The sequence below is a fragment of the Arachis ipaensis genome, chromosome B4 (genome assembly GCF_059453495.1).
Source record: "Arachis ipaensis isolate K30076 ecotype BB chromosome B4, ASM5945349v1, whole genome shotgun sequence".
In the NCBI taxonomy this organism is placed as follows: domain Eukaryota; kingdom Viridiplantae; phylum Streptophyta; class Magnoliopsida; order Fabales; family Fabaceae; genus Arachis; species Arachis ipaensis.
The window spans coordinates 97,702,011-97,774,099 of record NC_142439.1 but is presented as its reverse complement, the minus strand read 5'-3'; the positions used below and the strand labels follow the sequence as shown (position 1 = coordinate 97,774,099).

Genomic DNA, 72,089 nt, shown 5'->3' with positions numbered 1-72,089 from the left:
CACCTACCTCACCATTCAAATTCAAAACATTTCCCTCCCAAACCCAACCCCCTCTTACACGAATTCCCTCTCTCTCTTACCCTATAAATACCCCCTCCTTACCACCTTCAATTTCACACATCATAAACACTTAAACCCGCTTGGTCGAATTTAACACACCCATCTATCTCCTCTATTTCTTCTTCTTCTACTCCTTTCTTTCTTCTTTTGCTCGAGGACGAGCAAACCTTTTAAGTTTGGGGTGGAAAAAAATCTCTGCTTTTTGTTTTTCCATAACCATTAATGGCACCTAAGGCCGGAGAAACCTCTAAAAAGAGGAAAGGGAAGGCAATTGCTTCCACCGCCAAGTCATGAGAAATGGAGAGATTCATCTCAAAAGTCCATCAAGACCACTTCTATGAAGTTATGGCCAAGAAAAGGGTGATCCCCGAAGTCCCCTTCATGCTCAAAAAGAGTGAATATCCGGAGATCCGACGTGAGGTTCGAAGAAGAGGTTGGGAAGCTCTCACCAACCCCATCCAACAAGTCGGAATCTTAATGGTTCAAGATTTCTATGCTAATGCATGGATCACTAAGAACCATGATCAAAGTGTGAACCCGAACCCAAAGAATTGGCTCACAATGGTTCGGGGGAAATACTTAGATTTTAGTCCGAAAACTGTGAGGTTGGCATTCAACTTGCCAATAATGAGAGGAGATTCTCATCCTTTCACTAGAAGAGTCAAATTTGATCAAAGATTGGACCAAGTCCTCACAGACATTTGTGTGGAATGAGCACAATAGAAGAGAGACTCAAAAGGCAAGCCAGTTCAATTGAAAAGGCCTGACCTCAAACCCGTGGCTAGGGGATGGTTGGAGTTCATCCAACGCTCTATCATTCCTACTAGCAACCAGTCTGAAGTAACTGTAGACCGGGCTATCATGATCCATAGTATCATGAATGGAGAGGAAGTAAAAGTTCATGAGATCATACCTCTAGAACTATACAAGGTGGTGGACAAGCCCTCCACTTTGGCAAGGTTAGCCTTCCCTCATCTCATCTGTAACCTATGCAATTCAGCTAGAATTGTCATAGAGAAAGACATCCTCACTGAAGAGGACAAACCCATCACTAAAAAGAGGATGGAGCAAACAAGAGAGCCCACTCATGGACCTCAACAAGAGCATGAGGAAGTCCCTCATCAAGAAATCCCTGAGATGCCTCAAGGGATGCATTTCCCTCTACACAACTATTGGGAGCAACTCAACACCTCTTTAGGAGAATTGAGTTCCAACATGGAGCAACTAAGAGTGGAGCACCAAAAGCACTCCATCATCCTCCATGAAATCAGAGAGGACCAAAAGGCCATGAGAGAGGAGCAACAAAGGCAAGGAAGAGATATTGAGGAGCTCAAGCACTCCATAGGATCTTCAAGAGGAAGAACTAGACGCCGTCACTAAGGTGGACCCGTTCTTTAATTTCCTTGTTCTTATTTTTCTGTTTTTTGTTTCTATGCTTTCTGTTTTGTCTATGTTTGTGTCTTCATTACATGATCACTAGTGTTTAGTGTCTATGTCTTAAAGCTATGAATGTTCCATGAATCCTTCACCTTTCTTAAATGAAAAATATTTTCTGAAAAAGAAAAAGAAGTACATGAATTTTGAATTCTATCTTGAAAATAGTTTAATTATTTTGATGTGGTGGCAATACTTTTTATTTTCTGAATGAATGCTTGAACAATGCATATTTTTTATAGTGAAGTTTATGAATGTTAAAATTGTTGGCTCTTGAAAGAATAGTGAAAAAAGAGAAATGTTATTGATAATCTGAAAAATCATAAAATTGATTCTTGAAGCAAGAAAAAGCAGTGAAAAACACAAAGCTTGCAAAAAAAATATATATGGAGAAAAAGAAAGAAAAATAAAAAGCAAAAAGAAAAAGCCAATAACCCTTTAAACCAAAAGGCAAGGGTAAAAAGGATCCAAGGCTTTAAGCATTAATGGATAGGAGGGCCCAAAGGAATAAAATCCTGGCCTAAGCAGCTAAATCAAGCTGTCCCTAACCATGTGCTTGTGGCGTGAAGGTGTCAAGTGAAAAGCTTGAGACTGCACGGTTAAAGACGTGGTCCAAAGCAAAAAGAGTGTGCTTAAGAACTCTGGGCACCTCTAACTGCGGACTCTAGCAAAGCTGAGTCACAATCTGAAAAGGTTCACCCAGTTATGTGTCTGTGGCATTTATGTATCCGGTGGTAATACTGGAAAACAAAATGCTTAGGGTCACGGCCAAGACTCATAAAGTAGCTGTGTTCAAGAATCAACATACTGAACTAGGAGAATCAATAACACTATCTGAATTCTGAGTTCCTATGCATGCCAATCATTCTGAACTTCAAAGGATAAAGTGAGATGCCAAAACTGTTCAGAAGCAAAAAGCTACTAATCCCGCTCATCTAATTGGAACTAATCTTCATTGATATTTTTGAAATTTATTGTATTTTCTCTTCTTTTCATCCTATTTTGTTTTTAGTTGCTTGGGAACAAGCAACAATTTAAGTTTGGTGTTGTGATGAGCGGATAATTTATACCCTTTTTGGCATTGTTTTTACATAGTTTTTAGTATGTTTTAGTTCTTTTTTATTATATTTTTATTATTTTTTATGAAAAAATCACATTTCTGGGCTTTACTATGAGTTTTTGTGTTTTTCTGTAATTTCAGGTATTTTCTGGCTGAAATTGAGGGACCTGAGCAAAAGTCTGATTCAGAAGCTGAGAAAGGACTGCAGATGCTGTTGGAGTCTGACCCTCCTACACTCGAAGTGGATTTTCTGGAGCTATAGAAGCCCAATTGACGCGCTCTCAATTGCGTTGAAAAGTAGACATCTTGGGATTTCCAGAAATATATAATAGTCCATACTTTGCCCAAGATTTGATGGCCTAAACTGGCGTCTAAACGCCAGTCAGAGACCCTTTTTTCTGGTATAAAACGCCAGAACTGGCACCAGAACTGGAGTTAAACGCCCAAACTGGCATCCAAGCTGGCGTTTAACTCAAGAGAAGGCCTATCCACATGTAAAGCTCAATGCTCAGCCCAAGCACACACCAAGTGGGCCCCAAAAGTGGATTTCTGCACTATCTACACTTAGTTACTTATTTTCTGTAATCCTTAGTAACTAGTTTTAGTATAAATGGAACGTTTTATTATTGTATTCGATATCTGGGAATTATTATCTTATGCCATCTTTCACATTTGCAGGCTGGCCACATGGCCATGCCTAGACCTTTTCCTCTTATGTATTTTCTACGGTGAAGTTTCTACACCTCATAGATTAAGGTGCGAAGCTCTGCTATTCTTCATGAATTAATGCAAGTACTATTGTTTCTCTTTCAATTCACGCCTACTTCTTCTCCAAGATATACTCTCGTACTTAATTCAGTTAAGTCAGAATGAAGGGGTGACCCGTGACAATCATCCACTATCTTCGTTACTCGCTTAGCCAAGATCCGCGTGCCTGACAACCACAAGCGGTCTACTTGATGTTCAAAGTAGTCATTGGATGACAGCCGAATTATAATCTCTTGAGTCTCTAATCCACGGACCGAGTCCGTGAGATTAGAACCTTCATGGTAGAGGCTAGAACCAATTGGCAGCATTCCTGAGATCCGAAAAGTCTAAACCTTGTCTGTGGTATTCCGAGTAGGATCTGAGAAAGGATGACTGTGACGAGCTTCAAACTCACAAATGTTACACGCAGTGACAGTGTGCAAAAGCATAGAGAGATCCTATTCCGACACAAGTGAGAACTGACAGATGATTAGCCGTGCGGTAGCTGTACCTGGTATTTTTCATCCGAGACGAGAAATCTGACAGTTGATTAGCCGTGTAAAAACTGTACTTGGACCATTTTCACTGAGAGGATCATACAGCTTGCCATGGAAGGGAGCACGCATGATTGGAAGGAGACAATAGGAAAGGAGAGGTTTAAAAGCAACAAAGCATCTCCAAACGCTTATATGAAATTCCCACCAATGAATTACATAAGTATCTTATTTTATTTTATGTTTTATTTATCTTTTAATTATCAAAACTCATAACCAATTGAATCCGCCTTACTAAGATTTACAAGATGACCATAGCTTGCTTCAAGCCGGCAATCTCTGTGTGATCGACCCTTACTCGCGTAAGGTTTTATTACTTGGACGACCCAGTGCACTTGCTGGTTAGTTGTACCGGAGTTGTCAAAAGTGTGATCACAATTCCGTGCACCAGGGACTTTTATGGTCTCTAGATAAGCCTTGACTTCCTTTAATTCTTGGATAGGAACTTCATCAGTGGGTGTTGAATACTCAGTAGGAACACCTTTACTAGCATTCAACTCCACTTCTTGTGGCCTTTTGGGCGTTGAACGCCCAGTGGGGACATCTTTACTGGCTTTCAACGCCAGTCCTTGTGCCAGTTTGGGCGTTGAACGCCCAGTAAGGTCTTCCTTACTGGCGTTCAATGCCATTAAAGGTGTAGCATTGGGCGTTGAATGCCTAGTAAGGACTTCCTTCCTGGCGTTCAACGCTAAGGATGGCATATCATTGGGCGTTGAACGCCCATTAGGGATCTCATCATTGGCGTTTAACACCATATTACTCCCTTCAGATTTGGCCTCAACTTCAGTAGTGATGGCCTTGCACTCTTCTCTTGGGTTTACTTCAGTGTTACTAGAAAGAGTATTAGGAGGAGTCTCAGAGATTCTCTTACTCAATTGACCAACTTGTACCTCCAAATTTCTTATGGAGGATCTTGTTTCAGTTATGAAACTATAAGTGATCTTAGAGAGGTTGGAGACTATAGTGACTAAGTTAGAAAGGCTCTGCCTAGGAGTCTCCATATGTTCCTGAGAAGATGGGAATGGTGGCCTGTTGTTGAACCTATTCTGGGTTCTTCCACCTTGATTATTATTGAAGCCTTGCTGAGGCTTCTATTGATCCTTCCATGAAAGGTTAGGATGATTCCTCCATGAGGGGTTATAGGTGTTTCCATAGGGTTCTCCCATGTAATTCACCTCCTCTATCATGGGTTGGTCAGGATCATAAGCTTCTCCTTCAGAAGAAGCTTCTTGAGTGCCGCCAGCTACAGCTTGCATTCTAGTCAAATGCTGAGAAATCATATTGACCTGTTGGGTCAAGATCTTGTTCTGAGCCAATATGGCATTCAAAGTGTCTACTTCAAGAACTCCTTTATTCTGAGCTACCCCATTATTCATAGGGTTTCTCTCAGAATTGTACATGAATTGGTTGTTTGCAACCATCTCAATGAGTTATCTTGCTTCTGTAGGCGTTTTCTTCAAGTGGAGTGATCCACCTGCAGAGCTGTCCAATGATATTTTAGATATCTCAGAGAGACCGTCATAGAATATGCCTAAGATAGACCATTCTGAGAGCATGTCAAAAGGATATCTCCTGATCAGTTACTTGTATCTTTCCCAAGCTTCATAGAGGGATTCACCTTCTTTTTTCTTTGAAGGTTTGAACTTCCACTCTGATTTTGCTCATCTTCTGAGGTGGAAAGAACTTGGCCAAGAATGCATTGACCAATTTTTCCCAAGAGTCTAGGCTTTCTTTAGGTTGAGAGTCCAACTATATCCTAGCTCTGTCTCTGACTGCAAAGGAAAAGAGCATAAGTCTGTAGACCTCAGGATCCACTCCATTGGTCTTAACAGTGCACAGATTTGCAAGAATTCAGATAGAAACTGATGTGGATCTTCCAGTGGAAGTCCATAAAATTTGCAATTCTGTTGCATCAGAGAGACTAACTGAGGCTTAAGCTCAAAGTTATTTGCTCTAATGACTGGTACGGAGATACTTCTTCCATAGAAATCAGAAGTTGGTATGGTGTAGTCGACAAGAACCTTTCTTGCATCTCCTCCATTGTTAGGCTCGGCTGCCATGCTTTCAGCTTCTTATCCGAAAATCTCTGTGAGGTTTCTTCCGGAGTGTTGTGCTTTAGCTTGTTGTAAACACCTCCTTAGAGTCCTCTTAGGTTCAGGATCAGGATTTAAGAAAGTTCTTTATCCCTGTTCTTACTCATAAACAAGAAAAGAAAGCAAGAAAGAAGAAGAATGGGAGCTCTATGTTCAAGAACAGAGGACTCCTCAGTCAGATGTGAAGAAGAAACAAGAATGAATATAGAGAGAAGAGAGAAAGAATTCGGCTATGAGGAAAGAAGAATTCGAAAATTAGAAGTAAAAAGAGAAAATATTTTTGTTTTTATTTATTAATTAAATTCGAAAATAGAAGCTTAATTAATTAAAAAGATTTGAAAATTAAATAATGAATTTCGAAAAAGAAGAGAGAGAATTAGAGAAGATATTTTTGAAAATTAGAAGGGAGAAGAATTAGTTAGGAAGTTTTGAGAAAGAAGAAAGAGAAAACAAGTAACTAATTAAGAAAGATTTGAAAACAAGATAAGATAGAAGATTAGAAAAGATTTGAATTTAAAATTTAAAATTTAAAATTAGAAAAGATAAGATAGAAATTTAAAAAATTTGAAAAAGATTTAGTTTTAAAATTTGAAATTATAAAAGATAAGATAAGAATTTATAAAGATTTGAAAAAGATTTAATTTTAAAATTTGAAATTAGAAAAGATAAGATAAGAATTTAAAAAGATTTGAAAGAGATAAGGTTTGAAATTTGATTTTTGAAAAAGATTTGATTTTGAAATTTGAAATTTTGAAATTAAACTTTAAAATTTGAATTTGAAATAAGATAAGATTTTTGAATTTTAAAGAAAGATAAAAAGATAAGATAGTAATTTGAAAAGATATGATTTTGAAAAGATTTAATATCAAGATAAGATAGTAATTTGGAAATTAAAATCTGAAAATTTTGTTGCAATTTTCAAAAATTAAAGTAAAAAGATAGAAAATATATTTTTTGATTTTTTTTAATTTTTAAATTAATGAAGAAAGAAAAAAACAACCAAAAGACACTAAACTTAAAATTTTTTAGATCAAAAGACACTAGAATTCGAAAATTTTAAAGAAAAACACCTAAAGACACCAAACATAAAATTTTTAAGATCAAAACAGAAAGAAAAACCAGAACAACTTGAATACCAAGAAAGAACACTAAGAACAAACTCAAAAAATTCAAAGCGATTAAAGAATGATAAACCACTATTTCATGGTTTATCTTGTGCTCAATTGAGTGGTTTTTATCAACTCTTTACCCACTTATTCATACTATTTGCATGGTTTTACTTTTTTCCTTCCGGATTTTGTGCTATGATTGAAAACATGCTTCTTTGGGCTTTAAATTTGCTATGTTTAATCCTCTCTTATTACCATTCGATACCTTGACATGTGTGTTAAGTGATTTCAGGATTTATAGGGCAGGAATGGCTTAGAGGATGGAAAGGAAGCATGCAAAAGTGGAAGGAATACAAGAAGTTGAAGAAATTGGTAAGCTGTCCAACCTAACCCTCTCGCACTAAAACTGTCATAACCTGAGCTATAGAGATCAAAATGATGCGGTTCTAATTGCGTTGGAAAGCTAACGTATGGGGCTTCGCAACAATATATAATTTACCATAGCTTCCTTGAAGCCAAGTGACACAAATGCGTGGATCACGCAGACGCGTGATCTGACAAAAACCCAATCCACGCTAACGCGTGGACGACGCTTCCGCGTGACCTTGCCGCTGCTGTATGTACCAGAAATCGCTGGGGGCAATTTCTGAACTGTTTTTGACCCAGTTCTCGGCCTAGAAAATACAGATTAGAGGCTATAGAGTGGAGAAATTCATTCATACAACAAGACAACATAATACAACTTCATTATTCACAATTTTAGGATTAGATGTAGTTTTTAGAGAGAGATGTTCTCTCCTCTCTCTTAGGATTTAGGATTTAGGATTTCTATTAATTTTAGAATTTCAACTTCTTCTCAGGTTCAATGTTCCTTTAAATTATTTTCTACTTTTATTTATTCTATTAATTTAATTATTATTTATCTTTCCAAATTGACTTATGAACTTTTCTATGTTAGGATTGATGTCTTTATTTAATATAATTTGAGGTATTTCAGATTTAAGATTGTTTTATTTTATTTATGTTATGGATGCTTTCGATTTATCCAAATTATTTTTATTCAAGTAGATTTTCTTCCCTTTTGCCTCTGGTTAAGTAATTGGTAACACTTGAGTTGTCAAACTCAGTAGTAGATTGAGATTTAGGAATTGCTTATTGATTTGGATCGCTCTAAAGCTAGTCTTCCCATAGGAGTTGACTAGGACTTGAGGATTAAATTAATTAGTCCACTTGAATTTCCTTTATTTAGTAAGGGTTAACTAAGTGAGAGCAACAAACAATTCTCATCACACCTGATAAGGATAACTAGGATAGGATTTCCAGTTCTTATACCTTGCCAAGAGATTTTTCTTCATAATTATTAATTTATTTTTCTTGCCATTTAAATTACTTGCTCCTTATTTTATAAACCCAAAAATATACAATTTTTCATAACCAATAATAAATCATACCTCCCTGGAATTCCTTGAGAAGACGACCCGAGGTTTCAATACTTCGGTTATAAATTTTATTGGGTTTTGTTACTTGTGACAACCAAAGTTTTTATACGAAAGGATTCTCTGTTGGTTTAGAAACTATACTACCAACGCGATTATATTTTTATAAAATTCTTTACCAGCAGAATTCCGATCGTCAAAATGGCACCGTTGCCGGGAAATTGCAAACGTGTGCCTTATTATTGGTTATTGTAAATATTTTATTTTGCTTGTTTATTTGTTTTTATTTTTGTTTTTATTTTTTTTTAATTTTTATTAGTTACTATGAGTTCTCACCCCCGTCGCTTTGAGTTTGGTTCTAATGCTATTAAAAGGAATGGAAGCTATAACAGGAACATGCATCAAGGTCAAAACAATCAAAGATGGAAGGAGCCACGAGGATCTGATCAACCCTTTAGGCAACAACACCCTCCAAGATACCATGGACCACGGCCATTCCACAATGCATGCCAAGACAATAGTTATGGTGGACCTTCTCGTGACAACCAACCCCCACCAGTTTACTATGGTCAAGAGCCATTCCAGGGAGCGTACAAAGATGATAGATATGGTGGACCCCCTTGTAATTACCGACAAGCCCCGTCATATGCATATTAACCACCTCCTCAACACAGCTTTGAACCACCACACTCACAAGCCAACTACCACCATTCACCACCATATGACCCTAACCTTTATCCACCCCAATTTCAATCCAATTACCCCCAATGACCACCACTTCCATATGCACCATGTCCATATCCATCGACCCAAGAATCACAGGCTCGTCTCAAGGAAACAGTGAATAAATTTCATGCAACCCTTCACCAATTGAATCAAGCGATAAATCGATTACCTTCCCAACGTTCGGACACCCAAGAAACCCCCATGGCTTCATGTCGACAATCTAATGAAGAACGTAGCATAAAAGAGATACTAGAAACTCCAGTGGACAGTACGGAGCATGACTTTATACTAGAACAAGTGGAGGAAGTTGTAATTATTGAAGAGGAAGAAGTGGTTGAAGGATTAGGAGATGCTAAACCTCCATGGGAAAGTCAAGTTATCGAGCCTCCCTCAAAGACGTTTGAAATTGATGTTGAGGAGGGTGTACAACCTCCAATGCATATCATAGTTGAAGACTTTGAAGAGGTTGATCAAGAGATGGATTCAATTATTGATGAATTCTTATCTACAATTGAATCCTCTCCTATTGGACTTGACATGGAAATTAAAGAAGAAAAAGCACAACCTCTCATGCCCTTGGTGAACAATGAAGAAGAGATCAAATTGGAAGAAAGCTACCAAGTGGAAGAGGTTGATATTGAAGAAGCTTGCAAGGAGGTGGAAGTTGTCAAAGAAGAGCCCAAGATAATGGAGCTGGAAATCACCTTGCCAAAGTTGTTGGAGACCTCTCCCCCAAAACCATCACCATCCATTCCTTCATTCAAGTGGGTAAATCTTTCATCTCTAAGCTTAATTAGCTCACTTGAATATGCTTTGCTTGAGACAGATGGGTAACTCAGAGCTCTTTGTGGCTTTAAGAGTAAGAGGGAGATGGTTAGTGGTAAGAGTCATCATGCAAGATTCAATATGGTGGAAAGCTCAAAGTTTAAATGCAAAGATTGGTGTAAAGCTCAACTGAATGGGTCTAGAAAGTTGGTTGGCCGCTTTAGTGAGAATTCAGATTGCTTGCTACCCGGATGAAATCATGATGATCAACAAGAAGACGGGTGTAAAAGCAAAGTCTGGGACCCCGGAATTCAATCTAGAAATCAACACTCTTGGGGCCTTGTCACTTGCTTTAACCTGCTTGAAGGCTTTCTGCGCCTAGTTTAGGATCCCGGAGGCCATTGGAATCACAAACATTGGTGGAGATTTCTAGATGAGTTCAAGCACAAGCCACCATAACAAAGGACTCCCCAAATGTCCAACTTAAGGACTTTAACTAAAAGTGCTAGGTGGGAGACAACCCACCATGGTATGATCGTTCCTTTTCTTTAATTTTGATTTTATTTCGTTTTGTTTGTTTTTGAGTTTTATTTTATTCTATTTTCATTGAACCTGGAATTATTCATAGCATCCACACTATCATTGCATTTTGCATCCTGCATAAAAAAAATCACGCACGTGACGCGTCCGCATCACAGGTGCGTTGGGAAGAAAATAAAATTGAACAGAAAGTCACGCAAAAGCGTGGCTGGAGGCGTGCCTTAGGCACAAATATGACCACACGACCGCGTCGCTGACGCATTCGCGTCGTTTGCGAAATAGCCTCCCCACGCGTCCGCGTCACCCACGCTAACGCGTGTCCCTGTGAAATCGACGTAAATAGGTGTATGACAGAGAGTTATGATAGAGCTGGGCTGGAGCCATGCTAGAAGCACAAGCCCTACCACGCGAACGCGTGCCCCACGCATCTGCGTCATTTTTAAAAGAAAGGCCATTCACGCGTGCGCGTCACCCACGCGCACGCGTCACCCAGATTTTTGATAAAAATGCATTTAAAACAGAGAGTTACGCGAACGCACGGCTGCACTCGCGCGAATGGCACAAATCAGGGCACGCGATCACGTGACCCACACGTCCATGTCACCTGAACTTATCACACACCACGCGAACGCGTGCACCACGCGTCCGCGTCGCCTGCGCCGCACAATTTATCCAGATCGGCGCCAAATATCTTATCTTTTCTTCCCCAAATCCTAATTTTTTATCCCTTCTTATTTCTTTCTTCATCCTTCTTCACTTTCATTCTATTTTATTTAATTTATTTACATACTTTCATCCATTGCATTTTAATTTTGTGCATATTTTTGTTTTCTTTTCTAAATTTATTATTTTTCCATTGGTGTTAAATTTTCTTATTCAACTGTTGCATCTTTTCTTGAATTATTCTGGTGCTTCATGACTTGTTTTACTCTGACTGGGTATTATTCTTCATAAGTCAATGCTACTTCTTCATGATACTTATATTGCATTGACATGAACTTACACTATCTTGCATTACCCACACTCTCTTCTCCCCTTTGCTGAAAATTTTGCACCACTGGTATGCCATGTGCTTCTATTATTTTCTCACTTGCATGTTGTAGCTACCATATAATTGAGACCTCATTATTTGGCATTAACCCAACCATATTTTATTTGTTTCCTATCCTTGTTTTTGGGTTACTTTCCTTCTTTTTCCTCTTCTTTCAGGATGGCCACCGAGGAAGAGAAACAGAAAACTTCTCAATGGGGCAACAGACAAGTCCATCTGCACAAACTTTAGAGAAAAGCATTAGTTGGAGCCACCCGTCCACCTGCACATCTTAGCATGCACCGAGGACGGTGCAATCTTTAAGTGTGGGGAGGTCGATACCGATCTCCGTGGGTTAGTCATTTCCTTCTCAAACACCAATGTTTTATTTCCTTTGTTTGTTCATTGTTGCATTTGCATGTTTGATTGCATATTTGTTTGATTTTGTGCATATTCTACCACTGGTTGGTTAAAGTAATATTTTCTTTTTCAAGAAATTTTTTATAGCATTTCACTAATTTGAATTAAAATTTTTATTGAACTTGTTTGAAGAAATATTATATTGGAACATGGTTTAAAGCTAAGAACACACAACCCGTGAGATTTGAGCTTAATTACATCGTTACATTATTTAACCATAATATTTTATTCTTGTGTGTTTTCTTCTCTATGATTGCAATCTTTGCTTTATTTCATTCTATATGTCCATTATTTAGTGTATTTACATGCTTGCATATGATTGAGGCCATCATTTGTCATTAACTCACTTATCCCAAATAGCCTACCCTTTTATGTCACCCTTGTTAGCCACCTTGAGCTTCTTAATCCCCTTTTGTTCTATATTTTGCCACATCACTAGCCTTAAGCAAAAAAATAAATTAAATATCCCCAAATTGAATCTTTGGTTAGCTTAAGATAGAGATTGTGTATCAACTAAGTGTGGGAAACCGTGGGAACTTGGATGACAAGATATTTGAAATTTGGGTACATACTCATGTGAACTTAGAAAAATTAAAAATCCATGTGTATTGACAATGTTATGTTTATTTTTATGCTACAAAAAAAATAATAATAAATAAAAAAATAAAAAAAATAAAAAAAGAGAAAAAAAGAAAAAAATCCAAAAAAAATATTCAATAATTAAGTAAATAAATAAGGGGACAAAATTACCCTAATATTAAGTTTAATAAAAGATCAATGCATATGTGATAAAATTAAAGAAAAGTTGATACATGAGTATGTGAAATATACAAAAGTGGGAATTTTGGGTAGCCAGGCATGATTTTAGAGTTATATAGAGTATGTGTGTATGTTAGGTGAAAGTTTAGGTTAATTAAAGATTCATATTTCAGCTCACTTGGCCATACATACATCCTCACCCTTACCTTGGCCCCATTACAACCTTGAAAATACCTCATGATGTTTGCATTAGTATACTAAATATTTGTTGATTGGTTAGATGAAGAACAAAGTTTAGAAAGCATGACTAGAGAAGAGTAGAGAGATTAACCCTAGACACTTGAGAGTTAGAGTGATATACACCATCAGTGAGGGTTCAATGCTTGATTCTATGTTCCCTGCTTTCATGAGCTGTCTTCTTACAAGTTTACTTGTCTTTTATTGTATGATTTGAATTAGTGGAATTTGATTTATATTTGTCTTGGAGAACTTGTTTATTTTTAACCAAGTAGATAGAAACATCTTAGCATATATAGTTGCATTCATATACATAGGTTGCATTTCATACATTTTACCATTCCTCTTCACTCCTTTATAGCTTCTCTTGAGCTTAGCATGAGGACATGCTAATGTTTAAGTGTGGGGAGGTTGATAAACCACTATTTCATGGTTTATCTTGTACTCAATTGAGTGGTTTTTATCAACTCTTTACCCACTTATTCATATTATTTGCATGGTTTTACTTTTTCCTTCCGGATTTTGTGCTATGATTGAAAACATGCTTCTTTAGGCTTTAAATTTGCTATGTTTAATCCTCTCTTATTACCATTCAATACCTTGACATGTGTGTTAAGTGATTTCAGGATTTATAGGGCAGGAATGGCTTAGAGGATGGAAAAGAAGCATGCAAAAGTGGAAGGAATACAAGAAGTTGAAGAAATTGCTAAGCTGTCCAGCCTGACCCTCTCGCACTAAAACGGTCATAACTTCAGCTACAGAAATTCAAATGACGCGGTTCTAGTTGCATTGGAAAGTTAACGTCCGGAGCTTCTAAGGGCTAAAATGATTTATTTTGGCTTTTTGGCCCCATTCCGCCACTCGGACTCAAACCGAGATGCTCTAGCACTGCTTCCTAAGAGCAGCGTGTCTACCAATTTCACCATAGCGGCTTACCCGAAATCATAATAACCTATTTATTGTAAATCGTCGAGATTGAAAGAATAAATTCGAAAGATGCAATTTTTTTTAGTAACAATATATAATTTGCCATAGCTTCCCCGAAGCCAGGCGACGCGAACGCGTGGATCACACGGACGCTTGACCTGGCAAAAACCCAATCCAAGCTAACGCGTGGACGACGCTTCCGCGTGACCTTGCCGCTGCTGTACGTACCAGAAATCACTGGGGGCAATTTCTGGGCTATTTTTGACCCAGTTCTTGGCCCAGAAAATACATATTAGAGGCTATAAAGTGGGGGAATGCATTCATACAACAAGACACAACAGAATACAACTTCATTATTCACAATTTTAGGATTAGATGTAGTTTTTAGAGAGAGAGGTTATCTCCTGTCTCTTAGGATTTATGATTTCTATTAATTTTAGGATTTCAACTTTTTCTCAGGTTCAATGTTCCTTTAACTTATTTTCTACTTTTATTTATTCTATTACTTTAATTGTTATTTATCTTTCCAAATTGACTTATGAACTTTTCTATGTTAGGATTGATGTCTTTATTTAATATAATTTGAGGTATTTCAGATTTAAGATTGTTTTATTTTATTTATCTTATGGATGCTTTCGATTTATCCAAATTATTTTTATTCAAGTAGATTTTCTTCCCTTTTGGCTCTGGTTAAGTAATTGGTAACACTTGAGTTGTCAAACTCAGTAGTAGATTGAGATTTGGGAATTGCTTATTGATTTGGATCGCTCTAAAGCTAGTCTTTCCATAGGAGTTGACTAGGACTTGAGGATCAAATTAATTAGTCCACTTGACTTTCCTTTATTTAGTAAGGGTTAACTAAGTGGGAGCAACAAACAATTCTCATCACACCTGATAAGGATAACTAGGATAGGATTTCCAGTTCTTATACCTTGCCAAGAGATTTTTCTTTATAATTATTAATTTATTTTTCTTGCCATTTAAATTACTTGATCCTTATTTTAAAAACTCAAAAATATACAATTTTCCATAACCAATAATAAATCATACCTCCCTGCAATTCCTTGAGAAGACGACCCAAGGTTTCAATACTTCGGTTATAAATTTTATTGGGTTTTGTTACTTGTGACAACCAAAATTTTTGTACGAAAGGATTCTCTGTTGGTTTAGAAACTATACTACCAACGCGATAATATTTTTATAAAATTCTTTACTGGCAGAAATCCGATCATCAAAGAGCACACAATGGACACCAAACTTAAGATTTGACACTAGACTCATACAAAAGACACTAATTTTGAAAATTTTTGGAAAAAGACACCAAGAAGTTCGAAACTTTTACCAAGAACAAGAACAAAGACTCAAACAAAAAGATAAAGATTATAAAGAAAACAAAGATTTTTGAAAAAATTTTGATTTTCTTTTTCGAAAAAGAGAAACAAAAGACTCAAACAAAATTAAAAAGTACATAATCTAAGCAACAAAATAATCTGTTAGTTTGTTCAAACTCAAACAATCCCCGACAACGGCACCAAAAACTTGGTGCACGGATTCTCACACTCCGTATAACTGAACCAACAAGTGTACTGGGTCGTCCAAGTAATACCTGAGGTGAGTCAGGGTCGATCCCTCGAGGATTGTCGGCTTGGATCAAATAGTGGTTATCTTGTAAATCTTAGTTAGGCGGATAAAAAAGTTGTGTAGTTGTTGAAACGCATAAAAGTAACATAAAGATAACGTTAATCAGTAATTGTGAATCGAATGATAAGAAGATGGTTAAGGCTTCAGAGATACTTTGTTCTTCTGGATCAATCCTTTCTTACTATCTACTCCAACTGTGAATGATTTCTTCTATAGCAGGCTATATATGATCAACGCCGGTTTGAGCGGCCGCCAATCTTCCTCTAGGCTGAACACCAGGTTTAGTGCGCATCCAGTCTGAATGAGGGTGAAGCTCCTGTAGTTCATCCCCTTGGTGATCCTACTCAAAATGCCACAGACAAGGTCGAATCTTTCGGATCAGAGAATGATGCACCTTGATTCTAGCCTTTACCACAAAGACTCTAATCTCCCCATACCTCAGCTAAACTGATGTCTCGAGAAGTCCCCAACAAAGTCGTGGATTAGCTGTCTAAGAGACGTATCCTCACGCTAGTGGTTCATTGATATCTGATGAAAGACACTCGCTGAACCCATGTAGAATAGAGATAACTTTTGACAGTTCAACACATTCATAAGGTTGAAGAACGAAGATACATCTTAGGAGAGAATCAAATACAAATTGAAATAAATAGTAGAGCTTTTATTAATCCATAAAACTCAGCAGAGCTCCTAATCTTAACCTAGGAGGTTTAATGACTCATGCTGAAAAAGGAAATACAAAATGAAACATAAAAGTGGGCAAGAGTCTCTAACAAGGGTGGACTCTTGTCCATATATACTAATCTAATAACTAAGGATTACAGAAATATGATAGGCTTAGGCTTGTAGTGCAAAAATTCACTTACGGGCCCACCTGGTGAGTGTTTGGGCTGAGTTTTAGTGTATCCCATGTGCTAGGAGGCTTCTTGGGTGTTGAACGCTTGCTTGGGACACGTTTGTGGGCGTTGGACACCAATTTCTCCCTTTTGGGCGTCCAACGCGAGGAAGGGGGTAGGTGGCTGGCGTTGAATGCTAGTTTTGGGCCTTTATCTCCAAAAACAAGTATAAACTATTATATATTTCTGAAAAGCTTTGGATGTTAGCTTTCCATAGCCATTGAGAATGCTCCTTTTGGATATCTGTAGCTCCAAAAATGCCTCCTTGAGTGCACGGAGGTCAGATCCTGACAGCATTTGCTACGCTTTCCTTGCCTCTGAATCAGACTTTGTCAAAACTCTCAGATTTCAGCCAAAAAATACCTAAAATCACCATAAAACACAACAACTTATAGTAGAATCCAAAAATGTGAATTTTACACTAAAACCTATGAAAATAGAATAAAACTTAAACAAAACATGCTAAAAACTATATGAAAATGATGCCAAAAAGTGTATAAAGTATCCGCTCATCAATTAGCAGCGTCTCATGATATGGAGATTGAGAAAATAGATGTGAAGACAACTTTTTTTCATGGTGATTTAGATAAGGAGATTTACATGGAGCAACCGGAGGGTTTTGTTGTTAAAGGAAAGGAAGATTTTGTGTGCAAGCGTAAGAAGAGTCTTTATGGGTTAAAACAAGCTCCAAGACAGTGGTACAAGAAGTTTGAATCTGTTATGGAGGAGCATGGTTACTGTAAGACAACTTCAGATCATTGTGTATTTATGCAAAAATTTTCTTATGGTGATTTTATCATTCTTTTGCTTTATGTGGACGATATTTCAATTGTAGGCTAGATTGCTTTGAGGATTAATGAGTTGAAGAAACAGTTGAGCAAGTTCTTTGTTATAAAGGACTTGGGTCCTGCCAAATAGATTTTGCGCATGACTATTACTCGCTATAGAGATTCCAAGAGGCTTTATTTGTCACAAGAGAAGTACATAAAGAAGGTGATTCAAAGGTTTAGCATGAATGATGCCAAATGTGTTGCTAGTTCTTTTGCTCCTTATTTTAAGTTGACACCAAGTAGTGTCCATCCACTGATGAGGAGAAACAAGTAATGGATGAAATTCCTTACGCCTTAGCTGTTGGAAGCTTGATGTATGCTATGGTTTGTACTAGACCAGACATTGCTCATGCGCTTGGTACTGTGAGTCGTTTTATCTCTAATCCAGGTAAAGAACTTTGGAATACTGTTAAATGGATTATGGGATATCTCAAAGGTACAACTAACTTGAGTTTGAGTTTTGGTGGTGAGAAATCTTTGCTAGTTGGCTTTACTGATGCAGACATGGTAGGAGATATTGATTTTTGAAAGCCTACTTTAGGTTATTTGGTCAAGTTTGTAGGGGGAGTTATCTCATGGCAGTCAAGGTTACAAAAGTGTGTTGCACTTTCTACTACAGAGGCAGAGTTTATTGCAGCAACTGAAGCATGTAAAGAGTTGTTGTGGATGAAGAAGTTTCTTGTAGCACTTGGTTTCAAGCAAGACCGTTATGTGTTGTTGTGTGATAGTCAAAGTGCTATTCATCTTGCTAAGAATTCTACTTTTCATGCAAGATCTAAACATATTGATGTTAGGTATCACTGGATACGAGATGTGTTAGACTCCAAGTTGTTGAAACTTGAGAAAGTTCACATTGATCAATAGATAAGTTTGAAACATGCTGTTTGATCGCCGGAATGGTGAGGGCCTCCACCTAGTCGAGAAGGGGGAGATTTCTTAGGTTTTTTTCTCTCCTTTGTGAGTGGTGCACGGAATTGCAATCACACGTTTGCAACTCCGCACAACTAACCAGCAAGTGTACTGGGTCGTCCAAGTAATCAAGTTTGGGTAAGCCAATTTAGAATCAGTGGATTCCTTGTTTGCAAATATGTAAATTTCACCAGGAATCAACTGATGAATCTCTACTTCTTTTCCCAGCATAATACAGTGAATCATCACTGCTCTCTTGATAGTGACTTCAGAGCGGTTGCTGGTTGGGAGTGTAGAACGGCCAATGAAATCCAGCCAACCTCTAGTAACTGGTTTAGGATCTCCTCTCTTTAGCTAGTTTGGGAAACCTTTTGTATTAGTAATCCACTTGGTTCCAGGGAGGTATATGTCCTCTAGAACTTGATCTAGCCTTTTATCTTTGGCTATTCTCCTATTAAAGGACTCTGGATCATCTTGTAGTTGAGGAAGCTTGAGAACTTCTCTCACTTTGTCAAAGTGGAAGTAAATAATCTTTCCTCTGACCATAGTCTGAAAGGAGTGGAAAGCAGTTCCCTCTAATCTTTGCTTATCCGTCATCCACAAATTTTCATAGAATTCCTAGATCATGTTTCTTCCAACATGTATCTCAGGATTAGCCAGGACTTCCCATCCTCTGTTTCGAATCTGCTCTTGGATCTCCTGGTATTCGTCTTCTTTTAGATTGAACTTAACTTCTGGGATTACTGATCTTCTACAAACAATTTTGAAGTAATGGTCTGCATGTTCTTTGGTGCAGAAATTCTCATGCATCCAAAGTGGCTTTGGATTGCTTTCTTTCTTGCCTCTTGAAGTGGGTTGTCTTCTTTTGGGAGCCATGAGATTCATTTATTTTAGCTCAAGGATCATGAAAATCACACCAAACTTAGAGATTTGCTTGTCCTTAAGCAAAAATAAAAAAAAGAAGATGAATAGATGGAGAGAAGGATTCGAATGATGGGTAAAAAGGGATGGCCGAATGTAAATTTAAAAGGGAGGGAGGGAATGGGTTTCGAATTTTTTAGAGAAAGATAAGATAGAAAGATATGATTGATAAAAGATAAGATTTTTTTAAAAAATTAAAAGATTTGAAAAAGATATGAGGAGGTTAAATCTGAAAAATATTTTTACGCATCTAAGAAATAAAAGATAATATGAATGAGTTAAAAAGATTTGAAAAGAAATTGGAAAGATAAATGAGCTTTTAAAAATGTTTTGAAAAAGAATTGAAAAGAATTGAAAAGTAATTAAAAAGAATTTATAAGGTTATTAATTTTTTGAAATGGAAATTAAAAAATGAATGTTTGTAATATTTTGATGCAGAAAATTTTGAATTAAAACATGAAAATTCGAAAAAAAATTGAATTGGAAACGAAATTACCTCCCCCTTGCTGTTCCAGCGTTAAACGCCTAGAATGATAGTCATTCTGGCGTTTAACGCCCATCTGGTAGCCATTTTGGGCGTTTAACGCCAGAAATCCTTTGTTATTGGGCTTTTTTTTGAACTCCCAGGATGCTGTTGTTTCTAGCGTTAAACGCCCAGAATGCTGCCCATTCTGGCGTTTAACGCCCAGAATGATACCTTTACTGGCGTTAAATGCTCAGAATGATAGCCATTCTGGCGTTTAACGCCCAAAATGCCTCTTTACTGGCGTTTTAATGCCAGTAAGCTCTTTTTCTCTGTGATTCCTCTGCTTTATGTTCTGAATCTTTATTTCCCTAACTTGTTCATTGAAAAGCTTTAACGAACATGAATAACAAAATTAAATAGACTTATATAATTGTTATAAACATCTAATTTTTTGGATAATGGCTGGGTTGCCTCCCAACAAGTGCTTATTTACTGTCTTTAGCTAGACTTTACTGAGCTTTTAATTTAGTCTCAGTTTTGAGTACTTTTGCTCAACATTGCCTTCAAGATAATGTTTGACTCTCTGTCCATTAACAATGAACTTTTTGTCAGAGTCAATATCCTGAAGCTCTACATATCCATATGGTGACACACTTGTAATCACATATGGTTCCTTCCACCGGGATTTCAATTTCCCAGGGAACAATCTGAGCCTAGAATTAAACAGCAGAATCTTCTGTCCTGGCTCAAAGACTCTAGATGACAGCTTTCTGTCATGCCATCTTTTTGCTTTCTCCTTGCAAATTTTTGCATTTTAGAAAGCATTGAGTCTGAACTCCTCCAGCTCATTCAACTAGAGTAATATTTTCTCTCTGGCTACCTTAGCATCAAGGTTTAGGAACCTAGTTGCCCAGTAGGCCTTGTGTTCTAGTTCCACTGGCAGATGATAGGCTTTTCCATACACCAGCTGGTATAGAGAGGTCCCTATAGGGGTCTTGAATGCGGTTCTGTATGCCCACAGGGCATCATCCAGACTTCTTTCCCAATCCCTTCTACAGGTACTTACAGTTCGTTCCAAGATTCATTTTAGTTCTCTATTTGAGACTTCAGCCTGCCCATTTGTCTGTGGATGATATGGAGTTGTCACTTTGTGGTTAATTCCATATTGGATCAGAGCAGAGTCAAGCTGTTTATTGCAGAAATGAGTGCCTCCATGGCTCCATCACTAATCAGTACCCTAGGGACACCGAATCTGCTGAAGATATGCTTCTGGAGGAACTTCATCACTGTCTTAGTATCATTAGTGGGTGTTGCAATTGCCTCTACCCATTTAGATACATAGTCTACTGCCACCAGAATATAAGTGTTTGAATATGATGGTGGGAAAGGCCCCATGAAGTCAATACCCCATACATCAAACAACTCAATCTCTAAGATCCCTTGCTGAGGCATGGCATAACCGTGAGGCAGATTACCAGCTCTCTTGTAACTGTCACAGTTACATACAAACTCTCGGGAGTCTCTATAGAGAGTAGGCCAGTAGAAGCCACATTGGAGAACCTTTGTGGCTGTTCGCTCACCTCTGAAATGTCCTCCATATTGTGATCCATGGCAATGCCATAGGATCTTCTGTGCCTCTTCTCTAAGCACACATCTACGGATTATTCTGTCTGCACATCTCTTAAAGAGATATGGTTCATCCCACAAGTAGTACTTTCCATCAGAAACCAATTTTTTTGTTTGCTGCTTACTGTACTCTTTGGGTATGAATCTCAGAGCTTTATAGTTTGCAATGTCTGTAAACCACGGTACTTCCTGAATGGCAAAGAGTTGCTCATCCGGAAAGGTTTCAGAGATCTCAGTAGGAGGGAGGGACATTTCTGCTACTGGTTCTATCCGGGACAGATGATCAGCCACTTCGTTCTCTGTCCCTTTTCTGTCTCTTATTTCTATATCAAACTCTTGCAGAAGCAATACCCATCTTATGAGTCTGGGTTTTGAATCCTGTTTTGTGAGGAGATATTTTAGAGCAGCATGGTCAGTGTACACAATCACTTTTGATCCTACTAAATAGGATCTGAACTTGTCAATGGCGTAAACCACTGCAAGCAACTCCTTTTTTGTGGTTGTGTAATTCTTCTGTGCATCATTTAAAACATGGCTAGCATAATAAATGACATGCAGAAGCTTGTCATGCCTCTGTCCCAATACTGCACCAATGGCATGGTCACTCGCATCACACATTAGTTCGAATGGTAATGTCCAGTCTGGTGCAGAAATGACTGGGGCTGTGACCAGTTTAGCTTTCAGAGTCTCAAAGACCTGCAAACACTCTGTGTCAAAGACAAATGGTGTATCAGCGGCTAGCAGATTGCTCAGAGGTTTTTCAATTTTTGAAAAATCCTTTATAAACCTCCTATAGAATCCTGCATGCCCCCAGAAAGCTTCTGATTGCCTTAACATTGGCAGGTGGTGGTAATTTTTCAATTACCTCTACCTTAGCTTAATCCACCTCTATTCCCTTGTTCGAAATTTTGTGCCCAAGGACAATTCCTTCAGTCACCATAAAGTGACATTTCTCCCAGTTTAAAACCAGGTTAGTCTCTTGGCACCTTTTTAGAACAAGTGCTAGATGGTCAAGACAGGAGCTGAATGAGTCTCCAAATACTGAGAAGTCATCCATGAAGACTTCCAAAAATTTCTCTACCATATCAGAGAAGATAGAGAGCATGCACCTCTGAAAGGTTGCAGGTGCATTACACAGACCAAATGGCATCCTTCTGTAGGCAAATACTCCAGATGGACATGTGAATGCTATTTTCTTTTGGTCCTGAGGATCTACTACAATTTGGTTGTAACCTGAATAGCCATCCAAAAAGCAGTAGTATTCATGACCTGCTAGTCTCTCTAGCATCTGGTCTATGAATGGTAAAGGAAAATGATCCTTTCTGGTGGCTGTATTGAGTCTTCTGTAGTCAATACACATACGCCACCCTGTAACTGTTCTTGTGGGAACCAGTTCATTCCTTTCATTATGAACAACTATCATACCTCCCTTCTTGGGGACAACTTGGACAGGGCTCACCCAGGGGCTATCAGAAATAGGATAAATAATTCTAGCCTCTAGTAACTTAGTGACCTCTTTCTGCACCACCTCCTTCATGGCTGGATTCAGCCGCCTCTGTGGTTGAACCACTGGCTTAGCATCATCCTCCAATAGGATCTTGTGCATGCATCTGGCTGAGCTAATGCCCTTGAGACCACTTATGGACCACCCAAGAGCTGTCTTGTGTGTCCTTAGCACCTGAATTAGTGCTTTCTCTTCCTATGGCTTTAAAGCAGAGCTTATGATTACCGAAAAAGTGTCATCTTCTCCCAGAAATGCATATTCAGGGACGGTGGTAGTGGTTTGAGCTCGGGTTTAGGAGGCTTCTCCTCTTCCTGAGGAGTTTTCAGAGGTTCTTCTGTTTTCTCTGGTTCCTCCAGATCAGGCTGAACATCTTTAAAAATGTCCTCTAGCTCTGATTCGAGACTCTTAGTCATATTGACCTCTTCCACCAGGGAGTCAATAATATCAGCGCTCATGCAGTCTTTTGATGTGTCTGGATGCTGCATAGCTTTGACAGCATTCAACTTAAACTCATCCTCATTGACTCTCAGGGTTATCTCCCCTTTTTGGACGTCAATGAGGGTTCATCCAGTTGCTAGGAAAGGTCTTCCTAGAATGAGAGTTGCACTGTTGTGCTCCTCCATTTCCAGCACTACAAAGTTAGTGGGAAAGGCAAATGGCCCAACCTTGACAATCATGTCCTCAATTACGCTTGATGGAATTTTAATGGAGCCATCAGCAAGTTGGAGGCATATCCGGGTTGGTTTAACTCCTTCAGCCAAACCAAGTTTTCTGATAGTGGATGCAGGTATCAGGTTGATACTTGCCCCAAGATCACATAAAGCTGTCTTGGTACAAGCATCCTCTAATGTGCATGGTATCATAAAGCTTTCGGGATCTTTAAGTTTCTCTAGTAAGCTTTTTAAAATGACTGCACTGCATTCTTCAGTGAGAAAAACTTTTTCAGTTTCTCTCCAATCCTTCTTATGACTTAAGATCTCTTTCATGAACTTAGCATAAGAGGGTATTTGCTCAAGTGCCTCTGCAAACGGAATCTTTGTTTCAAGAGTCCTGAGATAGTCTGCAAAGTGGGCAAATTGTTTATCCTGTTTCGCTTCGCGGAGTTTCTGAGGATAAGGCATCGTGGCTTTATATTCTTTAATCTTAGTTGCTGCAGGTTTATTTCCTACAGAAGTGGTTGGAGAAGCCTGGTTAAGGGGGTTGTTATCAGCACTTGCATGTGTCTGATCCCTCATTGGCGTTTGAACGCCATAATTGGGTTCTTTTTGGGCGTTTAATGCCAGATTGCCACCCTTTTCTGGCATTTGAACGCCAGAATCATTCCTCTTTGGGCTCTTTCTGTCCTCAGGGGGATTTTGGATAGTGGTTTGGTCATCCTCTATCAGTTGTTCCTTTCTTGGCTTTCTGCTGCCTTGAGTTGAAGCATTCAATGTCTTCCCACTCCTTAAATGAACAGCTTGGCACTCTTCTGTTATCTGTTTAGATAACTGCTGTCTTGTCTGATCCAATTGTGCTTCCATATTCTTGTTAGTATTTTTAGTGTCTTGTAGCATCTCTTTAAATTCTGCTAACTGTTTTGTTATAAAAAGCAATTGCTGATTGAGTTCAGCAACTTGTTCTGGAGGACTATGTTCAGTGGATACTGCTTTAGCCTCTTCTTTCATGGAGGACTCACTACTTAAGTATAGATGCTGATTTCTAGCAACTGTATCAATGAGCTCTTGAGCCTCTTCAATTGTCTTTCTCATGTGTATAGATCTACCAGCTGAGTAGTCTAGAGATATCTGGGCCTTTTCTGTAAGCCCGTAGCAGAAGATGTTTAACTGCACCCATTCTGAAAACATTTCAGAGGGGCATTTCCTTAGCATCTCTCTGTACCTCTCCCAGGCATTATAAAGAGATTCATTATCCTCTTGTTTAAAGCCTTGGATGTCCATCCTTAGCTGTGTCATCCTTTTTGGAGGGAAATATTGATTCAAGAATTTGTCTGATAATTGTTTCCATGTTCTTATGCTTGCTGTGGGTTGGTTATTTAACCACCTCTTAGCTTGATCTTTTACAGCAAATGAAAATAGTAATCATCTGTAGACATCCTGATCTACTTCCTTATCACGTACTGTGTCAGCAATTTGCAAGAACTGTGCCAGAAACTCAGTAGGTTCTTCCTGTGGAAGACTGGAATACTGGCAATTTTGCTGCACCATGATAATGAGCTGAGGGTTTAGCTCAAAATTGCTGGCTCTGATGGGGGGTACACAGATACTACTCCCATATGAAGCAGTAATGGGGTTAGCATATGACCCCAGAGTCCTTCTGGACTGTTCATTTCCACTTAGGTCCATGATGGAGAAAGGGAAGTGATGTGGATTGTAAATAAAAATTTTTATTCTTTTCTCTTTTTTTTTTGAAAACCGAAATTAAAAAGAAAATAAATAAAATAAAATAAATGAAAAACTGAATATAAGTTCAAAAATTAGAAGAAAAAAATAAAAAAAATTGAAAACTAAAATAATTAACTAATTAAAAAGATTTAAAAAATTGTAGGTGAGGATTTTCAAAAAATGAAGAGAGAGAAAGTGGTTAGGAAGTTTTGAAAAAGATATGTCTTAAAATCAAAGATACTTGTAAGAAAATAAATATAAGAAAAAATTTGAAAAAGATATGATTTTAAAATTTTTAAGATTGAAACTTTCTTAACAAGAAAACACCAAACTTAAAATTTTTCAATCAAAATAATAAAATAGGACAAGTAATTCGAAAATTATAAAAAAAAAAGAGAAAGATTTTGAAAAATTTTAGAAGAGATTTTCGAAAAATATAAAAAGAAAATTGAAAAAGAATTTGTTTTGAAAAAGATTTTAAAAAAAGATAAAATTTTTAAAATTGAAATTTTAACTTGACTAACAAAAAACTACCAAATTTTAAAAATTTTGACTAAGTCAACCTAAGGAATTCGAAAATGATGAGTAAATAAAGGAAAAGATATTTTTTGAATTTAATGAGGAAAGAGAAAAACAATAAAATGACACCAAACTTAGAATTTTTAGATCAAAACAAAGAAAACAAACAAGAAAACTTTGAATGTCAAGATGAACACCAAGAACACTTTGAAGATCAAGATGAACACCAAGAACAACTTTTGGAAATCTTTAAGAAAATAAAAACACAAAGGACACCAAACTTAAAAATTTTTATACTTTGGACACTAATAATTCGAAAATGTACAAGAAAAACAAGGAAAGACACAAAATAAGAAAAACTAAAGATCAAACAAGGAAAATAAATAAGAATAACTTGAAGATCAAGAAAGAACAAGGAACATAAAAGTCGAAAATATGAAGAATAAACAGAACATACAATTCAAAACATTGAAGGAAAATAAAAATATGCAATTGACACCAAACTTAAAATATGAAACTAAACTCAAACAGAATATTCAATTATTAGTTTACTGGTTTTTATCTATTTATTAAAAATTTTCAAAAAAAATCTAGAAAAAGAAAACAAGAATTTTAAAATTTTAACAAGGAAAAAAAATAATAATAGAAGACTCAATTTTAGTGACTCTAAACCAAAAAGATAATTTTTTCCTAATCTAAGTAACAAGATGAACCGTCAGTTGTCCAAACTCGAACAATCCCCGGCAACGGCGCCAAAAACTTGGTGCACGGAATTGCAATCACACCTTTGCAACTCCGCACAACTAACCAGCAAGTGCACTGGGTCATCCAAGTAATACCTTACATGAGTAAGGGTCGATCCCACGGAGATTGCCGGCTTGAAGCAAGCTATGGTTATCTTGTAAATCTTAGTCATAAGATTAATGATAAAAATGATTTTGTTTATGAAAAGTAAATAACATGAAATGAATGATACTTGTGCTTCAGTAATGAGGAACAGGTTGAGGTTCCGGAGATGCTCTGTCGTCTGAATCTCTGCTTTCCTACTGTCTTCTTCTCCAAACACGCATGGCTTCCTTCAATGGCAAGCTGTATGTTGGTGGATCACCGTTGTCAATGGCTACCATCCGTCCTCTCGGATGAAAAATACCAGGCACAGTTTCTGTACGGCTAATCAACTGTCGGATCTCTCATCTCGGATGAAAAATACCAGGTACAGCTACCGCACGGCTAATCATCTGTCGGTTCTCACTTGTGTCGGAATAGGATCTCTCTATCCTTTTGCACACTGTTACTACGCCCAACATCCATGAGTTTGAAGCTCGTCACAGTCATCCCATTCCAGATCCTACTCGGAATACCACAGACAAGGTTTAGTCTTTCTGGATCTCTGGAATGCTGCCAATTGGTTTTAGCCTCTACCACGAAGGTTCTAATCTCACGGATTCAAATGCTCTGTTGTCAGGAGATGCAAGTCAAACTCGTGGATTAGAAACCCAAGAAATACGCACTCAAGCTGTTGCCCAATGACTACGTTGAGCTCAAATAGAACAGGAGTGATTGTCAAGCACGCGTTCATAAATTTGAGAATGATGATGAGTGTCACGGATCATCATATTCTTTATATTGAAGTACGAGTGAGTATCTTAGAACATAATCAAGCGTGATCGAATAGAAAATAATAGTAATTGCATTAATCCATTGAGACACAGCAGAGCTCCTCACCCCCACCTATGGGGTTTAGAGACTCATGCCATAGGAGATACAATATGAAATGTAAAATGTCATGAGTTACAAAATGAATCTCTAAAAGTAGTTTTTATACTAAACTAGTAACTTAGGTTTACAGAGAATGAGTAACTAGGTGTAGATAGTGCAGAATTCCACTTCCGGGGCCTACTTGGTGAGTGTTTGGGCTGAGCTTTCAAGCTTCCACGTGCATATGCCTCAAATTGGAGTTAAACGCCACCCTAGGTGCCAAAATGGGCGTTTAACGCCAGTTTGGGCCATCAGATCTAGGGCAAAGTATGGACCATTATATATTACTGGAAAGTCCAAGATGTATACTTTCCAACTCATTTGAGAGCACGCCAATTGGGCTTCTGTAGCTCCAGAAAATCCACTTCGAGTGCAGGAGGGTTAGAATCTAACAGCATCTGCAGTCCTTTCTCAGCCTCTGAATCAGATTTTTGCTCATGTCCCTCAGTTTCAGCCAGAAAATATCTGACATTATAGAAAAACACACAAACTCATAGTAAAGTCTAGAAATGTAATTTTTGCATAAAAACTAATAAAAATATAATAAAAAGTAACTAAAACGTATTAAAAACTACCTAAAAACAATGCCAAAAAGTGTATAAATTATCCGCTCATCAGTGAGACCCAAGCCCAACTTTTTGGGGGATTTATTCTTACATCCATTGTGTCACATCCCTAATAAGATTTTTGGGGTCATTGAGAGGTAGAAAGTATAGCCACCAAAGTGAGAGAGAAGAGGGAAAACAGAATTCCCATTTTTATGCAAAGAAGTAAATTTCAAATGGTAGTTTCTCATTCATTCACCGTTGGATCGGCTTGAAATTTGAACTGCCTATTCCTCTCATCCTGTTCTTCATTTTGGTCGGTGAAGATGTTGATTGAAGGTTTGCAGTAGGAGAAATTGGCTTCACAAGAGAGAAAATAGGTTTTTCATTTTTACACAGAGCAGCAATCTTTGAATAGCAGTTTCTCATTATTTCACGTTTGGATCGACGTGAAATGTGAATTGCAGATTTTTCTCATCTTGGTTTTTATTCTGAAGGGTGGAGATTTTAATTGGATGTCTATAAAGGGAAAAATAGGCTTCGAATAGCAGCTCTGGTTTTTGGGTATTTTTCATCTTCTTGCTTCTCATTTGTAAGCTTTGGTGCTTTGATGTTTTGGCTGGTTATATGCATGTTTTTGTGTTTTATTTGAGACTCTCTTGTACCTCATTTGATTATAGTGGAGCTATTTCATTGGTATGGATGACTCGTGATTTATACCTCTCATATTGAGGGGGTGTTCTACGTTAAAATCTCAGTGTGTTCTTGTTATTACTTTACTTGCTATATTAGCTTGTTCATAGTTGCTGCCATATTGTATTGTGATTGCTTCCATATTGTTCTTGTGTTAGATATTTGTGTTGTTTCCACTGCTAGGTTCTTTCATTGTATGCCCGATGAATTCTTTTTAATCACAAGGCATGGTTGGGTACTCTTTTCCATTTGCTAGCCTCCATGAGAAGGTGATAGAAAACGTACTCTTCCTCTAAGACAAACTATCTGGACTGTACTTATGTTTCGTTAGGAAATGAGCAATGTTTCCCTCTCCCTCTGAACTAGGCTTCATGGTAGTCTTGATGTGTTTTTCATTGGAATGTAGACAGAAAATTTGTATTTGGGATCAGCCCCTGAGTATTATTGTGGTTCTCACTACAAAAAAAAATCATTTTTAGTGGCCATTTATTTTTTTTACCGACAATAAAAATAGCCGCTAATACATTTACCAGCAATTAGATATTAGCCGTCTTATGCTTTGTTGCTAAAAGGTTTTAGTGGCAATTATAACATTTGCTGGTAAAGACTTTTTTAATGGCCGCAAAAAGTATATAATTTTTAGCGGCCATTTTCTTGGCAATTTATATGGCCACCAAAAATAATTTTAAAATTGCAATGTTATTCATTTTTAGCGACGATTACTGTTGTCGCTAAAACCCATTTTAGTGGTAATTTATATAACCACTAAAATTAATTATAAAATTATAATGTTACTTACTTTTACCGGCCATTACTATTGTCGCTAAAATTTTAAGACTTTTTCTAGTGATACTATACTCATTTTCTTAGAAGCAACAAACTACCTTTTTTGTTTAGAATCTCAATTGTTTTTTCTAACAATTATTATTGTTATGTATAATATAAATATACTAAAATTAATTACTACAAAATGAGATATTTAATTAAACTCAAAATATTGATATACAAATTTCTCTTGAAAAGTAATAAATGATGTTACAAATCTAAATAACAAAAAATACTACAAGTCTATAAACTTAAAATGAGCTTCTTGCAGGGTTGTTATGTCCCCTTCTATCTTAAAATGAGCTTTCTGCAGGAGTGACCTGATGAATGCCAGAATCAAACTAGTCGGTCCATTCAGGAGGAAGCTGCAATAAATAAGGCCAAAAAGAAAAGAAAAATTGGGATGAATCAATCAATCATGAGATAAGTACACATAAGTAATAGAAGCAATATTTAAATGATGGGTTATGTGTTGTTTGAAGCTAAAAAAGCAAGGGAAGAATAATAAGTAAGAAAGAGAGAGAGTTAAGAGAGGTACAGCATCAAAGGAGCTCTGCTAGTAGTTGGAGATATTAGGCTCACCATTTCAAAACTATTCCCTAGCATTTGACGTGTCTCTACAAAACTTAAAGCATCATCTTGGGGCAAACAAGTTCATCTACCTCCATGGAACTAGCTGATCTTTGCAATACAGAGACAATTAACCAGCTCAGAAACCTTAACATCACGGATGAACAGCAACAGTTAAAAAAATTAATCCAGGTTAAAAACTGAGACGGGAAGGTCTATATGAATAGATAATAGATTGATACTTGATAGAGTGAAATTTGCAAGTGAGACGTAACTAAATCATCATCCATTGCAACCTTCGAACTTAACAAAGCACTAAATTCCAGAACATAATACATAGTAGAACATAGTAGAAGAAGATTAGGATGCAAGAAAAATGCTCCTATATTTCCTATATATGCTATCTATATTCTACTTGATTTTTTTATATTATGTTTGTCTTTAGAATAATTTTCTCTTTTTCTAACATTATGTTATATATACGATAGGTTGTGATGGTCTAATGGAATATATTTAATTAACACTTCAACCAAAATATAAAATGCTTCTTCACCACTTTATATCCTTTTTGGTTTCTAATTAATTGGTTATTGCAAGAAGCCAAGGAAAAAAAATCACTAGTCCATTCACATAAAGTGCTTTTTCTAGATAGCAAGATCTAGTGATTCTGATGAAAGATAAACAAGTACACGACCATCAAATCAGTTCTACTTTAATTTGTGATATGCATGATAATCAAGCTTATTTTAATTAAGTTTGTAATCATTTTGTTCAATAAAACAATTCAACCTCAAGTTAATTAGAACATAGTAGAAGAAGAAATAGATACTCACAATAGCCAAATATAGCAGAGATAATAGAGACAGCTACCAAAAAGCTATAATTAATTTAGTCACTAACTTTTTATAAAAGACTAACAATCAATTCTATAATTTACTCACGATTTAGTCACGTATGTACTCCTTGAAGAACACCTGATGTTCCACCCAATACTGGAAGCCATGCAAAGAGCAAACTAACAGCACAATCCTGACAGGAACCAATGATTTTGAATATTGCATTAGAAATTGTGTGAGAGAAATCCTCAATAAGGAATATCAGCTCATAGCATTAGTCTACACTCTATTTTTAAGAATTGGTGGAAACACTGTTCCAGTCAAATATATACATCAGAAATATAAACATAATAGTACAAATCTGCAGAATCAGTGTTCCAATTGTAACCTGACCATGAAGGGCATTGACACTATTACTTTCCATCAAGAATTTCAAGACCTATGTGTCAAACAAGAAATAAAAACGTTAAGTAGCAGTACTTTAACGCAAAAATAAAATATCTGAAAAGAAGTCTTAGTGTTACTTCAGGAAGAATAATACTATAAAAATTAAAGTGATAAATAAAGTTTAAATTCTTCAGAATTTATTCAATAAGTAACTTCACTAAACTTTCAAATTGAATGGAGAAAAGGATTTCAATAAGTAATCACACAAGAATGAGAAGTAATGACCAGAAAGAATATGCAGGAAAGGATTTCAAATTGAACAACTATATTTAAGCTTGTACTTCATTACAGATTCAGCAAACCAAACTTGTCTTACCTCATTGTTGCTCTTTCCTCAGCCAACATACAGAATGATAAATCCTCATAGGATATCATAGCTGATACTTTAACATAAAAATTTCGACTTCAGTACAATAACATGTGATAGCTCGAATTTAAATTTGTACCAAACAATACTTCAACAAATACAGATCAATGGTGTGAAATTGACTAAATTCAAGAGATTTAGTGTAGTTGTCTGGGGTGTGGGGTTCCACTTTTTATCATTGCACATAATTTATCATAGTTTATTCTTCCATCATGTTAGTTTAAAAATCTCAGTAATGATAACAATATTTTCATAAGGAAGTTCCGCAGATTTAAGTTTAGAACCAACTTACATTATTTGTATTCACCTCAGAAATTATTTCCTTTATAGTAGCTTCATCACCCATACCATGCTGAGTTATAGCAGTATCAACAAGAATGCTTTGACATAAGGAATGCAAGATGCAGAGGCTTTTTTTACTACATCAAACATATATTCAATTTGAATAAGGCTTCAAACCTTAGAAATTAAAACAGAGCCAAGCAATAAAAACTACACAATTTAAAGCCACACCTAATTAAAAGAAGGAAAGATCTCTAACACTCAATCAGCTAAGATTACATTTAACTCACTAAATACAGAAAATCAAATGCAATACAAGGTTTCCATCAAATACAAACAAAAATCTTAATTCATCCATGTCAAAACAGCTTTACAAATGTATAATAAATCTCAAACCTAATCCAACTAATCAAACGTCTGTCTCCCAAATGTTGCAGCTCTAGGTTTAACTTTCCTTCTAACTTCACTCCTCAAATCATAATCACCTCCTACTTTTATCTATAACCATTAAATAAAGGAGAAAAAGCAAAGCTCAATTTCGTATTCTAATAATCCTAATTCATCCTATCAAATGAATATTTCAGAATAACAGTGACAATTGAATTTCAGCAATGTATATTGAACAAAAAAGAATTAGGAAAAAGCACCAGGTTGGGATAGAGCATAGATTGGGAGCACAAGAATCAGACTTGAGAGGGAGATTAAGGAACTCGTACCTAATGATTAGAGCGCGATTCAGATTTCAATCAAAATCAACACTAGCTTGTCCGAGAAAAGGATTCATATCGCGATTAACATTGAGATGAAAACTTGGAAGAGATTCGAGCAATGAAAAAGATGGAATAATGGAGATGTGTATGTGGTTCTCAGAGAGAATGAAGCACTGGAAGAGAAGTTTGTATGAAAAAGAAGAAGAAGAAGAAGAAGAAAAATGGTGTGTGATTCTCAGAGGGAATGAAGCACTGAAAGAGTAGTTTTTGTGGGGGTAAAGAGTAGTTTGTCGTTATCTTTAAAATTTCAGCTTTTTTTTAGTGGCTATAGTTTAAATTACCATTATAATTTATGGTATTACTGTATTAGTGGTTAATATACAACTACTACTAAAAGATGGTTTAAAAAAAATTATGGCAATAATATTATGGCCGCTAAAAATTTGTTGTTAAAAATCTTTTTTCTTGTAGTGCTTACGATATAATTGACATATGAGTTTATGGCGAATAAGATAGACATTTATTATTTGTATGTTTGAATTGTTTGTGTGTGATTGTATTGTTGTGAATTGTGAATTATGTTTTATGTTCTAAATGATATATTTATTATAATTTGTCTCCGTATTTACATTGTTTTGCTTGTGTTTATTTGGTATTTGAGGTGCTAGAAGTTGGGGTGACGTACGTTGGATCTTACAAAGACTCCTAGACTAGACTATAGGGGTGGCAACAATACCCGAACCTGCGGGTACCCACCCCGCCCCTACCCGCTCGGGGCGGGTAATTACCCGCCCTCGCACCGGGGCGGGTTTTAACGGGGCAGGACAGGGTCGGGTTTAGGTTAAACCCGCCCCTACCCGCCCCAGTATATATAATATATGTAACATATATAAAATAATTAGTAAAATGATTAATAATATTATATCATATATAAATTTTTGCTTTAATTTATGTTATGTATGTAAATGGTGGTTATATAATTTTTAAAATTTTATTTTATTTGTTGGATTTAATAATTATAGGGGCGGGGCGGGTACCCGCAGGGGCGGGACGGGTTAGGGTTTAACATTTTACTACCCGTGGGTAGGGAGGGGCGGGTTTGATGCGAATTTTTTGTTTGGCGAGACGGAGTCGGGTAGAGCAAAAACCCACCCCTACCCGCCCTGTTGCCACCCCTATTAGACTATGATCATGTGAAGGAAATTAAAGAGAGCAGGGCTGGTTTTGTTGGCTAGAAAACTATTAGATAAATTTTAATATTAAAGTAAAAAAAATCTAGAGATGTGTAGTTTTTTATTCATAAGTAGTTAGAAAGAGTTTCTTCTAAAATGTGATTCTAGAAGACATAAGTAAATAAAGTGTTGTATATATATTCATATTGCTTTTATAAAGGACTCTAGTGCGTGCATTAAAAGTGATATAAAAATGTATATATAAGTATATGTCCAATTAGGATTTTGATTTAAGTGAACGTAATTCAATTTCAAATTCACGTAATCCCTTTAGAATGATAAAATTTTCAGATCAATTTTCCTATATAGAGAAGTCACTAAACTGAAAATAAATAAACAAATATAATAAAGACTCTTATATTACATAAGTTCAGATAATATTCTTTCCACCAATGATATCGTGACTTATTGCTAGTATTATGTTAGGGAGAGTGTTATAAGTTTTATTAACACTCACCATTATTGAAGAAAGCTCCTCCATACAAATGATACAATTCAACCACGCTGCCTACAAGAATTTTCTGGGACACTGCACGTGGGAGGGAAGTGAAAGATGCAGCAACCCTCAGTAGTGAGTAGTGAGCGTGTTACCGTTAGTGCCTGAGAGGCTCACCATAGCCCTCAAATGTGGACCATTAATGTTAGTTTTGCCATATCTTTCCATTCGATTATGTCACCCTTTTGCTTTGTGATGACAATGCAGGGTCCCCCTTATTACTCATCACTAATCAACAATATCAATCATGACTATATCATTCTCTTTAGGAAGATATTTTTTATTAATTACATAATTTATATTTCATTTATTTGGTAGTTATCTTGTGTGTGCTTGGAATCCAATTTGCAACTATTGTTTGTTCAATTGGTCCCATATATATGAAACTTATCCGGTATTCAAAATTTAAATTTTAAAAATTTAGTTCTTTTAAAATGAGAAGATCGATAAAATGGTAAAATAAAAAATAAGTTATCATTAAATTTATAACTTTTATTATATATGAATTCCACTATTTTTATTTAATAATGATTAAATATTTATTATTTTCTCATTTTACAAATTTTTTAGGATCGTCTTGATCCAAATTCCAAAATATCTCAACCAATATGCATCCCATTAAATGTTTTTAACTTCCTTATCCAAAATGTGTGTTTCACAAGTCATTCTTATTATGAACTCAATTCTGCCCCATTTTAATTTTTATTTAAAAATTTTTTTTTTTGGATGATGAATTATATAGTTAAGTTTTAATATTTATAAAAGGATTATCTTTGTTTAAAATATGACTAAATAAATAAATTATACTTTTAAATAAAATATTTTTATAAAAAGATATTTTTGTCATCTTCATTTAAATAATTATTTTTAATTTTTCCTTATCCACAACCCCTTTTAGCCTTATTCGTGGTCATTAACAAATGATTTGAAAGGCACACATTCAGTCGAGTGAAACATACAGTACAATGGCCGTTCTTATCTAATCAAAAGTAATAGAAACAAAAGGATACGATGAATTTGTTAAGGGGTGGAAAAAAGTTGTTTCGATTCGGCATGTGAATTTGACAAGTATAATGTTGGTTAAGAAAAAATTTGGATGATTAGCATAGGAAATAAAAGGAAGGTGAAATCTAATTAAGAACTTTTGTTTAAATTTTTATTTGGGCACAAATTGAACCATACTTTCTCTAAAATGAAGTTTAAAACGCATGCATCTAAAATATTTCAATAAAAAAATTATAAATTAAATTTTCTAATAATATAGTTTAGATCATAAATTTTTTATTCTCATTTTTATGTAGGAGTGTGATTAACTACTACTAAAATATTTATAAAATATTCAAACAAAAGATTGTTGCATTTGCATACATCATAAAACGTCGGGTACATAAAATTAATAACATGAAACTCTACATAATAAACAATAATACATCATCAGTAATGAAAATCTTGGTAATAGAGTCGATGCCCGGTGTCACATGGTGGAAGTTGTGCCTGGCATTGAGGCCGGTTGGGCCGGGGTCTGCATGAGGTTGGCCATGCGCAGAAGGATCCTCTGGCTGCTTTAGAGGGAGTGGTGGAGATGGGATATAGTAACCTCCAGAGTAAAGAATGGGGGCATATTGGTGTATTTGAAGCTAAGGCTGAGGCAGTGGTGCAAACGGTGGTGTCAGTTGAGACGGGATAACGTGAGCAACAAACCGTAGTCTACTAACGGAGACATCGCATATTGGGTACCCAGTCACACCCCTGCCCCGTATGACGAGCCAGCGCCCGGTGAGATCTGTGGCATCCAGGCTGAAGTATACGTGGGAGCAGATGAGTGATGAAACTGTCCAATGCTCTACTCCCTGCCAGTCTGAAACTGATTTATGAGGCGTTGCATCGAGGCCTGGTCAGTGGTATGAAGCTGAAATGCATCCTCGAACCAAATCTCCTCAACCATCTACTCCCCGTGATAGTTGCTGGACAACCCGACATCATGCCAGTCGGGGGTGAGGTGTCCCAGACAGCCCGGTGCTGCTGTGCTCCTAAACCAGATGATCACGTGGTGAGGGAGGTAGAGGCGATGGTGGTGGTAGGGGTGAATCATTGCCGCCTGGTGGGATGTCCATGTGCTCCTCATGTCTGTCGAACTCGGCCTCTTCCTCAGACTCCATATCCAACCGCTCCCAGCGAGGCCTGACCCTCTCTCCCTCCTAGCCCCTGTGCCTGCTCCACGCTCTATGGCACCCCTCTCCCTCCCAGCAAGCCGTCGAGTGTCCTCTCGAACCTTCCTGGCATGTCGACGCCAATCAGGGACGTTCCCAAGAAGGTGAAAAACGTCTTTCGACTAGCTGGCATGATCTTTCTTCGCCTCCTTCTAGTTTACTATGTTATTTGATGAAGTATAATCAATAATGTGAATATAATTATTAAGGATGATTACCAATATTTATGCTTAGCTACCGGAAGTAGTAGGCATTTCAGGGAATGAATTTATCTTAGTGTTTGTTATTGTTTGTGTTTGTTTTCGATATTTTGATAGGAGTTGGGTGGGTAAAATTTGCCGAACTACATCTTAGAAATTTTTCAACTAGTTTGGTAGGAAATTTTGGAATTGCTGTCTTGTTCCTCCGTTGAAGGAACCTGAATTAAATTTAATTTTTGTAGGTGTCATTTAATTCTTGCAGGTTCATTATGCCAGGAAGTTCTATGAAAATTTGGTACCAAGTTACACGGTATACTAGGTTGAATGCCCAGACTATTTGAAACAAAAGCTGGTAAAATGTCTTGTTTATGATTAATAAATAACAATTCTATTCTTCTTTGTATTTTAAACAAGGAAGCATTTGCATAATGTTTGCAGAAGTAATGAAGTACAATGTTCGAAGATGTTGCAAGGCCTCATTAGATGTTGGCATTCGGTCCATAGTTGACTGGTTCTACTACAAGCAGTGGCTTTCTTCAGCAATTCAAAAAAATGTCACAATTCCCGCAGCCATGCAAAAGGTTTTAAATTTTCCTTTGGGCATATTGAAGTAATTGATTTTTATATTTTTCATATATTTTTTTAGGAGTTTAATACTTACAGATTACAAATCCTGTTTCTCGGATAGCTCATCCGGATTAGTTGCATAAGAAAGTTGAAAAAGAGGACAAGTTTCGTCAACGAAAATTAGTTGATGTCTTTAACTCATTTAAATACTTATATAGACATTTTTTGTTGTTTAGATTTGTATCATGATTTATTATTTTTCAAGAAAAATTTGTGTATTAATATTTTGAATTTAATAAAATATCTCATTTTGTTGTAATTAATTTTAATATATTTATATTATGCATAATAATAATAATTGTTAGCACAAATAAATGAGATTTTAGAAAAAAAAGGTAGTTTGTTGCTTTTAAGAAAATGAGTATAATATAACTAAAAAAAGTCTTAAGATTTAGCGGCAATAATAATGGCAATTAAAAGTAAATAACATTACAATTTTAAAATTATTTTTAGTGGCAATATCAATTGCCAGTAAAATGGATTTTAGCGGCAATAGTAATAGCTGCTAAAAATGAATAACATTGCAATTTTAGAATTATTTTTTGTGGCTATATAAATTGCCAAGAAAATGGCCACTAATAGGTATATACTTTTTGTGGCCATTAAAAAGGTCTTTACCGGCAATGTTATAATTGCCACTAAAACCTTTTAGCGGCGAAGCATAAGACGGCTAATGTCTAATTGCCGGTAAATGTAGTGATATGTACTAACTGAAGTTATATCAATAAAACATTTTACGTTAATATGTACTTACTTAATTAATAGACATTTCTTCAAGACGTTACTTAAAATAAACACATTCAGTAAAGTAATTAATAATCTAATTATCAAACTTTAACTTAGTAGTCTAATTATTAAACTTGGATAGTTAATAACTAAATTAATAAATTAAAAAATGTGTAACCAATAAACTAACTTCAACAGTTGAAAAACATGTACCAAAGCATTTAATATCTAAATTAATAATTTTGTAGTTAACAACTTAGTTATAGAAAAATGATAACTACATTCCTAAAATTATACCCTATCAGTGATCTGTTGCTAACGACACAAATTGTGTTCTAATTTTTGGCAAGTATCCTAACCATGGCTATACATATATGGAATAACAGAAATGTCAAGATAATAAAACTAACCGCAAAGTTTGCTGCCTCGATGTAGTACCATGTCCGTTTAGCCTATTAATGTCCGGATCACATGCATATGCGTGTGCCATCTTCGTCTTACTTAATAATAATAGGTCAGAAAGGGATAGAAGAGACGAGAAAGTGGTGAAAAGGTTGGAAATGGAGCCCAGAACGTTGCTGTAAACTATATTTATATATAGGCATGTCCCAGTCTTATCTCGTTTACAGTGTAAACGAGATAAGCTTGCACATATCTTGTTTACACTGTCTTATCTCATTTACACCGTAAACGAGATAAGTAATCCTATGTATTTTTATAATAATTTTTAAAATTTTATTTCAATAAATAAAATATTTATTTAATTTATTTAAATAAAAATTCTATGTGTAAAACAAAAAAATCAAAGGGACAAATATTTAATTGTCAATTCTTTTAAAAATAAAAAAATAAAATTTATTTTATAAATATTTTTATTAGTGGTTAATCATATTTTTATGTAAAAGTGAGAGTAAAAAATCCGTTTATAATATAATTAAGAAAAATTATTAAGCGTTTCAAGAACATTAATATTATAATAATTTTAGTCATCAATATAAATTATAAACCATGTATATATTTTATAATAAAAAATTAATAATTAAAATTATTACAACACCAATATTTTAGAATATCTAATAACTCTTATAATTGAGAAGAAAAATTATCTAACCTTTTACATGCCTCAGTAACAATTCAATAGCATAATTTTATAGGAACAAAACTAAAAGGTAGAAAACACTGCTTTATATTCTGAGCTGAGTATCTGATATGGTAAACTACGTTATCCTTTTTCTTTCTTTATTAGTGTGTGCCTTTATCATATTCCAATTATAGACGCGCACAACGTCCTTGTCTATATATATCCATTTCCTCAAAGGGCTCCCCTGCTTTAAGTTAACCTCCATTTCATTCCCTTTTTGTGCTATTATGTGCTTGGTGGTTTATTAATTTACTTTTTTTTTTGTCAAACATTTGGAGCAAATTAATTAAAAAAAATAAATAGGTTTATGATTTTTTATGTCACAGATATTTTTATCTTTGATGATTTAAAAATATTTTTAAGTCTCTGATTTCTTTAAAAATTAGACATATGAATTCTTTCGTTCATATGAATTCGTGAGACCTAACAAAAAAAAAATCTAATATAACCCTTGTTATGCTAATCTGATCGTTATAGGTGTACATTGTAGAGAAAACTTTTTAAAAATAGGACAAATAAATCCCCTTACTTCAAAAATAGTGTAGCAACTACCAAAGAGACATTGGAAGCAATAAATATTGCCACAACAAGATTCTTTAAATTCATCTCCAACCCCTCTATCAATACAAATAAGTAAAGAACTATGTTATTTTGGACCTGGCACTGTGCCTTGTAATAATTTTTAGCAAATTTGAAAATTAAGAGACAAATTTGAAAATTAAGAGACATGTTATGTGTTTGAGGTTTTATTTTGTGAACTTAAACATTTTTAGACATATGAAAATTAGGAAATATGTTATGTGTTTGAGATTTTTTTTTGTGATGTTAAGTTTCATTAAATTCTGTACTTTAAGAGCTTTATTTTTTTTTGAAAGCTTTCATTTGTAAAATTTAAAAATTCTTTCGATGACAAACTTATTTATGATATTGAACATTAAATTTTGAGGTTTATGTATGCAACTTATATTCTATTTTTTCAGTGTTTCAATGCTTCTTTTGATATTAAAACTATAATTTGAATAGCATAGTGACATTATAATTTGAATTGCATTCCAAACAAACCAATTGTAGATTACATGATATATAAATAGTCTAAATGGTATGTTTTAACACATAACAAAAATCTAAGACAACCTTTTTTTTTATTTTTTTAATTCATTTTCTCAAGCACTACAACCATAAAAAACAACACATATAATTATTCCAATACACCAAGTTAATGGAATTTTCTTCTTTTCTAAAGCAATAATTTTCTTGTCCAAAACACTCATCATATGATCCAGTCCTTTTTTCTCTTCAACAACTTTAATATCCTTCTCACCCAAATATTTTTTATTAGAGCTGCAATCATTCCTTTCAATTTTAGTAAGATGTTCATCGATCTAAATAAAAAATTTGCAATATGCACTTTTTCTGTCAAAATTTCCAAAATCATATATTATCTAAACCCATTCCTGATCAAAAAATAATTTGTTTTACTTACCTTATAGAAAGGACAATCCAAGAAGCGTTTGTTCGGGTTGTTGATGGTCATCGATATATACATTATTGCATAAAGGTTTAATTATTCTGCAGGTCCTTATAGTTTCACCGAATTTTCAATTAGGTCTTTATACTTTTTTCTTTTCAATTGGGTCCTTAGACGTTAATTTTTTTTTTCAATTTAGTCCCTGTTAATGTTAAACGTCAAAAAAATGTTAGTAAATTGTGAAATTACTTGTATACCCTTAGGGACCCAATTGAAAAGAAAAAAAAAGTATAGGGACCTAATTGAAAATTCGATGAAACTATAAATATTCAATAAATGATATTCCTATAATCCATATTCAATGATTCTACGACATAAAAAATATTCCTATAATCTCTTTTATTTTGTCACTATCATTCTTTTGCTTATTTAGTTATTTATATACAAATTGTACCAAAAATACCTTTTTTTTTCTACTTTCAAAATATCTTAATTTAAGTACAAGAAAAAAAGGAATGGATAAAATGAAATAGAAATAATAGTAATAAGTATATATCAAATTCAGTTTCCATCATTTAAGTATTCATTATAATCATGTAACATTTTACATTTGTGTGAATTCATGGAATATAGTTTGTGTCTTTATCATATCATGGTACACCATAAAAAAGCACAAGACTATGTAATTTGTGTTATTGAAATTTGAAATCTAAAAATGAAAACCATAGAAAACGTAGTTTCAATGTAATACAGATAATCTACAAATTAGTTCTTATGTTGGTGCCTCCCACTCTCTAAACCAGCATAGGGATCAACAATAACATTGATAATAGCCAGTTTTTGAGCCGAGAAAGATTCTGAAAGAGTAGACTTGAGTTCATCAGGTATCCTAACAAGATAGCCCTTTCTGCCAAAAGCTTTAATCAAAGCATGGTAGCCTGCTTTCGGAACAAAGGAAGTCGGAGCAGGATCATCTTTGTGAGGTCTATTATTGTAACCATAATAATTAGAAAAAAGAAAAAAGAAATGTATGCAAGAGCAATTTATTGCATATAAAAGCAAATCTATGCAACCATATATGTTCATATCAACATAATGAAAGAATTTTCATATTACATATGGCGACAAGAACCATTGATAGAGTAATAACCAAAATTGTTTGCAAAAACTGACAGTAAAAACCACACACTACCTTCAGGCTGCAAGAGCATGGTGGCCTGCTTTATACAATTTACTACTAAATAGACTAAGCTTCATCTTGTATGAACAGTATTGAAGTATTACCCTTTTATTTTTTGCACCTTATTTTCAATTAGGATTTACATCCAAATAAAATTGTAACCATACATATTTTACACGTAAATTCTCAAACAGAAAATCTCCGCATACAAGCGATTAAGGCTTACAAGCCTTACAAGTCCAATTAACAACTCACCCTCAAAACACGCTCCTAATGTTACGTACGTTTCACGCGCTATATAACAGAACGCGCGAATATATAACTTCCAATTTTTAAAAGATTTCATTTCCTTCTTCATTCTCCTTCTTGCCAAATTTCTTCGTTCTCCTTCTCGCGCGTCTTCCCTTGCCTTTTCGATCGTTCTTTTCCTTGCGTTTTATCACTTGTTTGTTCTTCGTTATTGATGTGAGTTTCTCTTTCTGTAGCTCTAGGTTCATTTTTTTCGATCTTCTAGTTTCTGAAATCAAATTTTGAACTCGTTTTGAAGATAATAGATGATTCAACCTCAGATTGTCAGCTGAATCAGGGCGAAGTAGATTTTGAATTTAAATCTAACGAAGTTCATGAGGTTTGATTTACATTCAGCTTATTACGATTACTCTGAATTTGATGCAGTTATTGGTCTATGTTTGTCTAGCTGAATAATTCGTGAACATTGACTGTGAAATTAATGCGTGAACATAAATATGTGGATTGAATCTAATGTATTAGTTTTGATTAATTATCTGTAATTTATAGCAGACGCTTGGGTGTAGATCAGAATTTTTTGGGTGTATTTTAGGGGAAGTGTGGGTGTATTTACAGTTTATGGCTTTTTTTGTTATTTAAGTTGAGTTGTTGTCGTTCGGGTGTAGATCAGAAATTATTGGGCGTATTTTTAGTTTTTGACATGGTGTATTCTGTAGCCTCTCTGTGTTGTTGATGACCAGTTTGTTCCGAAGGTTGGAATGACCTTTACCACCTTTGAAGATGCTGGAAAATTTTACAGGGACTACGCCAAGGCTGCAGGTTTTTCTACAAGAGTTCGGAGCACAAATAGGAAGCGAAACGAGATTAAGAATCAATTGATTACATGTAGCAGAGAGGAAAAATGGAAATCTAAAATATCTCCAACCGAGAAGACAAATCCCACAGCTGGTTTAAACTGTCCAGCAAGAATTTATATACACACATTGAAGGATGTTGGTGCTTAGATCATTTCAAAGGTTGTGCTGCATCATTCACACCCTTGCTGTCCAAGTAAAGCAGATATGCTCAAACAGCATAGGGAACTAAGCATGTCCATTCGTCGTACAATAGAGAATAATGAGGAGGATGGTATTAGACTAAGCAAAACTTACCAATCATTTGTTGCGGCAGCCGGGGGTCACCGCGAGTTAAATTTTATTGAAAAGGATGCGAGGAATTACATTACGAGAGAAGTGCAAAATGTTTCTGAACAAGAAGATGCAAAGGAATTCGGGAAATATTTGTTAAGAATGAAAGAGAAGAATAATAATTTCTTTTTTGAGCTTGAACTTGAGGATGATCAATCAATTAAGCAGGCTTTTTGGGCCGATGCAAGAAGCAGAGCTGCCTTTGAGTATTTCGGAGATGTTATTTCATTTGACACCACCTACAATACAAACAGGTAATAAACTGTCCATGTTTATGATGCTAAATTAATGTTGTTTTATGAATTTGCCACAGAGGTGTATATTGGGTGTTTTTGGGTGTATAAAAAGCATTTTTTGGGTGTACGTAATGATTTTTCATTCTGCACTATGGTAATTTGTTTCAGGTATAATTTGATTTGTGGTTCTTTTGTCGGGGTGAATCACCACGGTCAGTAAACACTTCTTGGATGCTCTTTGATGAAAAACGAAGAAATTGAATCATTCAACTGGTTATTTCAATGTTGGCTTCGTTGCATGGGAGGAAATGCTCCGAAAGGGTTTCTCACCAATCAATGCTCATCAATGAAAAGGGCTTTAGAGGCTTGTATACCAACAACAATTCACCGTTGGTGTATTTGGCATATCATGAAGAATATTCCAAGAAAATTAAACGGGTACAAAGGACATGCAGAAATTGAACAAGAAATTAGCCAAGTTGTTTGGAACTCTCATAGTAAAGAATCATTTGATAGGAATTGGAATGATTTTCTACTGAATTTTGGTCTTGTGGACAACAAGTGGCTGTCAGGTAATGTTGTTGGGAATCGGAAAGTGCATTTATTTTTTAACAAGTTTATTACCCGAAACAGCTCGCTTATTCATTTGTCAAACAATACAATAATTGCCTCGAAAGCAAGGAGCAAGCAGAGAGAGAATCAGATGCTGCAAATTTTCATACGGTCATACCATGTGCAACCAAATCCTCCATTAAAGCTCAGTTTCAAGATGTGTACACTCATCAAAAGTTTAGGGAAGTCCAAGCACAATTTAGAGGAAAGGCGAATTGCATCACTAGATTAACGAATTCTACTCTAGGCTATTCAGTATACGAAGTTAGAGAACAAGTTTCCAGCTCAATATTCAACAAGTTTGTGGTCACTTACGACTCAGTAGCAGCCGAGGTAAAATGTCAATGCTTATTATTCGAGTCAAGAGGGATATTGTGCCGTCACGCACTAAGCGTGTTAAGCTTTGAACGAGTAAGCCAAGTTTCACCTAGATATATACTGGAACGATGGAGCAAGAAGGTAAAGAGGCAACACACACACATCAAGAGCAGCCACGACGAGCCATTGTTGGAGCCAAGAAGCAAGAGGTTTGACGATTGGTTTTTCGTTCGCAAAATATTTGCGAATTTGCATCAGAATTGGAGGAGCTGACTGCAATTCTGCACTATGCGTACGATAACGTCATGGTTATTGAAAGCCAAAAGGAAGGAGACATCTTCTTTATCTCACGAAGACGCCAACTTGGAATCCGTTAACGAGCTTCAAAGCCCTTCAAGGATTTGAACAAGAGGACGTCCAAAAAATAGGCTAGATTCAAAGTTGGACAAACAGATTGCAAATGCCTCAAAGAAGAAGAAAATGAAAGTTTTAAACGAGGTAAAAGTGGTGTTCTTTAAATATATGGTGATTGAGTTTAATTTTCTCGTTAATAGTTTAGCTAATATGTGAGTTTATTATATCCAGTTAAACCTCTTTGATGCTGCATCAGTGGTGCGTTCAAATTCCAGCCAATATCAAGGACGTATTATGAATTATCAGTTCAGGGTACCAGCAGCAGCGGATAACTCTTTGGGTATATAGTTACAGAATATAGGTGTAAAAGTACTGTTCTTTTGGGTGTAATTCTGAATTTTCTTGTGTTTCACATTTTACACACACATATATTTCACAATCTGCTGTTTATGTTATAAAATATTGTTTATTTTTTTACTACGGTTTAAGGGTTTTAGGGTTTAGGGTTTAGGGTTTTAGGATTTAAGGTTTAGGTTTTAGGTTTAAGGGTTTAGGGTTTAGGGTTTAGGTTTTAAGGGTTTTAGGGTTTAGGGTTTACGGTTTAGGTTTTAGTGTTTAGGGTTTTAGGGTTTAGGATTCAGGATTTTAGGGATAAAGCATCAGGGGGATAGATGTTTGGGTGTATATTCAACTTTCTTTGGGTCTAAAAAATGTCAAGTTATGGCTGTATATTTGGTTTGATGTTTTTCTTCATATTATAGTACCTGTAATTCAGACATTTTCATTACAGCAGAGAGAGTTTTACTCATAATTGGTAAATTTTTACAGCATGTGTTCAATTTGTTACAAGACTATATAACAATTACATTAATCAGTGTCAATATCATTAGAATCTATCTGACAATATGGACTCAATAACAATGAGGATGGCTTGGACAGTCTTATTGCATTACTTCCTCTAATGGCTTTAGCTTTGTCTTGATTCATTTCATGGAATAGAATCTGGGAAGCATATTCTACTCTAAAGTGGTCCACCTCGTCCTACAGTTAAAAAGAATATTCTATTTAATGAACCATGTTAATTGAGTAAAGTAATACAGAGTTATTTAGTTTTAAACACATTTACCTGGGTCCAATTGTCTCACTCATACTTCAACCTTTCAATATTTTCGGGCTGAATTATCTCAAGCCACTTCATTACGTAAATAGCACAGTCATAGCTAAAAACCAAGAAAATAAATTACAAATTACATATAGGAAAGTTTAATTTTCAGAGTGAAAGATTTATACCTTATCTTTTGGCCTGAGATGTTAAGGTATGATAGTTCAATTTCCTTGTCCTTGTCCCTTGTCTTCAGAGGTGCCCCCCAGCATATATTTTAATTCGTGAAATTACATATCCCTTAAAACACAAAACAAATCAGTAATACATGAATAAATTTAATAAAGGAATACACCCAAAAGAGCACAAACTTACATCTTATATTGAACAGAAATACACCCAACTATTAAATACAGAACACAGAACCAACTTACAATAAATGTATTTAGGGCTGTTCTCTCATTGGACGGAGATTATATTTGATATGGGTCGACTATATAAAATTTCCGCTTTCTTGTATCAGCCAACCATAATCACCAATGTTGTGAATGAAAAACAGGTGCAAAAATATGAAATATGTTCAGATTGAACACTATTTTAGTTTATTTGGCACATAAGTAAAAAATGGTAATAAGAAGTTTTAGAAATGAAAACTTACATAACGATGCGATGCTAATTTTTTAAGGTCCAAGAAGGGTATAAACATTGGGTAGTCTTCCACCCTGAATGGCTTATTGGTTTTAGGCCGTAAGAATACCCCTTTTGGATGATTTGCAATGGCCATGTTCTGCAAAAATTGTGAACCACCAAATGAATATAGAAAATACACCCAAATGAATGCGAAAAATACACCAAAATGAATACACAACTTACACCCAATTGAACACAGAAAATACACCGAAATGAACACATAAAATACACCCAATTTAAGACAAAAAATACACCCGAAGGAATGCAGAAAATACACCCAAAATTCTTGAAGCAACCCTTACCACAATATCAGGGGGGAGACAGTATACTTCTTCTTGAAACCTTTTAATCTTTTGCTGGTTTAGAATGAGACACATGGCAGAGACAATCTAGAAAAAGATGCCGAAATCAATTTACATCAATCAGCATTGCAGTTAATTTTGGTGATAAAAACATGAATGTTATTGTAATATTACCTCAGCTTCTATATGCGTTTCAGCTGCGAGTGATGCAAGGTGGACTTTTGACAAAATGTATCTATCTTGGGCTTGGAGTGTGCACACGGTGTCAAACTCATTAGTTAGTCCATTTGCGTATGTCTTCACTCGTATGGCCCAGATGTAACATTTTTCTTTCATGTCAGAAGTATCTTCATTCGTCCCTGCAGGAGTTTCAAACTTCTCGAAACTCTCTCCGCCACTCTCCTTTCGAACTTATGGACTTTTTCCTTTTGTTGTCACCCCACCACTTGCAATTTTTTCTACCAGATCCCCTAATTGTTCTAGCAGTTTTGGGGTTTTAGGAGTTTTTGCCATCTCTCCATCTTGTGTTGACGCCCCCTCCTGCGTTGCTACTTCTTCTTGGCTTGAATCAGTCAAGCCAAGGCTGAATGATGGCATCGGATCTGTTTTAGGAACATACAATGCTGTCTGTGCCATCATCATCATCAGTGCAACAACATCTTCTGGGGCTGGATTACTGCGTGATCATGTATAACGTATATTAAGAATAAAAATATACGAATGATAACGAAACATTGATTTTACTCTGATGAACTTACATTTTAGATGGAGCTGGTGGAAGCGCGGGTGTGCTTTCTTCAGGTTTTTGGGGTGGTTCTGGAGTGCTGCAGGGTTACCTAAAATTAATCATGTTATAAAAAAACTATTCAGGGATCAATCGTGAAAATATACACCCCAACAAAGATCATATACACCTCAACAGTGACAATATACACCCCAAGACTATTTCTTACCTTTTTGTAGTTCCTTCAATTTGTAGCACAGGGGTTGGTTCATTTTCTGTCACAGGTGTTTGTTCAATTTCCAGCACAATGGTTGTTTGGGACAGTGGTAGACAAACTTGAATCGGAACTCTAAACAAGAATAAAAATAAAAGCTTAACAAAGCCTCCGAAAATAAAAAGGTTATAAGGTTGAAATTTTCTTAAAAAACTCACATTGCAAGCGCTTCGGACTGTGTCTCTTCCCTCACAACCATTATGTTCTCTTCAAGTAGTTCACTGGCTGACTCTTCAACCAGACTCAACCTAAAATATACCCTAAGAAAGTCAAAAATACACCCAAAGCATTCAAAAGAAAGACAGGCTTTGTTTTTTGAGAACTTACATACTTGCAGTTTTTGCTTTTTTTTCCTGCCTTTTTTTTCTCGAATAAAACATTAAAGGGCTTTTTTTCTAAAAAAATATATACAAAATTAGAAGTAGAAGGTAATAAAAGAATAAAAGCAACAGTTATTTGAAAGAGAAATTACATGCTCTCTGCCGGTTTGTTTACGCTACTTTGATCAGTGTGTCCTTGAGACGAAGGATCATCACTTCCTAAGTTTACGTCCAGTATTCTAAACATAATAGAGTACATATTATTCACAAAAAATACCATACTGTTAAATCAGGATAACAAGATTTTATCAAATAAAGCTTCTTACGTTTCAGATGAGACATAGTGAGCTTCTGTCGATCGCAGGTCAGCTTCCTTCTCCCTGGCAAACAAGAAACAATTACTAGCAAAGAAAATACCTTAAAATCTGAAATATACACCCCAACAAGACATACCCCTGTGATGCAGATTTTTCATTATTTTCCCTTAAGAATTCATCTAATTCTTCAGTTCCAATTTCAGATCTGACAGTACATGCATAAAAGAACATGTTAACAAATATAATTTTGATGATAGACGGTAATATAGCTTATAAAGTACTGTACCCATGATAGGATTGAACTTGCTTAGGAGATGAATCCTCAACAATGACCTTTTTCTTTTTGGATTGTGTCCTGGGAGAAAAAAATAAGTATGAATTAGAAATACAAAATTAATTTGATCACAAAATACTATCCAAAGAAGTGCTTACTTTTGTGGTGTTCTCTGAGTCTTTTTCTTTGTTTTTTGCTTCTCTACTGGTGATGATTCTTCGCTTCTAAAAGTTAATAAGAGACGCTCTGTTAATACATGAAATCTTGATAATAAACCCAAAGGAAAGCAGTAATAATTTCAGAACATTACTCATCATTTGATTCAGATTCTGAATCAGAATCCTCCTGAATCTTCTTTCTTTTTTTGGACTCCATTCTGGAAGGCAAACAATCATTATTTAAAAACATACTAAAAGGGACAAAATACACCCAAATAAATGCACAAAATACACCTAAATGAATGCACAAAATACACCCAACTGGATAAACAAAATACATCCAAGTATGTTACTTACCTTTTGGCTTTTCGGGTGGGTTGTTTCCTTGTTGAATCCTCTGAGTCTTCTTCAGTCTCAGACTCAAAGGTAGAATGGACATCATTGTCAATTGTTTCGGTCTCAGATGATGATGATGAACTTGGCTTCCTTTTTTTGGTTTTTTCTTTTTTTTTCTTTTTTCTTTATTTCTTTCATTTTCTCCTTTGTTTTGGCCATCTTTACAATTCCCTGAAACATTAGAAATGTTAGTTAACAACATTCAGATAAATAAAATACACCGAAGATATTTTGTTCACTTACCATATGTTCTTCCATTTTTGCCCTCATTCTTTCAACTAACTGCTCTCTAGTCCAGTTGGTAATCCAGGGTTCTAGAGGTCTTTCTTCCCCTTTCTTGTCTTTATTTTTTGATAGATGGAAGTAAACTATCATCAGGGCAAACAGGCAGTCGTCAATTGCCTTTTTCTTTTTTAGATTGTAATCTGTTATTCTCTTGATGATAAAATTCAGAACATGTGCTCCCCAGTTCCCCTCTGTTATTGTGTCCATCTTGAAAATTGGTGCCAGGTGCACAGGGAAGATTTTGTTTATTGTGGTTGGTAACAGGAACGCCATCTGTATATAGAGAATGAAAATCCTCTTGAACATGAGGCGATCCTGTTCATTATTAACACCAATAGCCATCATCTCATCTGTCAGATTTTTGAGGGTCTTCCCTGGAATCTTCTAAAAATTTGTTTGTTGTCTTCAGAAAGATCCTTATAATTGACTTTCTGAGGCAGTAGATCTCCTATAAAAAGGGAAACAACATTGTATGAAAATCACTTGAAATACACCCAAGCATCACTTAAAATACACCTCAATATGGCTTATATACACCTATGTGTGTAGCGAGTTACCTGATGCGTTGATGCCAAGCGCAGCCCCTATTGTTCTTGGTCTTACTTTAAACGAACCATAGCCGGTTTCGAGTCTGTTTTTCCCTAATTTAAAGGAGTTAGCTAACTCCTTTAATATTTGGTGATGCACCCTTAGCGGCAGGATGTGCATCAGGCCACCAAATCCCAAATCCCTAACAATTGCTTTCTTCTCCTCGCTCATATTTCTGAATTTCTCACTCAACAAATGGGTTGCACACTTAAGGTCTTTAGTTTGCTATAATCAAAGAAAAATTAGAGTCAGATATATTTCTATTATGAAAAACTGATTTGATCTAAGACATATATTTGTTCTTACATTTTTTCTAGCTTGATTTTTGCCTGCCATTTTTTCTGAAATGAAAAATACACCCATAGATATCAGTCAGATACACCTATAGATCAGCCACATACACCTATACGGATTCTCATAAATATTTAATTAGATTAGTTCAAAATGATGTTTCAATTCACTCAAACATGCATAAATATACAAGTCAAGCAATATTACAAGGTCAAGTAATATACACCCAAGGACAAGCAATATTTAGAACTGTTGCAACAGTTGATTATATTACATTATATCAGTTCAGAAATATACACCCAACAAATTATGCCATATACACCCAACAAATTACTCCATATACACCCACCAAATTACTCAATATACTCCCAAAAATCAGTTACGAAAAGAACTAGAACAAGAAGAACAGTAAAACCTAGAACAACTAAGAAGAATAGTAAACCTTAAAACCAAGAAGAACAGTAAAACCTAGAACAAGAAGAACATTAAAAACAGTAAAATGAGAGCTAGAACAAGAAGAACAGTAAAATCTAGAAGAACGTAGAAGAACAGTAAAACGTAGTTCTTCGATTTCGAAATGTGGAAAATCTACAAGATAAGTAAAATAGTAACGTACCTTGAGTAATATATCTTCATTTTTTCTGGAGATTGTTGATGGAGAGTTCTATCTTGTGTTGATGGTTTCTGCTAATCTTCACGACAAGTTCTATCTCTTCAGTTTGGAATGTTGCTCGAAAATTGACGGTTTGTGTTTTCTTCGAAGGAGAAGTGGAAGAGTGCGCCATAACGAGCGCTAGCTTTGTGCGAAGCGTAACCATTGAGTGACGCGCATGTAATTGACGCTCCATTCAAAGGGAGTGAGTGCATGTGGATAGAAGTCTGGGCTGGGCAACTTGTAAGGCTTGTAAGCCTTATTTGCTTGTATGTGTAGCAGGCCCGATTCTCAAATTGCAAGAAATTCTGAAATCCAATTACATCCAAATGGTCACTACTATTACTACTACTATACTATAACAACAAAGAAGTCTTATCCCACTTGGTAGAGTCAACTAAATAGACCAAATGACAATAGGATGCCTTTCATAGATCATAATTGTGTTAAACTCGTCTATACTTAAATAGTTAAATCTCTTTGAATAAAACAACAATAATACATATTCTAAACAATCAACAACTTACTGAATGTTACATGCAATCACGACATCCTAATAATTAGAACATTTACACTATTGTTCATCCATTCCCATCCTTATAAAAAAAAGTTATGATTAAATTGAAAATTAATAAATTGGAAGGGGAGGGGGGAAAAACATCAAAGTACCTCAAAGAGTTCATTTATGTTGTCCGCTGTCTTTGCAAATCTCTGTATAAAGCACATTCAGTTCTTCTCTGCATAGTCAAAGACATTCTTCACAGAAACAATGAAGTATACTCTATGAGAAAACAAGGGACTCGAGTCTCTAATGAAAAATAGAAATATATTGAAGAGTATTGCAATACCTGAACAGCCACCTCTCACTTCTCATGAAGATCAGCTTTATTATCAACCAATGCCAGAATTATTTCAGGGCTTCTGTGCTTTTGTAGCTCCTACAAAATTAACAATACTTCAGATCCTGAAACAAATTGACAGAAAATGTAGAAACTCAAACTATTCCAATCTCATAACCCTAATCAGCAAAACTAAGTCATATGTCAATTCACCACATATATTCATATTTTTTTGTTTTTTAAATAGAATTTTCCGAAACTAAATGTGGGACGGCATAAGAAAAAGTAACTCAAGATTAGTGAACAAATAAACTAAAGGAGTTGCCAATTTTTTAGAATTGGACAAATGTAATTAAAATTTTGTGTATTGATCTGCATTTGAGAATAAGCTTAGCTATGACAAACTCCAAAATTATCCATTGAATATCACAGTTTGTAATTCATTTCTCTCTGTTAGTAAAACAAAATTGCTGCTGTGTGTGCGTTTGTGGTAAAGAATATATGGTTCATGATGGAGGGCACAAAGCGTACAACCTTAATATATGGTACAACTAGAAACTAACTCACCTGTTCTGGCAGATTGAGTGTACGGGCAGCAAGGCGAGGCGAGGCGCAGCGCGGCGACGTGAGGCGAGGCGCGCCGAGTGGCGAACAGGGCTTCGACGGATCAATCAGTGCAGATCTTCAGAGATTGACGGAAGCTTTGGATGAAGACGACGGACCGACGGCTATGGACGAAGATGACAGACTGATGGAGGAGAAACTCACTTTACACGATTTTCAGAGAGAAAATTAGGGGCTGGCTAGGGTTTTTTTTCCTTTGTGCCAAAATGCCAAGAGTTTTTTGGGTATTTTGAAAAAATAGAGATATGTCCAATTAGGATACCTAACTCAAACAGGAGAATATTCGTTTTTTAAATAGAATATTCTGTTATCTTAAACATTATTCTCACGATAGGGACTTAATTGAAAAAAATTAACGTATAAGGACCCAATTGAAAAGAAAAAAAATGTAGGGACTTAATTGAAAATTCGGTAAAACTATAGGGACTCGCAAAATAATTAAACCTTGCATAAACTCTACAGAAGCACCTCGGAGCGACATCATTGTTTAGGTCTTCGACATGCACAACATATAGAACTGAGTTTGAAGTTGAATTTTCTTATCTTATTCTTCCTACGCTTCTTCTTGAGATTGGAGATGCTCCATTGATGGCTATTGTTACTGTAGTTGGAACTCCTCACGAACAAATCCACTCAATTGAATGATTAGGGCTACCTATCAAACGACGTCATTTTGCAGTAGGGGGACTCATTTGTCCCATTTTAAAATGTTCTCTCCATGTATGCATCCGTAATGGTCGGGTCAGTACAACGGGAGTCACGTCAGATTTTTTTTTTATTGGGTCTTACGGACTCATATGAACCAAAGGACTTATATGTCTAATTTTTAAAGAGGTCAAAAACTTAAAAGTATTTTTAAAAAATCGTCATAGATAAAAATGTGGAACAAAAGGTAAGAGACAATTTTTTTCAACTTTTGTATCCATATTGTTATTTTTTTGTTGAAATTTATTAGCATTGATACAAAATTTCTTGTATCTACTAGGTTTTTTTCCCTTTAAAAACCTATAAATATATCACAAGTTTTTCTAAACCCGAAAATTAATACTTTTATCTTTAAAAGCTTATACGTTCATTGCGAAAATCCTTAGTAGATTGTAGACTTGTTTGTCCTGTTAATATAACATTTACCAGATTTTGCTAATAGACTCCAACCCCACCTATTGGATCCATTTATCTGGATGGCAAGAATACATTTTTTCATCTTCACAGTTTGAAGGGAAAGAGAGGGCTACTACACTCCTGCATTTCCAGGAATGTTGAAACTTGAAATTGAATTGAAAATGCGAAAATAAAATAAATAAAATTTAAAATTTAAAAATCTCACGAGACCCTTCCCTTCGGCCTCTATAAATTAAGGCGTGTTAGCAAAGGTTTCACACCTCACTTATTTCCAACATTTTCTTTTCTTTCTCTCTCCAGTGTCAATGTTTTCACGTGTCTCTCACTTTCTTCGTTCTGTTCTTTTCTGTCCTCATTCCTTTCACTCTGTTTGTTCCCTAACAAAAAACCACAATTGAGTTTTGTTCTTTCCCATTTTAGGGTTGTTCTCAGGAGGTAGTTGATGTTTCATTTTGGGGTTGTCTCCGCGTAGAAAATAAATAAATAAAAAATTGACTTTCTTTGAAGTGTTGAAGCAGCATAAGCTTAAACCTTTCTAAGGTTCAAACAATGGAAGGACAGAACCAATTCAATTCTTCTTCTTCTTCTTCGTCTTCTTTCACTTCTGAACTCTTTGGATCCGACCAATCCCAACGTCCATCTTCTAATTCTGGAATCTTGGCTTCTATATTCCCTCCATCGTCTAAGGTTTTGTTTCTGATCGTGGAATGTTCAATTAATTTGAATATCTCTGTTTTTCTCTGCATTTTCTTTTCATTGTTGATGTGTTGTGCTCAGAGCTTTGAATTTTGAAGTTGGGGAATTCAATTTCAATGATGCACCAATTTAACTGATTAAACGACAAGTTGAAATTTGAATCAGCTCTGAGTTTTGTTTTCCCCAATGATTCTGTTTCAGGTGTTAGGGAGAGAATCTCGGCATTTTCAAGTGACCGAAAAAACCGCAACCCCAAAAACGGTTATACCTGGTAGTTGTTACTCTCACTCAACACTATATTAATGTGTATTCTAACATATTTTTCAACCGTTCTTTTATTTGTTTTAAAATTTCACGAGGAATACCAAAAAAATACAAATCAAACGCATACCATTAATATATAATGGGACTGAAAACAATTTTAGTGTTCAAATTTTTGTTTCTAAAATATTTTTTATCATGTATATCTAATTATCTATAGAACATATTTTATACCATTTATAAGATTTACCTGACTAAATGGATAAATTAATACATAAGCATCTGTTAATACACTAATATGTTTTATAGAAGTATGTAACTATATTCCTTATTTTTAAACAGCGTATAAGAATTATCTTATACGAGTCTAGTATCTTATTTTTTTTTTTTGGTGACTAGTCTAGTATCTTATTTAATAATAAAGGAATATATATCAAATTAGTATACAAGAAGAAAATTAGCATACACAATATTGTTCTTCTTCTACCTATGTAATTTGATTTTATCAATTTGGTAAAAGTTTGTCATTCTTGGTGATGTTTAAATGTTCAACCAAAAAGTTACACAGCAGCTATTAGCTCATTCCCTATTTGCTATATTTTCCTTTATTCTCCTTATGTCTCAGTTATATACCTAAATACGTAGAGTACTAGTGTCCCTCATACATTGACTATGAAAAAAAAGTTTTTCTAAAGAATTTATTTGTTTCAATTCATTATGAGATTTACTTCAACTTTTTGGGATAAAAATATTATTCTTTTCCTTCCAATGCTGCACCCCCCGCCCCTCTTTTATGTCATCTCCCAAATCCCTATTGTGTCTATATGTGCAGATGATGTACACAAGTACAAGAGCAATGATGGTGAAACTCGTAATCACACAACAAATAAGGATATGATGAGTTCCATGTATGAGGAACAAAGAGTTCAACCTTGCCACCTTAGCTCATCAATCTATTATGGTGGCCAGGACATATATTCGCATCCTCAAAGTACACAAAACTCCGGATTGAACTCTTTGGTGAGTGTATTTATATTTAGTCATGTGTATATTGAGTTATTAATTTCTAGAGAATGACAAACACTACACTATGTATGTATTTGTAAACATGAAACACTATTCAAAGGCATGATTTGTAAACTAACAAGTGGTATGACTATTATCGAATGAGACGTGAATTCAATTAAAACAGAGACTATATTTTATTAGATAATAAATAAAATATGAGATGGTGTAGTATTCCACACTTCATATATGTACACAAGACAAATTGAACTATACTTATTAAATAAGTTATTATTTGGATTTATTCATTTAATTAGGGTATATTTTGTATTATTCGTGTTAGTACAAGAAGGATGGGGGAGAAGATGACTCTGGAAGTGCTTCAAGAGGAAACTGGTGGCAAGGTATGATTGATACGCCTCTTATAAATATGTGGTAAAATCTTTGGCAATATAATAATTGGCTTCCTCTGATTCGTCATATATAATTCTCTCATTGCTTTTTGTTTTTCTTTCTTTTTTCTTTCTACAGGATCTCTCTATTATTAGGAGCATTGCTAAGGATTAAGGAATATACTCCTAACGGTATGACTTTCTAAACTCTATAGCCGAGTCCCACTCTAGCTAGTTCCCTTAAAAAAAAAATTTATTGTACAAATTGTATTTACTTCTCTTGATATTCTACAAGTGATAGATTTTCTTCTGTTTCTAAAAACAGGTGTATCTTTCTTGAAATTTATTATAATTAATAAAGGACATTCCAATACAAAACATCTTGCATCATGTAGTATTAAAAAAAATAATTATTCTATTAATTTCTATAATTTTACTAAATTTTTAATTAGGTTTTTATATTTTTTTTCAGTTAAATCTCTATACTAATTTTTTTTTTAATTTAGTCTCTAATCACAACAGACATTAAAAAAACGTTTACATGTGTATAATTCACCAAAATACCATGTCTTTAACTTTATAAAATTGCGGTTCTGAAAATCAAATTAGACTAACTACGGATCGAACCAGGAGTTTGTCGGTTTACTCTAAATGATGCTGTTTTGGTATTTCATTAAAAAAAAAAAAAGAAAAGAAAGAATTTTTAAATTAACCATTCAAACGAGTCTCTCTTCCCTTTCACTCACATGGAACGGTAGAAGTAAAAACCATTCTCTTCTATCTCAGCTCTTCCTTGAGAACCTTAGCCTCCATAGAGCCACCCGTCGTCTCACTATCGCCACCTGGTTCGTCGTGGTCATTCGCCAATCCTCCTGGTTCGTCGTGCTCGAAGGCCCTTTAGTCGTTCGCGCAACGCCAGCGTCTCCAGGTGATGCTCCTTAGATCTTTGCCCGTCGTCCGTCCATCATGTTCGTCGCCAGCTCGCCAGTGTTTGTCGCCAGCTCCCCGTTGTCCATCGCTAACTTGCCAATGTTCGTCCTTATTCCTCAAGTCTCTGCTCACTGTCCTCACTGAAAGTAATGCCTCGGATGCTCAGTCAGTGCTCAGTGCTTGTTCTTGCTTGTTCTTGGACTCTTGGTTGATTAACTCTGGTATTGACTTACTACTTGATAAATTGATACTGATCCTTGGGGAATTAATATTGAAGTTCCTTCAATGGCAAATGTCACAATAGAGAAGAGTGGGTTTGGATCACACAATGATGGGTTGAGATGCTATAGTGGCACCACACAATGCCAAACGGAGTATGGAGGAAGAGAAAGAGTTTTCTATTCGAGTGAAAGAGGAGGGAAAGGAATAAGGATTACTTTGTCAATATGAAAAAAGACTACAATAAGTGAATAATAATTCAAACGTTTTAATTATGGTATATCCAATTTGAAAACATAATATATTCTATTAAATTAAATGTTTTTGTCATTGTAGGAACTAAACTAAAATTTAAAAATTAGTATAGAGACTTACTTAAAAAAAATTATAAGGATTTAATTACAAATTTAGTCAAATTATACTGAGTTAATCTATGAAGCACGGACACTTTGCTGAGTTGCCGTGTCTGCGTGTCGGACACATTTCGGACACGACACTCACCGACACTCGTCCGACACGCGTGTCTGCTGTGTCCAAACCGTGTCTCAATAAAAAATAAAAAATCTTCTCCGGACACACTTGGACACACCTAAATACCATCACGTGTCAGTGTGTCCGGTCTTATTCTTAATATATATTTTCAAAATAAATTTAGATATAGTATATATTATTATTTATTAAAACAAAAAATATTTTAAATACTTGATATAATTAAAATAAGACATTAAAAATAATTTAAAAAATTAATTTATATTTTAATATCAATAAAATATTAAAATATCATTACGGTTTATCTAAAAAATACTTTATATTTTATATGTATGCGTGTCCCCGTGTCATGTAAGATTTTAAAATTCGCGTGTCGGCGTGTCCCGTGTCGTGTCGTGGTGTCCGTGCATCATAGGAGTTAATCAACCAAGAGTTTATAATGCTTATATCAAGAATTAATTATATGACTCGAATCTATATATAACCTTAAAGTCACATTAAAGTGAACTACTCAATTATATTAGCTATTTCAGTCTAAGATTTCCCTTCTAAAATTTAAATTTAAATAATAATACATTTGATGAATCTTTGTATACATGTAATCCCTGTTGCATGTTATTTTGCAGGTTAGGAGGATCGCTTAGCAGAATTTAATTTCTACCCTTCCATATATATCTATATATCTATATATATATGGTGAGTGTTGGGGCCAGGGCAAATTGTTTTCTCCAGCCAAAAAACAGAATCACATAATCAGTATGAACCTGTAAATAAAGAATTGAATAATGCATCATCTCAATGATGTATAAGTTGTATGCTATATATATGTAGCTAACTAAAGTTTTGATGATTTTAAATCAAATGCGGGAAAATCACACTTTACTGGTTTTTCCTTTACCTTGTATTTCAGATGTCTTGAACTGATGAATCATCAGCTTGTATAACCAGCATGCTCTTATATATGAGTTTAAAATTGAAAAAAAAAATTATATGAGTGAAATCCTCTCTACAACTAATTAAATTAACCGAGATATAGTTTTTTGCCCTTTTTTAACTTCTATGTTGTTGAAAATTATAGAAGTGAAAACTTTCTGCATCTGTTTGGGGATAAAAAAAAAACTCAATCTAATTGTATTTTGTGAGTTCGATATTTTCGAGATATAATAATATTGACTCATATTATTATTGTATTGTTATCAATAATATTCCGTTAGCAACTATAATTATTGGGACAAAATAATATAATTAAAATTTGTAAACAAAAAATAAAGAGAAATGAACAAAATAATTTAGACAATAATAAATATAATATGGTTAAGTGGTAAAAATTATAATTTTTTAAATAGGTAAATATCAAATCGGTATTCAAAAGATTCGGGCACCGATAAACTCGTACATAATCTTTTATTTACAAAATAATTTTTGAAAAATTTTAAAATTTAACAAAAGTGACCAGTCATCAATTGAGTTACCTGGAGTTGAGGTTTAGAGGTGACGTGTCAGTTAATAATTATTATAATTACAAAAGTTACCCATTTTTAATTTTATAATTTGCGTAATTACCCAAATTAGTTCTCACGAATTTTAAAAGTATTTTAGTTCTAAAAAAATTAATACACAAATCAATCCCCAATGTTTTACTTCAACTGATAAATCAGTTCCCAGCTCATTTTCTGACCGAATAATTATCCAGATCATTTCCCAAAGATTTTAAAAGCGGATATTTTAGTCTCCAATTAATTCCCAACATTTTTTCCGTCAGACATAACTGTTCTCTAGACATAAATGTTCTCTGTCTAAGAAAAAGTAAAATTATTATTAATTACACAATAATATTGTACCATAATTTTTTATATTTTTTGAACAAAAATAATCATAAATTTATTCATTAGATTCTTATGTTTGTATTTATAATTAATATATATGTATATATATTCATTCAACAACAATAATAATAATAATAATAATAATAATAATAATAATAATAATAAAATTATTAGAGATTATTTTACAAAAAACTCAAGATTGAAACTATTTGATATTTTTGTATTTAATATAATTAAAAGATGTCCTATTTAAAAAATATGTTTGTATTAAAATAAAATATTTTAATTTAAATTTCAAAGTATCATTATTCTCCTTACTTATATCTAGCGAAAATAGTGTATTAATAATTTAATATGCTAGTGTCATCGTCCACATACACAAAGCTAAGTTAATAATAATAAAGATCGACATATAGTAAAAATAAAATAAACGGGGGACTGTTATATTTGACAGAAAAAACACTGTCTGTGTATTAATTTTTTTGGACTAAAATGTCTGCTTTTAAAATCTTTGGGGACTGATCTGAATAATTACTCTGCTAGAAAATGAATTGGAAACTAATTTGTCTGCCGAAGTAAAATTTTAGGAATTGATTTGTGGATTAATTTTTTTTGGGACTAAAATATCTGTTTTTAAAATTCTTGGGGACTAATTTTAATAATTACTCTTATAATTTTAAAAACACAATTTCAATTTTCTAAAACTCTAATCCTTTTTTCTCTTCTTCTTCCTTAGGCATCCTCACACCTTCCCTCCTCGAACTCTTCTACCTCACTACCACCCAAAATTTTGAAAATCGAATCGATCAATTGAATCGTTTTTGTTATTAATTCATTAATTTATTGGTTCAATCGGTTTGACTAATTCAACTAAAAAAATTATTTTATAATAAATTAATATATAAAATAATAAATAGAAACAAAAATATAAATAATTAAAATTATACTCTTATTCTAATAATGACTATGTTAAATGATAATCTTTGACTATGATTTTTATAAGTGTTATATTATAATTATAATCATTTGATTAAAATCTATTAGTTGCCTATAATTTTTAAACTTGAACTAAATTTATTAGGAATTTTAAGATTTTAATTATTTTAGTTTTTTTCTTTAAAACACAACATATCTTTAAATATGTATTTATTTTAAATTATGCGTGTTATAATTTATTTATATTAATATTATATATATATAACTTATAATAACAATAATAAAAAAATTAAATTTTTTGTTACGAAAAATTTAAAAATTAAATAAAAGTTATAAAAAAGAAAACTTTTTCAAAATCTTAATGAAAAGATTAAAAAAAGTTTATTGGGCTCAATGCAGTCCATCCCACGTGCAACATAAGACTAAACTTCTTAAAAAAAAAGCCCCTAATATATCATTGGAAAATGCTAGGGGGACAATGACTTTGTTGAACAATATGAACAACTACCAATCAAATAAAAACACACTACACCTCCAAATTAACCCTCTAAATTTTAATATTAAAATAACTATCCGTATACTAGTAAAATGAACATCCGATATATCTATTGTTTACATTGTTTAATATTTTCATTGTTTACCTATACTTTTCCTATATCATTATATCATTCAATTGTTATTCTATCTCTTCCATTCAAATCAAGGTTGCGAGAACCGGATCGGTCAATGAATTGGTGAAGTTATTGGTTCAATGGTTTATTGGTTCGACCGAGTTTTAACCGGAGTTCAATCGTTTAATTAAATATTAAATAAATTATTAAAAAACCTAAAAATAATTTTAAATATATAAATTCAATAATTTCTAACTTAATAAAATTTAAAATTTTATATAATAAATTATCCATAACTTAATATTAGAGGTTCACAAACAACTTCAAACATCAAAGTTTATAACTAAAAAAAAAAAAACGCACATAATGACAAACCCATAATATTCTACATTCAAAAGAAACAATTACTAGCAAGTTTTCAACTAATCAAAGGTGCAACTCATCAAAAATCATAATCATCATTAAGTGTTCCAATATCTCCATCATAAATAGGTAATGCAAAGCCACCATCTTCAGAAGTACCACTAAAAGAAGCTATATTTGAAGAATCAGCGACATCAGGCAAATCCACATCAACTTCCACATCTCCTCCATCTAATAAAACAAAATAAAAAACCAAGAAAAAATTAAAGTTATAACTTTACAACATATATCTTTAGTAAATGAAACAAGTTTTGCTATTTCAATCACCTTTAGGATATGAAGGCATAGCATTATCCGTGTAAATTAAATTTTCAATGCCTTCGATATCTCCATTAGTAAATTCAGGATCATTTTCATCTGCTATTATCCAAAAAATCTACTGTGTCAATACTTTGAATGTCAATTGGATCATAATTCTTCTTCTTGCGATGCAATCTAGATCGAAGGCGTAGATTATAAGTCACATAAACAATGTCACTTAGCCTTTGATGCTCTAATCGGTTCCTCCTCTTTTAATGGATTTGTTCAAAGAGGCTCCAGTTCCTCTCACATCCGGATGATGAAGATGTTTGATGAAGAAGATGAATCGCCATTTTTTGCAAATTAGGAGCACTCCCACCGTGTAGCCTCCACCATTCACCTACCAGGATATGAAAGTCAAACATCAATTCTCATTCAATATTTAAAAAACCTTCAAAGTAAATTGAACATAGAAATATAATAACTTACCAGGTTCGAGTCTCTTAAATGCTTTCAAAGCACTTTCCCTTCCAAAACTTTCTTTTCGATCTCGATACAACTGTATCTCTTGTATTGCGGCAACTGAGTCATCGCAAAGAGTTTCAATATCAAATAAATCAAGTAAAGACCTCAAGATATTTGCCTTCTCAACAAACCCCTCACTATAGAGGAAACCTGGATTCAAAAAGTATGCTGCTGCATGGAGGTCACGCTTTAAATACTTATCCCACTGCATTTTCAAGAAACTTGTATAAGGTGTGTATGCAGCTTTTCTATTTCTAAATATTGTCTTGATAGCAATTTTGGCTCTTTGCATGCCCTCATACACGTATCCCAGAGAAGGTTTCTCATCAGTATCAACAAGTCTCAATAACTTAATAAGAGGACCAATAATCATCACAGTAGTAACACAATCCTCCCAAAACTTACTATCCAAGATAATTGAGCTAACCATCTTCCCATTGAGCTAACCATTTTCCCATCTTAACCTTATGCACAATCACTTGTAACAAACACTTGTAAATTTTTTTCTACCTTATTTTTTTTGTTTTCCTCCAAAAGCCTTTTGAATTGAAGTTCAACATCTTCAGTTACTTTGTTACAAACTTTAATTTGTCCAGGAATTTTTGCAAGATGATATTTCATTCTATATATCTCCCCTCCATTGTAAGTATTCAAGCAGAAAATACATGTATATTGAGCCTTTTTATTTTTTATCATACTTCACTGTAAAATATTGCCAGCTGGATCAGATTTACCTCTAGATGAACCAGTTTGAGAATCTTGAATAATATTATATTGTGGCTGTGAGTTACTTTGTGATTGTTCCATCTGTAACAATCATAAAAACAAAAATAAAAAATAACCTCAGAAAACCATGAACAAATAAATAACCTCAAAAAATAAAAAATCATGAATCCAAAATAAACTCAGAAAACTATGAATTCAGCAACCAAAATCATGAAGCAGCAAACAAATAAACCATGAAAAAATAACCTCAAAAAATCAAAAATCAAAATCTTGAATCCAGCAAACAAATAAATCAAAAAATCATGAACAGAAAATCAGAAGGCAGCGAGGAGGAATAAGTGAATAACAGAGTATTACTTACTGGCAGCGAGTAATGGCGACGAAAGAGGAGGCGAGCTCGGCGATGAAAGAGGAGGTGAGCTCGGCGATGACAAGGATGATGTGCGAATTGTTGTGGTGGTATAGAATTTCCTCAATTGAATGAATTCTCGTTGCAAGTATAGTTCTACACCAACAAAGAATCCGCACATGCAAAAATTTTGGTTGTCACAAATAACAAACCCCAAATAAGAATTAACCGGAATATTTGGACTCCGGGTCGTCTCACGAGGAATTGCAATGAAGTGTATGCTTATTGGCTATGAAGGGTAAAGGGGGGTTTTGATTGGTAAGAGGGCAAGAAATTAAATGACAAGAAAGGTAAATCAAGCAAGCAATTAAAGGAAGCAAGTAAAGAAGAGAGACATTCATGGCAAAGGTCGAGATCATAGGCTTTCTATCCTAGTCATGCAATGATTAATTCATCTTATTTAGTCAACTCCAACACATAGGGATAAAGTCAAACAAGACTAATCAATCATACCACAATAATAAACAAGAATTTATCTCATTACGTTATCCCCGAAGATAGAGGAAGGTATCATGTTATCCTCATACTCGGAGAAAGTCTAATAAGACTAGTTAACCTCAATCCAAATGTACTAATCAACTCACTAATGGAATTAGCAAAAAATTAGAGTCAATGGAAATCATATTAACTAACAACTCTATATCACCAACATAAGTCGGGTTTTCATGACTCAAGATCACCTAATTATTCCTTTCAAGCCAAGAATGCTCAAAGTCTACTCTAAAGCCCAACCAAGCATTTTGTCAAACACTTGATGGGTATAAATGGAAAGCATGATAAATGTGCAAGAATAGTAAAATCACAACTCAATTCATCAAGAAAAAGAAACATCAACATCAAATTTCATTAAAAGTAAACCAAATCCATCATGAGTGCATGAGCATAAAAGAGAGCATAAAAGGAAAATTAACACTACAAACCATGAGAGTGAAAGAGTAGAAGCAAGAATTCATAAAGAAAACAAGATGAAATCATAAAATTGGACCTAGATCTAGAAGAATTAACCTACCCTAACCTAATTCTAGAGAGAAGAGGGAGCTTCTCTCTCTAGAAACTACACTACATGATGCTAATCTTACAACTAATTGCTCCCCCTTTGCTTTGACTTCAATTCTGCATGAAATACACTCAGAAACAAGTTGGATTTGGGCCTGGACAGCTCAGAAATCGCTCCTAGCATTTTGCCTTTAAGTGGGTCACGTGAGAGTATCGGCGCGTATGCGCCATGTGCGCGTGCGCGTCGATTGGCAAATTCTTCATCCGCGCGGACGCGTCATGTACGCGTGCGCGTCTCTATGCGAAACCACTTCTGTGCGTGCGCGCCTTGTACACGTGCCTGCCCATTGATGCATTCCTAATCTTTGTTTCTTCATGCGTTCTCCTCTTTGTATGCTTTTCTCCTCATTTCTTCCATCCAATACTTGCCTTATGAACCTGAAATCACTCAACAAACACATCAAGGCATCGAATGGAATTTAAGTGAATCAAAATCACCAATTTAAGGGCCTAAAAAGCATGTTTTTACACTTAAGCGCAATTCAAGGGAGAATTACAAAACCATGCTATTTCATTGAATAAATGTGGGAAAAAGGTGGTAAAATCCCCTAAAATAAGCACAAGATAAATCACGAAATCGGGGTTTATCAAATCTCTCCACACTTAAACTAAGCATGTCCTCATGCTAAAATCAAGAAAGAAGCAAAGAGGTATCAACATTTATTCAATACAAACTAACTAAATGCACTCTATCTATATGAAATCTATCTATATGAATGCATCCACTTGGTCAAAACAAGTCAATTTCCAAGAATATATATACAAACACAAGGGCTAAGGTAATAGCAATCAAATCAACCCACAATTGAATTGAATTATTGAAAGATTTTACAAACTTGCAAGAAAAGATGATCATGGGTGGAAACATGTAATTGAGCAATCGAACTCTCGCCGGATGTGTATCCGCTCTAGTCCCTCAAGTGCATGGGGTTGATTCACTCAATTCTCCCCTAATCATGCTTTCCAAATTTTTTTCATCTAACAATCAACAATTACTTTATGCATGCATACAAATATCATGAGGACTTTCCCATAGGTTGTAATGGGGCTAGGGTCAAGGTAGGATGCATATGGTCAAGTGAGCTTGAAATTTGAATCTTTGATTACTTAAACTTCCCACCTAACCTATGACAACCTGTACAATTCTAAACAAACCTAACTACCCATTCTTCACTTTTTCACACACTCATGCATTCTCTTTTTTTATCACCACCCATATGCATTGATTTTTATTAAACCTTGCTTTGGGGCATTTTTGTCCCCTTTTATTGTAATTCTTTTTCTTTCTTTTTCTTTTTCTATATAATTTTTTTAACTAAAATATATACAAGAACATCAATGCATATGGTTTACACATGATTAATATATGAGTATGTACCAAATTCCCAAAATTTTTCAACACAAACACAAACACACTTTTATCTCTACCCAATGTTCCCAACTCTCCCAAAATCAAATAATGAACACTCTCACTAGCCTAAGCTAATCAAAGATTCAAACAAGGGACATTTATTGTTTTTCACTTAGGCTTGTAATGTGCTACAATTAAGAACAATTAGGTTAAGCATAGGCTCAAAATTGGCTAACAATGGAAGATAAAAGGTAGGCTATTTGGGTAAGTGAGCTATTTGAACAATGGCCTCAATCATATAAATGCATGTATACACAAAGTAATGGACATAAAGAATCAAACAAATCAAATATTACAATCATAGGAGGAGAATAATGCACACAAGAATGAAAATAAGTGGTCATGTATGATGTAACCACACAATTAGGCTCAAATCTCACATGCTTGTGTTTTTAGCTCAAAAATCATGTTCCACAATGTATATAATTCAAGCAAGTTCTAAAAAAAAATTTTTTTCAATCAATTGGGGTGCCCTATAGATAAAATCCTTGGAAAATATCATGATTTTGACTAAGCTTATTATATACATATGCAAAATAAGAAAATGCAACTAAAAATCCTAAAATGAAATGCAAAAGTGTTGGGATTAGAAACTTGTTACCTAAAAACGCCGAGTGGCTGGATGACCTCCCCACACTTAAAAGTTTGCACCGTCCTCGGTGCACTAAATGAGCAAGGGGGTATGGCGACTCTCCGAGTTGCCACCTCCATCTGGTAGGTCAACCGGTAGCTGCGTGTTCTTCCTCCCGCTTCCGTTTTTGCTTATGGTGCATCAATCATGAAAAACAAAATAAACACCGTAAGATGAGAAAATACAAAAATAAGGAAGCGTGAATTGTTAGAATGAGGTAAATCACTAGAATTGAGTGGGTGAATTGGTGTGACATTGATGAAAGATAGGTGTGTGGGTCCTAACTTGCATGCGGTTTAGAATACACACACACTAGTAAAAAAAGTTATGTCACAATTACACAAAAGAAAACATGCGCTTTACTCATTCTAGTGTACTTGAGATACTTTAAAAGAATTGTAGGTTAAGGCAACCAAACAAGTAGTGAAGAAGCATAAAAGCATTCAAGCAAAAATCAAACAATTGTGAAATTGGATAATGCATGGACATTGATTGATGTGTAGGTAGACTTAGTGAACAAAATGGTATATGAATCTCACACAACAATCAATGACACATATTGAAGTTGTTGCAACACCTAAGTGATATAGAGGTGAAACACATGGATGCTATGGAACTTAGGAAGAAGAATATAGAAGTCAAAAATCAATCGCATAGCAAGCATGGTCCACAAAGCTTAGAAAGCTCAAAAATATGTCGCTAGGTAAGCTTTCGATCCAATTTCACAACTCTACAATCTCAATGCATGAAATAAGTGATGTGTATAAGGGTAAACCATAAACAAGAATCACCTAAAAAAATGCAATGATAATATACAATTGCCTAACAATAGATGATGAATGCATGGTGGCCAAAACATGCAATTTAAAGAGTTAAGATGCATGAAGGCAATGTCACATGTACTTGGTATTCAAAAGCATTAAACATGAAAAGTTCCGAACCAAGTAACCAAATATAACCTCAACAAAGAATCCAACAATGACAATAACAACAATGATGTTGAACTAACATCTTATCAATAAGCAGCAGCAGTAAACAGTAAACAAGATTAGTAATCCAACACTTATAATGGAAAACAAAAATTAAAATAACTAACTAACTAAAAGAAATGGTGTTACATGGTGTTTGGTAGTGTTGGATGATGATTGAAGGGTGGAAAGAGAAGAGAGGAAGGAAAGAAATTGAAAGAAGAGAAGAAAAGGAGGTGGGTGAAACAGGGCAATCCACGCGTGCGCGTCATGTACGCTTAAGCGTGGATTGATGAAATGAAAGTGGTGCATATGCGCGCAGTGCGCGGACGCGTGCATGGCAAAGCAGAGAGTCGACGCGGAAGCACAAGGTACGCGTGCGCGTGCCTTGGGGCACAAAGTTGGCACACTTCAGGCACAACTCTCGGGTGAATGTATGGGAAGTGGAAAAATCAATCCACGGGTACGCGTACATGACGCAGGCGCGTGGATGGCCGAAATTTCTTGATTCACGCGTACGCGTGCGCATGGATGGTTGATGAGCGGATAATTTATACGCTTTTTGGCATTATTTTTAGGTAGTTTTTAGTATGATTTAGTTAGTTTTTAGTATATTTTTATTAGTTTTTATTCAAAAATCACATTTTTGGACTTTACTATGAGTTTGTGTGTTTTTCTGTGATTTCAGGTATTTTCTGGCTGAAATTGAGGGACTTGAGCAAAAATCTGATTCAGAGGCTGAAGAAGGACTGCAGATGTTGTTGGATTCTGACCTCCCTGCACTCAAAATGAATATTCTGGAGCTACAGAAATCCAATTGGTGCGCTCGCAATTGCGTTGGAAAGTAGACTTCCAGGGCTTTCTAGAAATATTTAATAGTCCATACTTTGCCCGAGTTTTGACGACGCAAAATGGCGTTCAAACGCCAACTTCCTGCCCTATTCTGAAGTTAAACGCCAGAAATAGGTTGCAAATCAGAGTTAAACGCCAGAAACAGGCTACAACCTAGCGTTTAACTCCAAGAAGAGTCTCTACACATGAAAGCTCAATGCTCAGCCCAAGCACACACCAAGTGGGCCCGGAAGTGGATTTCTGCATCATTTACTTATCTTATGTAACCCTAGCTACTAGTTTTAGTATAAAAACTACTTTTAGTGATTTATTTAACATCTTTTGGATATTTTTATGTTCAGAGATCACGTTTAGGGGGCTGGCCATTCGGCCATGCCTGGACCATTATCACTTATGTATTTTCAACGGTGGAGTTTCTACACCCCATAGATTAAGGTGTGGAGCTCTGCTGTTCCTCATGAATTAATGCAAAGTACTATTGTTTTTCTATTCAACTCAAGCTTATTCTTATTCCAAGATATTCACTCGTACTTCAACCTGATGAATGTGATGATCCGTGACACTCATCATCATTCTCGCGTATGAACGCGCGCCTGACAACCACTTCCGTTCTATCTGCAATAGCTTGAGTGTTTATCTCTTGGGCTCCTGGTTCAGACCAGAGTCTTCGTGGTATAAGCTAGAATCAATTGGCAGCATTCTTGAGATCCGGAAAGTCTAAACCTTGTTTGTGGTATTCTGAGTAGGATCTGGGATGGGATGATTGTGACGAGCTTCAAACTCGCGAGTGCTGGGCGTAGTGACAGACGCAAAAGGATCAATGGATCCTATTCCAACATGAGTGAGAACCGACAGATGATTAGCCATGCGGTGACAGCGCATTTGGACCATTTTCACTGAGAGGACGGGAGGTAGCCATTGACGACGGTGATACCCAATATACAGCTTGCCATGGAAGGGAGTATGAATGATTGAATGAAAGCAGTAGGAAAGCAGAGATTCAGAAGGAACAAAAGCATCTCCATACGCTTATCTGAAATTCTCACTAATGAATTACATAAGTATCTCTATCCTATTTTATATTTTATTTATATTTTAATTATAAAAATCCCATAACCATTTGAATCTGCCTAACTGAAATTTACAAGATGACCATAGCTTGCTTCAAGCTGACAATCTCCGTGGGATCGACCCTTACTCACGTAAGGTTTATTACTTGGACGACCCAGTGCACTTGCTGGTTAGTTGTGCGAAGTTGTGAAGAAGAATTAAGATTATGATCATGCGTACCAAGTTTTTGGCGCCATTGAAGATCGCAATTTCGTGCACCAAGTTTTTGGCGCCGTTGCCGGAGATTGTTCGAGTTTGGACAACTGACGGTTCATCTTGTTGCTCAAATTAGGTAATTTTAGTTTATTTTTAAGCTTTTTATTTTTGAAAAATTTTCAAAAAAAAAATTTTAAAATAAAAATAAATAAATTATTCTATGGCTTCAGAATTTTAAAGAGTGAATTCTAGAGTTTCATGATGATTTGTTGAAGTCTGGCTGGCTGTGAAGCCATGTCTAATCTTTTAGACCGAGGTTTCAACTTATCATCACAAGAGCTTGTTGATTTCTATCAATCTTGTTGTTGAATGTAATGATCTGCTAAAGCTTCGCTAGCTAGTAAACCATGTCTAATTCCTGGACCGGAGTTTTAGACTAACATTGCATGATTCCTGGAATTCTCATTAAGAATTTTGAATTCCTTATTTTCTTTTTCAAAATAATTTTTGAAAAAAAAAATTTAATAAAATCATAAAACCAAAAAGAATTTTGTGTTTCTTGTTTAAGTTTGGTGTCAATTGCATCTTTTTAATTTCCTAAAAATTTTCAAAAATTCATGCATGTGTCCTTCATAATCTTCAACTTGTTCTTGATGATTTTCTTTGTTTGATCTTTGCATTTTCATGTTTTGTGTCTTTTCTTGTTTTTCATATGCATTTTCAATTTGTTAGTGTCTAAACATTGAATATCTCTAAGTTTGGTGTCTTGCATGTGTTTCTTTTCTTAAAAAAATTTCAAAGTGTTCTTGGTGTTCATCTTGACATTCAAAGTGTTCTTGCATGCATTGTGTGTTTTGATTCATAATTTTCATGTTTTGAGTCTTTTTGTTGTTTTTCTCTTTATTCATTAAAAATTCAAAAATAAAAAAATATCTTTCCCTTATTTACAAATAAATTTCGAATATTTGAGTTGACATTTTCAAAAATTTTTCAAAATTTAGTTGTTTCCTATGAGTCAAGTCAAATTTTCAATTTAAAAACTCTATCTTTTTCAAAATTCAAATCTTTTTCATTTTTTCTTTCATATTTTTGAAAATTTCAAAATGATTTCAAAATCTTTTTCTTATTTTTTCGAAATTAATACAAAATATTTGATATGATTGATTCAAAAATCTCAAGTTGTTACTTGCCTATTAAGAAAGGTTCAATCTTTAAATTTTAAAAATCATATCTTTTAGTTTCTTGTTAGTCAAGTAATCAACTTTAATTTTTAAAATCAAATCTTTGTAATTCCCTTTTCAAATCTTTTTCAAAATAAATTTCAATCATATCTTTTTCAAAACTTAATTTCAAAATCTTTTCTAACTTCTTATCTTTTCAAAATTGATTTTCAAATTTTTTTCAATTAACTATTTGACTTTTTTTTTATTTTAAAAATTTTCTATTTCAATCATATCTTTTCTCTAAAATTTGAAAACTAAATAAATTAGTTACTATTTCTTATCTTTTTCAAATTTTATTTCTCTTTTTAATTTTCGAATTCTAACTACATTTTAAAATAAAAACAAAAATATTTTCCTTTTATTTTAATTTAAATTCGAATTAAATCTCCCTCTCTCATATCTCTATTTAATTATTCATCTACTAACACTTCTCTCCCACCCAAAATTCGAACCACATCTTCTTCTCTGTGTTCGAATTTTTCTCTTTTCCTTCTTCTATTCTTCTCTTCTTATACTTACATAAGGAATCTCTATACTGTGACATAGAGGATTCTATATTTCCTTTTCTGTTCTCTTCTTTTTCATATGAGCAGGAACAAGGATAAGAACATTCTTGTTGAAGCTGATCCTGAACCTGAAAGGACTCTGAAGAGGAAGCTAAGGGAAGCTAAGGCACAACCCTCTGGAGAGGACCTGACAGAAATTTTCGAAAAAGAAGGAGACATGGCCGAACTCAATAACAATGGTGGAGATGCAAGGAAGATGCTTGGTGACTTTATTGCACCCTCTTCTAACTTCTATGGAAGAAGCATCTCAATTCCTGTCATTAGAGCAAACAACTTCGAGCTTAAGCCTCAATTAGTTTCTCTAATGCAGCAGAATTACAAGTTTCATGGACTTCCAATGGAAGATCCTCATCAGTTTTTAGTTGAATTCTTGCAAATCTGTGACACTGTCAAGACCAATGGAGTTGATCCCGAGGTCTACAGCCTTATGCTTTTCCCTTTTGCTGTAAGAGACAGAGCTAGAACATGGTTGGATTCACAACCTAAGGAAAGCCTGAACTTTTGGGATAAGCTGGTCAGTGCTTTCCTGGCCAAATTCTTTCCACCTCAAAAGATGAGCAAGCTTAGAGTGGAAATCCAAACCTTCAGACAAAAGGAAGGAGAGTCCCTCT

At 34.8% G+C, this 72,089-nt stretch overlaps 1 protein-coding gene, 1 long non-coding RNA gene and 1 other non-coding gene across 7 annotated transcripts in view; 1 reads left to right on the top strand and 2 right to left on the bottom strand.

Moving 5' to 3' along the window:
* Nucleotides 1–29,601: 29,601 nt before the first annotated feature.
* LOC107639460 (uncharacterized) lies at nt 29,602–31,378 on the bottom strand. 4 transcript variants are annotated; one of them, XR_015881331.1, is made up of 4 exons: nt 31,206–31,378; nt 30,923–31,010; nt 29,950–30,128; nt 29,602–29,776 (listed from the first exon to the last, which is right to left on the bottom strand). It is a non-coding gene; the product is annotated as an uncharacterized LOC107639460 (long non-coding RNA). The 4 variants fall into 4 exon arrangements; XR_015881333.1 differs by having other exon boundaries at nt 29,950–30,087; XR_015881330.1 differs by having other exon boundaries at nt 30,923–31,378.
* A 22,434-nt stretch (nt 31,379–53,812) lies between these two features.
* On the top strand, nt 53,813–58,713 carry LOC107639459 (uncharacterized). 2 transcript variants are annotated; one of them, XM_016342963.3, is made up of 6 exons: nt 53,813–54,504; nt 54,715–54,784; nt 55,607–55,794; nt 56,123–56,183; nt 56,311–56,363; nt 58,436–58,713. In XM_016342963.3, exons 1-5 carry the CDS (start codon nt 54,367–54,369, stop codon nt 56,325–56,327), a joined length of 474 nt encoding a protein of 157 aa, XP_016198449.1. In that variant the 5' UTR covers nt 53,813–54,366; the 3' UTR covers nt 56,328–56,363; nt 58,436–58,713. The 2 variants fall into 2 exon arrangements, with proteins under 2 accessions (XP_016198449.1, XP_088341757.1); XM_088485631.1 differs by lacking the exon at nt 58,436–58,713 and adding an exon at nt 56,958–57,883 and having other exon boundaries at nt 54,074–54,504.
* A 13,324-nt stretch (nt 58,714–72,037) lies between these two features.
* Nucleotides 72,038–72,089, bottom strand: part of LOC148568499 (small nucleolar RNA R71) — a 108-nt gene continuing 56 nt past the window's right edge. Inside the window, exon 1 of the small nucleolar RNA XR_015882654.1 lies at nt 72,038–72,089. This exon is cut by the window's right edge and continues 56 nt beyond it. This is a non-coding gene — a small nucleolar RNA (small nucleolar RNA R71).

Excerpts from the sequence above, each read along its gene's own strand:
- LOC107639459 (XM_016342963.3), top strand. The coding sequence starts at position 54,367 with ATGGAAGGACAGAACCAATTCAATTCTTCTTCTTCTTCTTCGTCTTCT. Across the intron at positions 54,505-54,714 it reads TATTCCCTCCATCGTCTAAG|GTGTTAGGGAGAGAATCTCG; the intron begins GTTTTGTTTCTG and ends ATTCTGTTTCAG. Across the intron at positions 54,785-55,606 it reads CCCAAAAACGGTTATACCTG|ATGATGTACACAAGTACAAG; the intron begins GTAGTTGTTACT and ends CTATATGTGCAG.